General features: G+C 44.7%; 2 protein-coding genes across 3 annotated transcripts in view; both read left to right on the top strand.

Annotated features, from left to right (window-relative positions):
* The first annotated feature begins 19,339 nt into the window (after positions 1 to 19,339).
* LOC139372716 (protein FAM8A1-like) lies at positions 19,340 to 24,307 on the top strand. Its single transcript, XM_071112507.1, has 5 exons — positions 19,340 to 19,857; positions 20,335 to 20,455; positions 20,603 to 20,726; positions 22,366 to 22,505; positions 22,897 to 24,307. Exons 1-5 carry the CDS (start codon positions 19,440 to 19,442, stop codon positions 23,039 to 23,041), a joined length of 948 nt encoding a protein of 315 aa, XP_070968608.1. The 5' UTR covers positions 19,340 to 19,439; the 3' UTR covers positions 23,042 to 24,307.
* Positions 24,308 to 63,597: 39,290 nt separating this feature from the next.
* LOC139373698 (ataxin-1-like) overlaps positions 63,598 to 72,089 on the top strand; it is a 190,738-nt gene continuing 182,246 nt past the window's right edge. The window contains exon 1 of one of the 2 annotated variants that reach the window (XM_071114570.1): positions 63,598 to 63,730. The gene's annotated coding sequence lies outside the window, so the exon portion shown is untranslated. The remainder of the gene's footprint in view (positions 63,731 to 72,089) is intronic. The other variant, XM_071114571.1, reaches the window with a different exon arrangement.

The following is a 72,089-nucleotide window of genomic DNA, read 5'->3' as shown; positions in this document are numbered from 1 at the left end:
TCTAATGAGCTACATTATAGTCAGATTTGCTGACAAGCCTGCAAGTGTTGAGTGCTGAAATAAAGAACTCATGTCCTGATATAAAAACTGTCTAACAACGTTTAAATCAATCCCCATTGTGTGTTGGAATTTTTCTGATCATGACCGGCAGACTAACAAACCAGCTGTTACTGGCATTCTCACTCCTCATGGTGCCTCAAGCCATGTGATCTCTTATCTTTTGTAGGGTAATGCAGGGAGAGCTGTGAAGGAGAAACAATGTCTGTAGGTGTGGAGTGGCTAGGTGGGGACCTGAAGATACACTACATGTGGACACCTGCTCGTCGAACTTCTCATTACAAAGTCATGGGCATTAATATGGAGTTGGTCCCCCTTTTAATGCTATAACAGCCTCCACTCTTCTGGGAGGGCTTTCTACTAGATGTTAGAACATTGCAGTGGGGGCTTGCTTCCATTCAGCCACAAGAGTATCAGTGAGGTCGGGCTAAGTTTAAGTTGCATTAGCTTGAGGAGCTAACACAAGTCTTTGTTTACGTCTGAGCTCTACGAAGCCACCACAGCCTTCTAATGGAGGTGCTGGGGTCACAAGACAGTGGCCTTATCACAAGTCAGGCCATACCCACTGGGCACAGACGTCATTTCAACGTCTAGTTTTCATTTGCATTTGGTTGAGATGTCAACTAACGCGAATTCAACGAGTAATCAACAAAAAATGCCACCATGTCATTGGATTTAGGTTACAAGTTAGTTGAAAAAAGACTAAATTCCCTTACATTGATGAATTTTTGCCAATCCAATCAGTTTTCCACGTTGATTCAACATCATCACATGTAATTATTTTAATGACTTGGAAACAACATTGATGGAACCAGTTCTTGCCCAGTGGGTATTGTTGTTGTAGTGTATTGTACATGGCTGGAATTCTTCCTAATACCTCACAGAACTTTGGAGAGAACATGATTTGTGATGTGAGACCAGAAGAGCTACAGTATCATTGTTTGACTGAAGTCAGTAAAAACAATATTGGACTGTCTGCAAAATAATCTACCTTTTCTTCACGAACGAGTACACAGTAAAGTTCCATATTTTGAATAAATCCTGTTTAAAGGTCCTGTGCAGCCAAAAACATGAATTTCCCGTGTTTTATATATATTTTCACACTGAGGTTGGAATAATACTGTGAAATTGTGAAAATGAAGATAATGCTCTTTTAGTGGAAAACTGTTAGTAAATACAACCTGAAATTTCAGCCTGTTATGGTGGGATGGAGTTTTGGCCTGTGACATCACCAGGCAGTAAATTAAATTAGACCAATAATAAAGACAGTTCCGGAAAGGATACTTCGGGATTTTGGCAATGAAGCCCTTTATCTACATCCCCAGAGTCAGATGAACTTGTGGATACCATTTTTAGCGCATTGACTGGAAGTCTATGGTAATTGCTAGCATGCTAGTTAGTATTGGCTTGCGAAGCTACCTCTAACGTCCTTCATAATGGATGCAGCGACAATAAAATGGTATCCATGAATTCATCTGACTCTCTGTGGAAGTAGATGAAGGGCTTCATCGCCAAAACCCCGAAGTATCCCTTTAAGTGCAACAATTTAGACTGCAATATTCGGACAATCAGAGCCAAGATATCTTGGCACTGAGCAAAAATGAGAACATTTCAATTCCAGTATAAAACCATAACAATGTATACTTTGTTTATAGAATTTAGAATTGGTTGTCATTGATAAGTCACAAAATAAAGACACAAAATGCAGTTAGATCTTTACTTTGGTTCATAAACACAAAACAATAGGCATCCGAACTCCCTCGAACACTTGCAAGCACAATGCTGCACACAACACACACTTCCCCACAATGTAGGGGAAAGATAACAGGGTGCTGTAACGGGGCCTGTGATAGTCCAGAGGAAAAAGGAAACCATCTGTCATGAGCTGACCTCTCTCCAAATGGCTCGCAAAGCGTCCGTCCACCAGTTAAAAGCAAAACAGTTCCTCTCCCTTTAACCCTCTCAAGTCTAAGTGAAATCTCAACAGCCAATTCCCAACTAACAACAAATGTTCCCACAACTTTGGAGAAGGTTCTGTCAAGAGTCTCATTAGGTCATTAACTAACGCTTTCATAGGAATGTTCCTGTGATGTGCAAGGAATGTTTCCAAGAGACCATTCCCTTAATGCTAAATAGAACTTACCCAGAACGTGGTTACCATGTTCTCAGAACATTTCATGGGAACTTTGCAAGAACATTCATGTGTCCAGTTTTCTGTACGTTAGGGGAACATTCTATTTATGTTCGCAAAAACCTTCTGAGAACATTTTAGAATGTGTTGGTGTTAAAGTTAGGAGAACATTCTCTTAATGTCAGCAGAATTTTTCTAGAACGTGGTAACAATGTTCTCAGAATATACAACATTAATTTTCTACTGTGTAATGTTTATGGGATGTTGCAAGAAACACTTGTGTCCAGTTTTCTGAGGGTTAAGAGAATATTCTGTCAACGTTCCACCAAACATACACAGAACATGGTTACCATGTTCTCAGAATATACAATATGAATGTTCTAGACATGTTTCATTGGATGTTGCAAGAACATTCATGTGTCCAATTTTCTGATGGTTAAGAGAATATTCCATCAACGCCCCACCAAACATACAGTCGTTGCCAAAAGTTTTGAGAATGACACAAATTGTCACGCCCTGACCTTAGTTATCTAGGTTTTATGTATTATTTTGGTCAGGTCGGGGTGTGACGAGGTTGGGTATGTGTGTTTTTGTCCTGTCTAGGGTTTTTGTATATCTATGGGTTTTTTGTATGTCTAGGTAATGTAGGTCTATGGTGGCCTGAATTGGTTCCCAATCAGAGGCAGTTGTTTATCGTTGTCTCTGAATGGGGATCCGATTTAGGTTGCCATTTACCATTTTGTTTTTTGTGGGTTATTGTCTATGTGTAGTTGCATGTCAGCACTCGTGTTATGTAGCTTCACGGTCGTTTTGTTAGTTATGTTCAGTGTTCGTTCTTCCATTGAAAGAAGATGTACGCTTATCATGCTGCGCCTTGGTCTCCTCACTATGGCGCACGTGACACAAATATTAATTTTCACAAAGTCTGCTGCCTCAGTTTGTATGATGGCGATTTGCATATGCTCCAGAATGTTATGAAGAGTGATCCTCTTTGCCATGCAAATGAACTGAATCCAAAAAAAACATTTCCACTGCATTTCAGCCCTGCCACAAAAGAACCAGCTGACATCATGTCAGTGATTCTCTCGTTAACACAGGTGTGAGTGTTGACGAGGACAAGGCTGGAGATCACTCTGTCATGCTGATTGAGTTCAAATTACAGACTGGAAGCTTCAAAAGGAGGGTGGTGCTTGGAATCATTGTTCTTCCTCTGTGAACTATGGTTAACTGTAAGGAAACACGTGCCGTCATCATTGCTTTGCACAAAAAGGGCTTCACATGCAAGGATATTGCTGCCAGTAAGATTGCACCTAAATCAACCATTTATCAGATCATCAAGAACTTCAAGGAGAGCGGTTCAATTGTTGTGAAGAAGGCTTCAGGGTGCCCAAGAAAGTCCAGCAAGCGCCAGGACCATCTCCTAAAGTTGATTCAGCTGCAGGATCGGGGCAGCACCAGTACAGAGCTTGCTCAAGAATGGCAGCAGGTAGGTGTGAGTGCATCTGCATGCACAGTGAGGCGAAGACTTTTAGAGGATGGCCTGGTGTCAAGAAGGGCAGTAAAGAAGCCACTTCTCTCCATGAAAAACATCAGGGACAGACTGATATTCTGCAAAAGGTACAGGGATTGGACTGCTGAGGACTGGGGTAAAGTCATTTTCTCTGATGAATCCCCTTTCCGATTGTTTGGGGCATCCGGCTTTTCCGTAGAAGACAAGGTGAGTGCTACCATCAGTCCTGTGTCATGCCAATAGTAAAGCATCCTGAGACCATTCACATGCGGGGTTGCTTCTCAGCCAAGGGAGTGGGCTCACTCACAATTTTGCCTAAGAACACAACCACAAATAAAGAATGGTACCGACACATCCTCCGAGAGCAACTTCTCCCAACCCTCCAGGAACAGTTTGGTGATGAGCAATGCCTTTTCCAGCATGATGGAGCACCTTGCCATAAAGTGATAACTAAGTGGATCGGGGAACAAAACAGCAATATTTTGGGTCCATGGCCAGGAAACTCCCCAGACCTTAATCCCATTGAGAACTTCTGGTCAATCCTCAAGAGGTGGGTGGACAAACAAAAACCCACAAATTCTGACAAACTCCAAGCTTGATTATGCAAGAATGGGCTTCCATCAGTCAGGATGTGGCCCAGAAGTTAATTGACAGGATGCCAGGCTGGATTGCAGAAGTCTTGAAAAAGAGGGGTCAACACTGCAAATATTGACTCTTTACATCAACCTCATGAAATTGTCAATAAAAGCCTTTGACACTTATGAAATGCTTGTAATTATACTTCAGTATTCCATTGTAACATCTGACAAAAATATCTAAAGACACTGAAGCAGCAAACTTTGTGAAAATTAATATTTGTGTCATTCTCATAACTTTTCGCCATGACTGTACACATGTACTTTTTTGTCATTTAGCAGACGCTCTTATCCAGAACGATTTCCAGTTAGTGCATTCATTTTAAGATAACTAGGTGGGACAACCACATTTTCATCAATAAGGTAGCTATCAGCAAAGACAGATCTAGTAAGGGGGGTCAAATGCAAATGCTAGTTCATGAAAGGCTTTTTGTGAGGGTCGGGGTGAGGAAGGGATGCGAAGGGGTGTGCTGTGGGATTATTTAAAACAGGACACAGGACATGGTTGCAATGTTCTCACAATATGAGATATTATTGTTCTAGACATGTTTCATGAGAACATTGCAAGAACATTCGTGTCCAGTTTTCTGAGGGTTAGGAGAATAATGTCGAACAAAACATACACAGAACATGTATTAACAAAAATAGCTAAACCCAGGCCATCAGCACCAATGATGTCCCACAAAACATACACAGAACATGTATTTAAAAAAATAGCCAAACCCAGGCCATCAGCACCAATGACAAATGCCCTAACCACTGTCTAAATGCGGAAGACACATTTTTGAAGGCATTCAGTTGTACAACTGACGAGGTATCCCCCTTTCCCTTTCCCAGTAAGGGATATCACTAGGACATGTGCTTATTGAGCCAATAAAGTTAGACCATGTCCAGAAACCATAAACCCTCTTCATTAGGCACTTGTATAGATCTGAAACAACTTGATAGGTGTAAGCAATAAGGTGAATTCACTATGAAGTACATCTCAGGTCTTTTGAAAGTCCACTCAAGAAATTTGTATTGATCATAGGGATTCAGGAATATAATTAAACAGGTTAATATGCCCCACCAAAATTAGACATATATACAGAAGGCCCTTCAGTTTTTGAAATAAGTACATCAAATCAATGATGAGAATAGTTGGTCTAACTGATACCTGACACGTACATGGTGGCGCAGCAGGAATCTTGGTGTACTGTCAACCAAGAGATTGGGAGTTTAAATCCCAGGTGGAGACATGTTACTGTGTAAATGAACCTGCGCACTGTAAACATGTATGTCAAATATGTAAGTTAAAAGCACATGAGTATCCCTAATCCTGCACACAGACAAAGAGCTATCACTGGTTCACAAATCAGGGCCTTAATTGTCTTGGTAACGTGATGTGTAATGAATCTTTTCATTACTGTTCCCATGAAACATGTCTAGAACATTACTATATTTTATTCTGAAAACATGGCAACCATGGTCCGTGTATGTTTGGTGGGATGTTGATGGAATTGTCTCCTAACCTACAGAGAACTGGACACTCAAACATTAGGGGATCATTACGGGTAACATTACAAAAACATTCTCTCTCCCAACAATTGTTAGCTGGGTTGTTGGCTGTTAGTTCCTACATTATTGTTCTATTCTCTTGTTGTTCACCTCAACCTACAGTGATAATTTATAGAATTTATATAGAGGTTTCCAATGCTCAAATCATTTTACATGGCATGCAACTGCATGAATACAAATAACCAATATAGTGACAGCCAGGGATATACGAAATAATTGAGTAGGGTTTGACTGTTTACGAGTTGTTTTTATAGATCCTACTTCACACACACACACACACACACACACACACACACAGCTATAGTTCCCTTTCTCTCTCTCTGAACTGTAAAAAGCCAACTACGCCTTTACTGAAACAACACACACACACACACTCATAATAGGCTCCCTTTCCACTGACTACACAGCTGCACGTAAAGCAAGCAAACAGCCTCAGTGGGTCATATGTCTTTGGCTTTTTTTCTCATGAGGACTTTTGATCCAGAAAAGGGAGTCAGCCATGTGACTCAGAGGACAAAAATGCTTCACACTGAGCTGAAAGTCAGAGATTTTGCTCTCGTTAAAAAAGAAGGGGGGGAAGAGGAGGTGGTGGAGGTGGGACTCTAATTTCCAGATCTGGGTTCAAATAGTATTTCAAAACCCCGCCCATTTGGCAACTCCAGGCAGGCTAGAGCCAATTTCAAATCTTTTTTGAACCCAGGTATGCTCCTTTGCAGTGCTTTGCAGTCTCCAGACGTGTGTGTTCCTGTCCGTGAGTTTGAAGAAAGCAGATATAATTCAGCTAATTGGGCTGTCTGTGAAATATATAAGGCAAGCTACAAATCTCTCAGGAAATATTTGGCTTGTTCAAAGGGCCAAAGGTAGGTTGCCCAAGAGGAGGGCCAGGAGTTGACCCTGACCCTTACCACAAGGAAAAACTCTAGGTCCTGTAAGTACACTTCTGGCAGAAATTGTGCTACATGGGACCAGAGTTTTTCCTGGTCAGATGACGTGTTCAGGAACAACTCCATGCCCGACCAATAAGTACTACCAGAAATGGAAGAGGAAGCGCGACACTCCACAGTTTTTTTCTGGTTCAATGAAAGTCAATGAACTAAGTAGACCAGACCCAGCTGCTATTGCATTGGTGCCACCCTGTTAAGTAGACCGGAACTGACACATTTGTTTAAAGGGTAAACGGCCTGAGTGAACTCTCTTCATTCATCCACAATCTTTGGTATTACTTCTGCTGAATCAGCAGTGCCTTTTTAACTTTATACGATCTCATATGGCTGATGAGTGCTCTCCAGTCCAGTGTTTTAAATACTTATTCTTATTAAATCACCTGGAGATACATTTTCAGTTGTTTTTGCTCATGCCATTCAAATTTTCAATAAAACACACACTTCAGATGAATTTATAAATATATTCATGCATCCTGAGTGGTGCAGTTGTCTAAGGCACTGCATTGCAGTTGCTAGCTGTGCCACTAGAGATCCTGGTTCGAGTCCAGGTTCTGTCGCAGCCAGCCGCGACTGGGAGATCCATGGGGCGGCACAACAATTGACCAGTGTTGTCCAGGTTAGGGAAGAGCCTATCGGTCTCTAGCAACTCCTGTGGTGGGCCGGGCGCCTGCATGCTCACACAGTCGCCAGGTGTACGGTGTTTCCTCCGACACATTGATTGAATATCTGGGTTTTCCCTCGTCACAGTGCAGAAAGACTGCATTTAATAAGTGAACACTTGTTTTTATTACAACACACCTGTCATAATTGTTTTCTTTACAAAAGTAGAGGTTTATTACTATTATTGCTAAAGGTACTGCATAGGTGTAAACGTAATTTTTTTTGCAAGAGATGGCACTTGCATAGCCTATGCAAGTAGCAGAAATGTGCAGACAGCATTTCTGAAGGCATTTTATTTAAGGGAAACAACAACAGTCTTGAACTTTTTTGGCAACATAGTGATATATTCTTATATACTGTACAATGGGGAATTCAACTACAAATACTAGTCTTCTCCCATTTTTTTAAACCATTGCCCTCACCCATATGGTATATTAACAACAATATAAGAATAAAATCAGATAATAGATACAAAACAAAAACGTGAGGAACGTAAATCAATCAACTCTAATTAGCACATGTAGGACAGTATGCAAGTGTCTGTGCATGGACTTTACAGATGTATTTCTCACATGTGCAGCACATAGTATTTGTGTTACAGTTCTTCTTTGGGGGACAGAATTGGCATCTCTTCCTCTTGCCTGCCCCAACTGCAGCCTCAGGTGGATCAGGACAAGATTCAGACCCCTGAACAGCTTTCACAAGCACTGCAGAGGCTCCTGTGCAGGGGAGGTGCTCCCTTCTTTGAATGTGTGGGCTTACAAGTGCCTTTCCCAGATGCTCCAGGAACACCCTCTTGTTCTGCTTATCAGGCATCCAGGTAGGGTTGATCTTGTTCCATATCACAAAGGCATTGTATGAGGACACATCAATGATGTTATGGAAGATGACCAGGGGCCAGCAGGCAGTCATCCTCCTGCAGCTGTAAGTTCCAATCACCTTGTCCAGGTTGTCCACGCCTCCTTTGTTGTGGTTCTGGTCCAGGATGATGGCTGGCTTCCTGTCCTCACGATCACTGATCTCAGACGTTTTGTGCAGTGTGCTCAGGAGGACCGCATTCACGGTCCTCTTTGGGAGGTAAGAAACTGTGGTGGGGGGAGGGGTGAAGGCAAACTTTGATGAGAAGTGCAGGGGGGAGCTCAGGCTTGTTCTTTCTAATTGTGCTAACCATGGTGATCTTCCTCTTCAGGAGCTGCTGATTGTCTTAGGGTCACACAATCTCAATTTCTCATTGTGTGTGTTTGTGTCTTTCTGGTGTGTAAATAATTTTACAACTGCCGGGTCAAAAATGACCCTAAGACAATCTTTGTACCCTGGTGGTGTACAGCTTTCATGGAAATATGAACAAAGGCGATGTTTCACTTTTTCTAATGTTGGGGTCACTCTAGGAAAAGTCACATTTCAAGTTGAAAGAAATATTAAATTTAGGGGGGTTTCTCTGCTGTAAAACGTAGTGACGGGTCATTTCTGACCCTTATTAAGACCACACAATTCTTAAAAGTCCTCTTATGTTGTTTAAACATTTTAAACATAGCACAGCATGCTACTTAATGTAAACATGCAGGACAATAAAGCATTTTCTGAATATTCATTTACAATGTGTCTAAAAGAAGATAGCTGCAGAATGTGTGGAGAGTTCTTTCAAAGAATAATAACATTTACAACAATTATTAGAATTATAACACAGTATTAATGGATATGGAAGCTCACCTGATTTCTCTGGTGGAAAATGAAGTCAGCAACATTTCCTCGACCTCATTCTCTGGGGGGGGGGGGGGGACTCAGAAATGCTTTGTTCACTTTTTAAACTCTGTTGAAACTCTTTCAATTAAGCGACGTCATTGAACTTTGCCTATGTCTGGGGGTAAGCCATTGGTTGGCTTAAAGTAGTGTGGTTAAACACAGTGGCACCAGGTCAGCAAGGGAAAGAACGTGACTGAATGTAGAATTACGCAGGTCAGGAGTCACCGAATCAAGCAATGGCAGCATCCCTCGAGAAAGGCCCAGAAGCTTTTTGAAACGTTAGTGCTGGCTAATATTGGATTCAATAAGTAAGCAAGAGAAAACATGTTATTTTTGCATGTGCACCTTATCCTTCTACATTGTTAAATGAGGAAACCATTTGAACAGACTTCCACATTCCCTCTCTCATTGAAATGCATCTATCCCATTTCTCAACTTAAAAACCAACAGGAACATTTCCCAGGCATTCAAAATTATTTATAATGTAAATTATTTATAGTTTGAAGAATCTCCCTAAAAGTCCCTGTTTCTTGTAAGGGTTTTAACAGCTGTGTAGAGCAATGGTTTTCTATCAAGGCACAAGTCGAGACCCAAATGCAGACACAGGAGGCAGATGGTTGGAGTCTTACAATGTTAATTAATCCAAAAGGGTAGGCAAGAGAATGGTCGTGGACAGGCAAAAAGGTCAAAACCAGATCAGAGTCCAGGAGGTGCAGAGTGGCAGACCGGCTCGTGGTCAAGTCAGGCAGAATGGTCAGGCAGGCGGGTACAAAGTCCAGAAACAGGCAAGGGTCAAAACCAGGAGGACTAGAAAAAGGAGAATGCAAAAATCAGAAGAACCGGAAAAACGCTGGTTGACTAGGAAACATATAAGATGACCTGGCACAGAGAAACAGGAAACACAGGGATAAATACAGTGGGGAAAATAAGCGACACCTGGAGGGGGTGGAGACAATCACAAGGACAGGTGAAACAGATCAGGGCATGACAGTTTTCACCTGGTTTTGCAATTTGAACCAGGTTGTCTCATTCACAATCGAATATTTGCATCACATTTTTTGCTGTTTCCAAAATGCAATCTAGAAAACTATGCTTAATGCTATATGGATAGTAAATGCAGGGGTCGCGTTAATGCAGCATTCTGTGTTTTTCACGCAGATCTGAAAGGCTTCTTTTTTAATGTAATTTCTGCTCAGCATCAGACACATTTTGTACTTCAGTTACACTTCTCCACTCGGATGAGAATTTACGAATGGGCATTCTATCAGCAAACAGTAGCTACTCGTCTCCTGTCCTTTTCTCAGTGTAGTCTACTTTTCTCTGGTAAAATGCAAGATTAACTTCAAGCAACACATTAGGAAATGTAGCTGGCTACATTCTTTATATAATAAACATTAGAAATAGGATGTTTTTGTCACAACACGATCTGTTTCACCTGTCTTTGTGCTTGTCTCCATCCCCCTCCAGGTGTCACCCATCTTCACCTTTATCCCCAGTGTATTTATAGCTGTGTTCTCTTTTTTTTTTACTCTCCAATTTCGTGGTATCCAATTGGTAGTAGTTACAGTCTTGTCTCATCACTGCAACTCCCGTACGGACTCGGGAGAGGCGAAGGTCGACAGCCATGCGTCCTCCGAAACACAACCCAACCAAGCCACACTGCTTCTTGACACAATGCCCATCCAACCCGGAAGCCAGCCGCACCAATATGTTGGAGGAAACACCGTACACCTGGCGACCTGGTCAGCGTGCACTGCGTGCACACAGGAGTCGCTAGTGCGCGATGAGACAAGGATATCCCTGCCGGCCAAACCCTCCCTAACCCGGACAATGCTGGGCCAATTGTGCGCTGCGCCATGGGCCTCTCGGTCGAGGCTGGCTGCGACAGAGCCTGGACTCGAACCCAGAATCTCTGGTGGCACAACTAGCACTGCGATGCAGTGCCTTAGACCACTGCGCCACTGTCGTGGAAATTTCCTGTATTTACCAAATCATGAGATCAAACCACAGAGTTATCATAAAGTCCTTCTTTAATTATATGAGCTCCATCACAACCCTGTGACTCTCAGATCAATTCAGTGTCTATAAATGAATTCTCTGAGAGTCCCTTACACATTGCAACTGAGATCCTTTATAGCAAAGACACACATAGCCAGACAGCATTGGCCATAAATTATCGTTCAGCTTTGTCTCCTAAACTATGTCCTTTTCTCAAACTCAGAACCATAAAACAAATCCTCATATCAACAGGCATATATCGCATGCCCCCTCCTTGACAAGATCACAGAGACACATTGACTGGCACACAGACATTGTGGAGCCAAGAGATACACGCTTGACCTCTCCCCTCTCCCCGGCCCAAGTAACTTAGTCCTGACAGAGAACAGATGACTGCAACCCGGCCACAGTATTATACAAAAATAAACATTCTGATGAGAAGTAACTCACAAACATATAATGAATATAAAACATCTTACCTATGTTACCAACTAATTCTGATTATTCCCCAACACCACCCAGGAGGCCCATACCTGTGTTCTCTGTTTGTCTGTTGCCACTTTGTTTTGTTCATCTAGCCTACAAGTGTTTCCCCCTTGCTCCTGTCTTTTTCTTGTTCTTATTCTTATTTTCTAGTTTTCCCAGATTTGACCATTCTGCCTGCCCTGAGCCGGCCTGACGTTCTGTACCTTGTCACACCACCCTGGATTATTGACCTCTGCCTGCCCTGACCCCGAGACTGCCTGCCGTTCTGTACCTTATGGACTCTGATCTGGATTACTGACCTCTGCCTGCTCTTGACCTGCCATTTTGCCTGCCCCCTGTTCTAGTAATAAACTTGTGTTACTTCGACACTGTCTGCATCTGGGTCTTCTCCTGAAACGTGATAGTACGAACTGGCCATGACCGACCCAGCAGACTCAAACCAGCTCCGCAATACCATCTCCTCCCAAGGAGCCACAATTGGGAGGCACGAGGAGTTGCTTCGTGGTCTCATGGAAGGGTTCCAGACCTTGGCCGAACTCCATGACCGAGCGTTGAATACATTTCTGGAGCAATTCCGCGGGTTGTCTGTTAGGCAGTCTACCACGACGGTAACTTACCAGCACCTCAGTAACCCGGCTGTTAGTAGGGCCGCCTCCCCTGCCACCCTAATTTCCTGGGAACCCCGCTTACCTCCCTCGGAACGCTTCGATGGAGAGTCGGGCACCAGTTGGGCGTTTCTCGCTCAGTGTTCCCTCATCATCGAGCTGCAGCCCTCCTCCTTCCCCTCGGACCACTTTAAGATAGCGTACCTCATCACGCTGATGTCCGGGAGGGCTCTCGCCTGGGCTACGGCAGTATGAGAACAACAATCGGCCGTATGCTTCAGTCTGGAGGAGTTTATGGCAGAGGTAAAGAAAGTTTTTGAGGCTCCGTTGTCCGGGAGAGAGACTGCCCGGAAGTTACTCCAGCTTCGGCAAGACTCCCACAGTATGGCAGACTATGCGGTGGATTTCCGTACATTGGCAGCTGAGAGTGCCTGGAACCCAGAAGTGCTGTTTGACATGTTCCTGCACGGAGTATTGGAGGAAGTAAAGGACTAGCTTGCAGCCTTGGAACTACCGACGGATCTCGACTCACTCATCGCATTGGCCATTTGGGTCGATGGGTGACTACGGGAGCGAAGGAATGAGAGGAGGTTCGATTTCACTAGCCCACCCAAAGCTTCCACCTCACCTGCGAGACTTCCGAGTTCCCCAGAGTCTCCGAAGTCTGCCAGTTCTCCTATTCCCGAGCCGATGCAACTAGGCTTCACACTAAGAATTGCCTGTGTTGCGGGACTACTGGTCATTTCGTGGCCACCTGTCCACTAAAAGTCCAGGCTCTCCAGTAGGAGCGAGTACTCTGGTGGTTCATATGGAAAACGTTTCCTGTCCCCTTACTCGCACCCCTTTTCATCACATCTTTCCGGGTACACATCGACTCTGGGGCTGATGAGAGCTTTATGGATGCTACCCTGGCATCCAAGCTGGGCATCCCCACCCAGCCCCTCTCCATTCCCATGGACGTTACAGTATTGAACGGGTGCTCTATAGGCCGGGTCACTCACAAAAACAACCCCATCAACCTACGGGTGTCAGGGAACCACAGCGTGATGACCCAATTCCTGCTTATTAAGTCTCCTCAGGTTCCTGGGGTTTTGGGATTATCTTGGCTCCAGCGACACAATCCCCTTATTGACTGGTCTGCTGGCACCATCATGGGCTAGAGCCTGTTCTGCCACGTTCATTGCCTTAGTCAGCGCAGCCTGCCCCAGTATGTCTTCCTGGGGGTTCGGAAGTTGCCCCGGACCTCTCCGCCATTCCCGTGGAGTACCAGGACCTCCGGGAGGTGTTTAGTAAGGCCCAGGCAACTTTGCTTCCATCACACCGACCCTATGACTGCGGGATCGACCTTCTCCCAAGTACCACTCTGCCTTGGGTCCGGAGACCAAGGCTATGGAGACCTACATTGAGGACTCCCTAGCTGCAGGGCTCATTCATCCTTCTGGATTTTCTTTGTGGAGAAGAAGGACAAAATCCTGCGCCGCTGCATTGACTACCAGGGCCTCAACAACATCACGATGAAGAACCACTACCCGCTACCATCTCTTCGCCTTCGAGCCGCTCCAGGGGGCCACCGTGTTCTCTAAGCTGGACCTACAGAATGCCTACCACCTGGTGCGGATACGGGAAGGGGATGAGTTGAAGACTGCCTTCAACAGGGCCAGTGGTCACTACGAGTATCTGGTCATGACATTTGGCCTTACCAACGCCCCTGCTGTGTTCCAGGCTCTGGTGAATGATGTTCTCCACGACATGTTGAACCGGTTAATCTTCGTCTACCTTGAGGACATCCTCGTTTTCTCCCACTCCACCCAAGAACACATGCTCCACATCCGACAGGTTCTCCAACACCTCCTGTAGAACCAGCTTTTTGTGAAAGCAGAGAAGGGCGAATTCCATCGCTCCACCATCCCCTTCCTGGGTTACATCATTGCTGCAGGGAGTGTACAGATAGATCCCAGGAAGGTGAGAGCGGTGGTGGATTGGCCCCAGCCTACGTCCAGAGTGCAACTGCAACATTTCCTGGGATTCGCCAACTTTTATCGTGGCTTTATCTGGGGTTACAGCACCCTGGCTTCCCCCCTGTCTGCACTCACTTCTCCCAAGGGGCCGTTCATGTGGTCCCCAGCTGCTGACCGGGCGTTCCGGGATCTCAAACACTGTTTCACCACAGCTCCCATCTTGGTTCATCCTGACCCGTCCCGCAAGTTCGTGGTGGAGGCCGATGCTTTGGATGTCAGAGTGGGGGCTGTCCTGGAATATCTGGAATATCTCCGCACCGCCAAGCGTCTCAGGCAATGTTTGTGCAATGGATGTTTGTTCCTGACACTGTCCACTCCTTGGTCCTGGAGCTGCCCCCTCCTCCAAACTTGTCTAACGCAGGCTCCCGTCGGACCCTGGTCTTTGTGCGACAACCCTTTAGGTGGCCTACCATGGTTCCTGACGTCTCCACATTCGGCGCCGCTTGCACGATCTCCCTGGCAAGCTACGGCTGGTCTCCCTGAACCTCTGCCTGTTCCTCACCGTCCTTGGTCTCACATATCCCTGGACTTTGTCACGGGTCTCCCCCTGTCTGATGGCAACACCACCATCCTGACAGTAGTAGACCGGTTTTCCAAAGTTTCCAACTTCATTCCTCTCCCCAAACTACCCTCTGCCAAAGAAACGGCCCAGATCATGGTGCAGCAAGTCTTTCGGATCCATGGACTACCAGTGGACATGGTCTCCGACCGGAGTCCTCAGTTCTCGTCCCAGTTCTGGGAGGCGTTCTGCACGCTCGTTGGGGGGTTTGCCAGCCTGTCCTCCTGATTCCACCCCCAGTCCAACGGCCAGACCTGGAGACGACTCTTTGCTGCCTGGTCTCCGCCAATCCCACCACCTGGAGCCAGCAACTAGTGTGGGTCGAAAATGCCCGCAACACCTTTCCTTGCTCTGCCACGGGTCTCTCGCCCTTTGACTGTTCCGTGGGTTATCAGCCCCCGCTCTTCCTGGAGCAAGAGGTCGGCATACACTCTACCCAGATGTTTGTCCGTCGCTGTCGTCGTACCTGGAAGAGAGCCTTCTCAAGACCACTTCCAGGTATCAACGCAAACGGACTGCCACCGGACCCCTGCTCCCCGATATTGTCTCGGGCAAAGGGTATGGCTGTCCACCCGAGATCTGCCACTCCGGATGGAGTCCCGCAAACTTTCCCCCTGGTTTATCGGTCCTTTCCCCATCACCAAGATCATAAGCCCCTCTGCTGTTCGTCTTCTGTTGCCCAGTCCCCTCTGTATTCATCCCACTTTTCATGTGTCTAGGATCAAACCCATGTTTCACAAACCTTTGTCTCCTATTTCCTGCCGAATATGTTGCACAATTTATTTTGTAAAGGACATCATGGGAACCATTTGGCACCCATAGCATTCTTCCTCTCCCCTTATATGGGATAAAAGGCCACCTGTCAGCCTTTTACGATGTTGATACAGCGAGGTCACACCAGGACAGATGATGCTGTCTGTCCCATCAGTCTGTCAGGTCACTGCACAGCCTACGTATGTTGACACAACAAGCTACAAAGTTTGCACACACATACATACACACACACACACAAGGACGCGCATACACACAGGCGAACGGACAGACAGACGTACACACGTACAAACACATGCACATACAGACTCACACACACACACACGTACAGGTATCAGGTTCAATGTCTAGAAATCACATCCTGCTCTCTAGTGATATGTTTTGACAGGCACATACTTGTAGAACCTGCTCCTGTCTAGGAATCGTGACATTAAAGGGAAAGGGCTTAGATCCTCAGGGCCTCTATAATGTCTGCCTGGTCAGTAAACCACTGGGGGTTCCATGGAAGTCAGCGTTAGCGGGACTAGGCTTTTATTTGCAGCCGATTATTTTTGAACCAGTCACCCTATAGGTCTGTCAGTAGTTGTCAACCTCATGGTCGTCCAATCTCTATCCGCCTGACTGGCTCCATTCAGCCAGCCAGCACAGTCATTAAGGCCAGCCAGACCTTACTCACAACCCCAGACCTGCCTACCCAGCCCAGTGCAGTCCAGTCAGCAAATACACACCTCCTGGATAGAAGAGAGAGTGAGATACAGAGAGAGAGAGAGATACAGAGAGAGGGTAAGGGAGGACGGGGAGAGAGAGGCTAAGGGGGGAATGGGGAGAGAGATGTTAAGGGGGACGGGGAGAGAGAGGGAGGGGGAGAGAGATGGGGAAGAGAGTGAGATAAGACAGAGAGGAAAACAGAGAAAAATACTGTAAAAATACACTAGCACAGCTTTTCAATCAGGTCTTTATTGTAGAGTGGACAGATGGAAGCCACTCCTCAGTAAAAGGCACATGACAGCCCGCTTGGAGTTTGCCATAAGGCACCCAAAGACTCTCAGACCATGAGGAAACCTGGCACCAACCCTACAGTGAAGCATGGTGCTGGCAGCATCATGCTGTGGGGATGTTTTTCATCGGCAGGGACTGGGAGACTAATCAAGATCAAGGCAAAGAGACTCTGGAGAGACCTGAAAATAGCTGTGCAGCAACTCTCCCCATCCAACCTGACAGAGCTTGAGAGGATCTGCAGAGAAGAATAGGAGAAACTCCCCAAATAAAGGTGTGCCAAGCTTGTAGCTTCATACCCAAGAATAGTCAATGCTGTAATCGCTGCCAAAGGTGCTTCAAAAAATAATTGAGTAAAGGGTCTGAATACTTCTGTAAATGTGATATTTAAGTTTTCTTTTTAATAAATTAGCAAAAAATTCTAAAAAAATGTTTTTGCTTTGTCATGGGGTATTGTGTGTAGATTGATGAGGAAAAATGAAATCAATTTTAGAATAAGGCTGTAACGTAACAAAATGTGGAAAAAGTCAAGGGGTCTGAATACTTCCAAAGGCACTGTAAGGTATGTGGAGACTGTTTAGTTCCAAAAATCAGGGGTTAAATATATGCCCCAAGAAAAGTACACATGTTTCCTGATCTTTCTTATATCTCTCAGATACAGGACAGACACTTCAGAACAAAGTTCATTTTGATGTTTAGGGGGGGGGGGGGGGGGGGGGGGCTGACTATCTGTTGTTGTAGTGAATCTCTTATTCAATACATTTGTATGGGCTAATAGCAGTAAGGCCCAAATGTTTTCTATATATTTCTGGGATACTTCAAGGGGTCTTAAAATGCCCAATCAAATAGCTAAATTGTCCTTGGTATGACCTTAAAACAATTCCATATAGCATAGTATAACGCCCCCATCCCCGGGCTTAGATCTTTATGGGTTAATATTCTGTATTATATCATATTTCACAACAGCTAATCGGGATCCTACAAAATACCAAAACAATACCAATACCCACAATACCTAGTGGTAGACTAATTGCCATTAGAACGTAGTCTAATTCCATCTATATCTCATGCTATTATGTATCTTAGAAAAACATCAACTACAGAACATATAGGCCTAGGTATCGACGGTAAATTACCTTGGTCTGATAGTTACAGTATGGGTTAACTTTGAAAGATGGAAATATGTCAAGAGCTTGGCTGAAGCCAAAGCAGTTGGAAAACTGCTCAATTCTAAAAATCGAAAGTTTTACCAAATGTATGAAAAACACTGCTGCTCCCTTGTGGTGTATGTCTGCCATGCTTGCATGTACAGTGTAGTGCCTATTTAGAGAGCAATATTAATGGCGTCTTTTTGTAGGCACTAACAGAGGCTAACAGCTATGGCTCGTTGGCCAAAGCCTATAGGGAAATGTAAGAAATCGAAGATAAGGTCTGTAATAAACACAGGCTTAGGTGATCTTATAGATTTTGTTCTATGAGATAATCTTCATCAGCTAATGTCAGTTTGTGTGAATTTTGAAGCATTTATGTAATAAAACAATAGCGCACAAAGCAGCAGGTGTAGCTAATTTCCAGGTTTTAGGACTTCAAACTGGTTCTCTAACTGGGAATACTAGTTTGTTGTTGATCAATAACATTATAGGACTAGGCCTATTCACTTGACATGAAAAAGTTACATTATATGTACAGTACCAGTCAAAAGTTTGGACACACCTACTAATTCAAGGGTTTTTCTTTATTTTTACATTTTTTTTTACATTGTAGAATAATAGTGAAGACATCAAAACTATGAAATAACACATGGAATCATGTAGAAACCAAAAAAGTGTGAAACAAATCCAAATATATTTTATATTTGAGATTCTTCAAAGTGGCCACCCTTTGCTTTGATGACAGTTTAGCACACTCTTGGAATTCTCTCAACCAGCTTCTGTATATCAATAAAAAAAAATGTTGTTATTTATAAAGTTTTTTTTAAACATCAGCCGATGTCACGAAGTGCTATACAGAAAACCAGCCTAAAACCCCAAACACTAATGGAGAAAATAGTACAAATAAAGAAAAATCCTTGATGAGTTGGTGTGTCCAAAGTTTTGACCGGTACTGTATATCAATCAAATCAAATTTATTTATTTAGCTTTTTTTAATATCAGCCGATGTCACAAATTGCTATACAGAAACCCAGCCTAAAACCCAAACAAGTAAGCAATATATCAACTTATAGCCTAATGATAAAACCTAAAAATTGAGGTCTAGTCAACGGCTACTGATATAACCTATTAACTCATCAATATTCTCACTGGCATAATGACACGAATAATGAATAAATTGGGAATCTAGATTTGAAGTGAGTTCCTCGAAATAATACTACGTCATATTTGGTTTGAACGTTAGTGAAATCCTTTGTGACTGTCCCTTTAACCTGACATGAACAAGAGTACATGGTCAAAACCACTATTCTTCTAGGGGTGTAATCGGATGGTAATTGGTGTAATTACCCAATAATACGATTATATATTTATTTAGATTGAATGTAAAGTTGAATGAAAACCCGATTATTAACTATTTTATATAATTAACATCTAATGCATTTGCAAACTGGATAGATTTGGGGAATCATTGTTCCGGGTATCTCTGTTTTCTGCAGCTAACATGGAACCTTCCAACTCAGATTAAACTAGGATGAGTAACTGTAGCAAGAGATTAGCTGCTGGGGAAAGACATTTGACGTTTTAAGGGATTTAAGTGAGATCTAGAAGGGATTTAACCATGGCCACAGCCAGTACTACAGAGAATGGACCGACTTCGCGTTCCGAGGAGAGCCAAGAAGCGCAAACAAATGTCAACGCCACAACTGAATACTGCGCAAAGTTACAGGAATGGATGTGGCAGTACTACTGGGGCTATGCAAATTGGCAAAACTGGATGACTCTGACTACGTTTCCTTTCCCCCCGTGCAATTTTCCCGTAGCTGGAAACTATCAAGCACCGCCTGGAACTCCATGGCCCGCTGGACAACCAACTTTAGATGCCCGATATGGGTACAACTATCCGGGAATAGGGTACCCCTTTCCATTCCCTGCGCCCCCGACTACGGGGTTTCAGACAGGGCAGCAGATGACAGCTGGGACACTGCCTCATGATGCAAGGCCAGTGCAACAACAGAACGGAAACGCACCTCAAGCAGGTACACTACAATTCTATGATGACAATCGCTCTATAGGCTTACACTCACTGACTGACGCTAGGCGTAGCAGGTTGTTTTTGTGTCATCATGTTGCAACGAACTAGTTCAATCAAATACATCTAGACCTACTCGGGTCAAACAAACAAAGACACCGTTCCTTTATTTGTTCATTACTAGAATTAGTTGCTTGTACAGGATCACATGTGCAGCTTCTTGAGCAAACAGCTGATGTGTACCTACCTACTCATGCATATCTTTACAATCTGCAGAGGCCTTGTTGATCTGAATAGAACACATTTTAAATCGGCACTTGAGCCCACCTGACCTATGGCAAGTCAGCTATGCATTGACTTAATTGGCTGAACAAAGTTAAATGGATTGGTCAGGGGTTTAAAGTAGGTCTGCTCACATTCTCACTAAATTAGTTCAACATAATCTACCTGGGTACAATATCTGAAGTTATCTTTTCCCCCTCAGGTCGGGAATACACCATCCCTTCTCCCCTCCACAGATTCCTAGCAGAGACTGTGGACTTCTTTATTTTATTTTGTGTCAAGGCAACCATCATCCTGTGGATTATGCACCTTAGTGGCATGAAGTGAGTCAATCAGTCTAGCCTTTTATAATTTCCATGCCCATGAAGGAGGGGAAAAAATACAAGGAAATAACATTAATGAACATTACTTTTCAGCATCATCATAGGCCATGATTATTCTATTGTATTCCACTCTACTCTCCCCCACAGGGACATCACTAAGTTTGTCACCCACTTCATAGTTGAGGAGATAGATGAGAACACGTCTATGGAGGACCTGCAGAAGATGATGGCAGTAGCTCTGGTCTACAGGGTGCTGGTCTGTTTCTATGAGGTGTGTATTTCTATGAGGTGCAGTATCTCTGGTGTACAGGGTGCTGGTCTGTTTCTATGAGGTACGGTATCTATGAGGTACAGGGAGCTGGTCTGTTTCTATGAGGTGGGTATTTCTATGAGGTACGGTATCTCTGGTGTACATGGTGCTGGTCTTTTTCTATGAAATGGGTATTTCTATGAGGTACAGTATCTATGAGGTACAGTATCTATGAGGTACAGTATCTATGAGGTACAGTATCTATGAGGTACAGTATCTGAGGTACAGTATCTATGAGGTACGGTGTCTCAGGTCTACAGGGTGCTGGTCTGTTTCTGTGAGGTGTGTATTTCTATGAGATACAGTATCTATGAGGTAAAGTGTCTATGAGGTGCAGTATCTCTGGTGTACAGGGTGCTAGTCTGTTTCTATGAGGTGTGTATTTCTATGAGGTACAGTATCTATGAGGTACAGTATCTCTGGTCAACAGGGTGCTGGTCTGTTTCTATGAGGTGTGTATTTCTATGAGGTACAGTATCTCGTGTCAACAGGGTGCTGGTCTTTTTCTATGAGGTGGGTATTTCTATGAGGTGGGTATTTCTGAGGTGGGTATTTCTATGAGGTACAGTATCTCTGGTCAACAGGGTGCTGGTCTGTTTCAATGAGGTGGGTATTTCTATGAGGTACAGTATCCATGAGGTACAGTATCTCTGGTCAACAGGGTGCTGGTCTGATTCTATGAGGTGTGTATTTCTATGAGGTGCAGTATCTCTGGTGTACAGGGTGCTGGTCTGTTTCTATGAGGTACAGTATCTATGAGGTACAGTATCTATGAGGTACAGTATCTATGAGGTACAGTATCTATGAGGTACAGGGAGCTGGTCTGTTTCTATGAGGTGGGTATTTCTGTGAGGTACAGTATCTGTGAGGTACAGTATCTGTGGTACAGTATCTGTGAGGTACAGGGAGCTGGTCTGTGTCTATGAGGTGGGTATTTCTATGAGGTACGGTATCTGTGAGGTACAGTATCTGTGAGGTACAGTATCTGTGAGGTACAGGGAGCTGGTCTGTGTCTATGAGGTGGGTATTTCTATGAGGTACGGTATCTGTGAGGTACAGTATCTATGAGGTACAGGGTGCTGGTCTGTTTCTATGAGGTACGGTATCTATGAGGTACGGTATCTATGAGGTATAGTATCTATGAGGTACAGCATCTGTGAGGTACAGGGAGCTGGTCTGTTTCTATGAGGTACGGTATCTGTGAGATACAGTATCTGTGAGGTACAGTATCTGTGAGGTACAGGGAGCTGGTCTGTTTCTATGAGGAAGGTATTTGGGTATTGATCTTATGTCAGTCTGAGATTAGGCTATAGTTTCCAGTGAGAACAATCATGCCGTCTCAGTGTAGCTACCTGAGAAGGTTAAGGCTAGTATGTGTTTAATACTAGGTTAAGGCTAGTATGTGTTTAGTACTAGGTTAAGGCTAGTATGTGTTTAGAACTAGGTTAAGGCTAGTACTAAACACATGAATCATGTCCTACCACAGTTAATGACTCATGGTGATATGTGGGGATTGCATCAGCATTGATCTTTATGAAGAATATTTGATATTTGACATGATATATTTCCACTGTCACTCTGACCTTCCTCCTCCTCTCAGATCATCTGTATCTGGGGGGCGGGCGGTGCCACCCCAGGGAAGTTCCTCCTTGGTCTTCGGGTCGTGACATGTAACAGTTCAGTCCTGGTCCGACCTAACCGGGTACTGGTGGTACCGGCATCTAACGTCACCCTGTCAGCGTAAGTCACTGATTGCATGTGACACATCTTGTTTAGTTCTGTTAAAAACAGATGAAAATATGACTGCATTTACGTATGCAAATGTGTGATCATGATAACTTGACTGTGAGCATTGAATATGAAACCCACACAAATGCTCACTGGAGCATGAGTGCTTGTAAGTTCAGTAGCTATGTAGTATGCTATGAAGATGTGAAGCATTCCTCTGAAATGGAGAAAAGCATTCTTTGAAAATGGGGATTTAACCCTTGTTTTCTTTTTTTTTTAGCAATTCATTTTATGGTACTTTTTCCACTGATCTTAACCTGGTATTGCATGTTTAGGTTATTGCTATGTATTTAATATTGTCTATTGTCAAGTCCTAACTTCAATCTTTTCTCCCTCCTCCCAGTTCCACGGTGCGGGCGTTGAACAAGAACTTCTCCATTGCCTTCCTGTTCCCCGTCTTCATTATCCTCCTCTTCTTCCAACACAACAGGACTGTCTATGACGTGGTAGCTGGTACCATCGTGGTGCAGCGCAGAGGGGCCAGATAAAATACCCTATAGTTGATCTGAACAGGGTCCTGTTCAGTAGGGAACACCATAGCATAACACTTTGCAACACAAAATGTAAATCTGTGTTCTTATTGGACATGTTCAGGTACCTTCCTGTTTCATTAAGTATGAAAACATTTCTCTCTATTGAACACAACAGACCTTGGGCTTCTAGAACTGAACAGAAAGCCTGTAATACAGAACTAGGCCTCAGACTGAAACCCACTCAGGACAGATTGGAGTTTGTTACAACGTTATAAAGAAGTCTCATGGGGAGGCCGCAGAACAGAACATCATGGTTGTTTTATGGTCTTCATTCATAAAGTACGGTTACTAAACCTTTCCCTAGTTACCACAGAATTTGACAGCTGAATATTTCAATGGAATGTTAGAGAAGTTGTATTAATGTATGTGATGTTTATATGCAGTTGTAGACTGACTCGTATATGGATAAGGGCTTTTTCCAGGTCAAGATGAAAGGTGAAATGTTTTTTTTTTTTTTACCTTTATTTAACTAGGCAAGTCAGTTAAGAACAATTTCTTATTTTCAATGATGGCCAAGGAACAGTGGGTTAACTGCCTGTTCAGGGGCAGAACGACAGATTTGTACCTTGTCAGCTCGGGGGTTTGAACTTGCAACCTTCCGGTTACTAGTCCAACGCTCTACCCACTAGGCTACCCTGCCACCCCATGTGATGGGGTTGTTTGCACAGTGGCCATTCCGCATTGTCTAAATGGAACTAAAAGCTGTTACTTGGGTCTTTTTTAATTTACTGAACTCCTCTGAATTTTGCCTTGAGGCTGTCTGTCTTTCTGGGCCACATTTTCAGCAGCAGGTTTGCATTCTACTGTCTAGTTCTTTTTTCACCAGACTCAGACATTTGTCATTCTGATCCAAATCACAGATTAGAATCTGGACATTCCAGACTCTTCCTCACAAATAGGAGGTTGGCTAGGTGTGTGTGTGTGTGTGTGTGTGTGTGTGTGCGCAGGAATGCACACCTCTGCTATGTCTGGACTCACAAACCATGACTCAGGGTAGTCTATTTGACAATTCATCCCTTACACAGGCTAACCTTAAATGCACGAGTGTAAATTACCACCCTGAAGTGAGTTTTCAATGTAATTCTTTACACTACTGTACACACTACACTTTATGTACATCTCTCAGACAGCATGCACACACGGTACATGTTATAGTTCAGCATAAGAATACAGGTCCAGGACTTCTATTTTGTTATAGTAAATGTATCATGGGTCTATTAATATGTGGCTTTATTGTGTCTGTTAGTTTCATGCTTAATCACCACCACCACCAAACTGTAGTGAAACACTCAAAACAGTTACAATGTTTAACCACAGGGGGGAGATAGAAAACTAAACAGCAAATATCACTTTTGACTTCATGCAAGGCTTTCTCTCGTCTTCCAAGCTCATTATACCACATTTGAGGATTAACCCCAGTGTTTAACCCAAAAGGCTCTGACTTTTCCATTTTCATCTACACAGGCCAGCATCAATGTTTCTCTGCATCCGTTTTCCGGTGGACCTGCTCTAACCTGGAGCCAAGGCAAGGCCCTGGGTCCTTTTCATTTACATAACAATGGCCAATTGTGGACTTTAACACTGTGTGACAAAGCAACAGTCCTGAATGATGCACATACTGTTGATTCTGCTCACCACAAGTCTTCAGTGTCACACTCCTGATGGAAGCACAATAACACTAGAGGTACATTAACATTAAACACTGACGACACCCTAGTGTGGGGGTAAGTTTCAGTGGAAAAGCACCATCAATTTCCTCTGCTCTTTCTTCCTCTCTCCCCCCCCCCCCCCCCCCCCCCCTCTCCTATTCTCCAGTAGTGCCCTGTAGGCCAGTATGTCCTGGGAAATTCCTGCTAATAAACTCCAGTTGGATGGAATGAATGACTAGAACAGTGTAGAGCGGGGTCGACTGAGGATACACACACTAGTCAACAATAAACAACCATGTTTTTCCATGGATTCCATTCCACTTGAACTCAGTGACACAGACATGCTCAAAATACAGTACACTCAGTCACACACACTCAAGTCACACACACACTCAGGTCTCACACACACTCAGATCACACACACTCAGATCACACACACTCAGATCACACACACTCAGTCACACAAACACTCAGATCACACACACTCAGATCACACACACTCAGTCACACACACACTCAGTCACACACACACTCAGTCACACACACTCAGATCACACACACTCAGTCACACACACACTCAGTCACACACACACTCAGTCACACACACACTCAGTCACACACACTCAGTCACACACACACTCAGTCACACACACTCAGATCACACACACTCAGTCACACACACACTCAGTCACACACACACTCAGTCACACACACACTCAGTCACACACACACTCAGTCACACACACACTCAGTCACACACACACTCAGATCACACACACTCAGATCACACACACTCAGTCACACACACACTCAGTCACACACACACTCAGTCACACACACACTCAGTCACACACACACTCAGTCACACACACTCAGATCACACACACTCAGATCACACACACTCAGTCACACACACACTCAGTCACACACACACTCAGTCACACACACACTCAGTCACACACACACTCAGATCACACACACTCAGTCACACACACTCAGATCACACACACTCAGATCACACACACTCAGTCACACACACACTCAGATCACACACACTCAGATCACACACACTCAGTCACACACACACTCAGTCACACACACACTCAGTCACACACACACTCAGTCACACACACACTCAGTCACACACACTCAGATCACACACACTCAGATCACACACACTCAGTCACACACACTCAGTCACACACACTCAGATCACATGCTCTAAACTGTAGTAGTCAGTCATCAAATTCCTTTGCTGTCTTTTCTGGTGACTTATCTGAGAGAAAGAAACAATGTACTGACTCTGTCTGACTCTCTGTCTGACTCTCTGTCTGACTCTCTGTCTGACTCTCTGTCTGACTCTCTGTCTTTTCTGGTGACTTATCTGAGAGAAAGAAACAATGTACTGACTCTGTCTGACTCTCTGTCTGTGTCTCTGTCTGACTCTCTGTCTGACTCTCTGTCTTTTCTGGTGACTTATCTGAGAGAAAGAAACAATGTACTGACTCTGTCTGACTCTCTGTCTGTGTCTCTGTCTGACTCTCTGTCTGACTCTCTGTCTTGCTCTGTCTGACTCTGTCTGTCTCTCTGTCTGACTCTCTGTCTGTCTCTCTGTCTGACTCTCTGTCTGTGTCTCTCTGTCTCTGTCTGTGTCTCTGTCTGTGTCTCTCTGTCTGTCTCTCTGTCTGACTCTCTGTCTGACACTCGGTCTCTGTCTCTCTGTCTGACTCGGTCTGTGTCTCTCTGTCTGACTCTCTGTCTGTGTCTCTCTGTCTGTGTCTCTCTGTCTTGCTCTGTCTCTCGCTCCGTCAATAACAGTAAACATTGCACACACAAAAGTTCCAAAAGAATAAAGAGATAAAACGCCAGATTATGTCTATTTACAGTGTTGTAATGATGTCTCTGTCTCCCTTCCCCCCTCTTTGTCGTTCTCCCTCACTCCCTCTCACTTCCTTTTGGCTGGCTGATGACACAGCAGGCTAATGCTGAATGGCTCGTTTTAATGATGATCATGTCATAACCAGCCGTGAGAGCATATGTGTTTTGATGTGCTGTACATTCTGTGACAGATGACATGCATGCAGTACCTTCTATTTGAATAGATGGGTTACTGTACTGAAGACTCACAGTGGCTGTCTGGCTGGCTCTAACATTGATCTGGCAGGCACATGCCAACTGTCTGACTGTGTCTGTCCCTCCCTTCAACCTGGATGACACTCAAACTAACACAGCCTCTGTCCTGAAAATGCACTGGACTAAAACATGTGCAGTTGACTACACTGCAGGCATTCCTTCTCATCCTAGGACATCCTTTGCTCTCCTCTGCTGAGTCAGGCCTTATGGCATTTGTCTTAGACCTGTGTTGTAGTGAAAATATTATTTAGGGTTTTGCCAACAGCCATGGGATAGTGTTAAGGTTATCCTAAACGTGGTGCACATTCACTATTTGCTCTATTATATCACAGCAACAAGTTGTTGTTAGGCAGAAAATACACCACTTTATGATGAATAATATAGTTGATCATTTTTGTACTCATTAGAGTATTTTGTTCGCTTAGAATGCTGAGCTAATTGAAATGTGTAACATTGTGTACAGTTGTAGTGAATAAATGTGCTGATATAGCCAATTAAGAGCTCTCGCAGGCAAACGAGGTGTTGAGGAAGGGGAAATAACGAGTCTACTAATGTGAAAATAGCAAGTATAAGGAGAGGTGGGAAGGAAGTTACTACCTCTGAACTGTCTGTTGGTTTCCATGAGATCGACATTGTTTGTTCTAGTTGAATTTTGTTTTGGTCAAACTCTAGCTTTACTTTCCTTAAAGGGATAGTTCATCCAAATGATAAAACAAAATGTTGCTTTCCTTCCTGAGTAATTTTGTAATTTGGGTGAACCTATCCATTTGAATCTTAACCTGCAATCATTCTGAACCACATAAATTAAGATTTCCGTGGGTGTTTTTGTCTCACTGCTTTTCAGTTAGAGACCATTGGCCTGCCTGCTCTCTCCCTTTCTTTATAGATCTGTATAGCTGTATCAGTTCCCTAAATAGCATCTCCATTAATTCTTATGCATTAGTAATCACTAGTCTCCACACATCATTATCTCTCTCTCCATGTGCACAAATGAAGCAAAAGCTATAAATCATCACTGCTGGCTTGGCTTTCAGGGGCATTGTCGCTCTCTTCCTCTGTCTGTCTGTCTCTCTCTCTCTTCCTCACGGTCTCTCTACCCCTCTCTCTGTCAGTCCTCAAGCAGATGCTGGCATTGTGATATGTCCTTCAGTGCAAAGCCCAAAACTCAACTCTATTTTCTCTGGGACTGAATGAGTGTAATGAAATATTTCCCCCAGCTGAAATATGTAGGTCAAGGAGACAGCAGGGTGACAAGGACAGTATCAAGTGACTCATTGTGTGTGTGTGTGTGTTTGCGTGTGTGTGTATCCCACTAAGCTAGTGTTTTTATCCATTGCATGTATCCACAATGTCTCACACAGAACATAAGCTAGAGAAATTGGATAGTTATATGAACATATTATAGCTTATTGTGCTAGCTATGTGTAAAGGGTTCACTGCTGTGATGAGGTATCTTACTAGCAAATTTGTTGCTGGGAGGAGAAAGTTGTCCTCTACGCCAAAGAACTGAGAGAGGCTTAGCAATAATTATGCCCAAGTGTATCTAATACAATGTGGAGAGAGGGGGCACAGAGAGGGAGAGTCAGAGAGAGGGAGACCGTGCTTGGAAATTCTTTCAGATCTCTCACCAGAGGGACTGGAGGCTATGGAATACCCAGCATAACTCGATTAAAATTCATAGAGTCTCACCAAAGCTCAAGAGCAGTTATTATACAAGAAGAGCCCAGTACAGTTCAGCAGCTTCTCTCTATGGGCTCTGGCGCAGACACACTATCTCCGTTCTCTCTGTTCTTCAATAGCTGTAATTGTTGTTCTGTCAGGAGAGAGGCAGGCAGACACCATGGCATTTGCCCTCTTTTGTTCTGTTTGATATCTCTTTTAATGAGTCTCCTATGTACACCGATGCACAGCTTGTAATGTAGAAGTTTGATATCTCTTTTAATGAGTCTCCTATGTACACCGATGCACAGCTTGTAATGTAGAAGTTTGATATCTCTTTTAATGAGTCTCCTATGTACACCGATGCACAGCTTGTAATGTAGAAGTTTGATATCTCTTTTAAAGAGTCTCCTATGTACACCGATGCACAGCTTGTAATGTAGAAGTTTGAGTAATGAAACATTGGCGGGAGACTTTTCAATAAGGGCAACAAAGATGGCAAGTCACATGACAGTAATAAAAATGTTCTATATACCCCTTAGCAGACACTTTTATCCAAAGCGACTTACAGTGCAGTGAGTGGACACATTTTTTGTGTGTCTATGTGATCACTGTGGGATTTGAACACACAACCATTGCGTTGTAAGGTAACACTGATCTTTACCTGAGTTGCTCCTGGAAGTCAGAACGTGTGAGCAAACAGCACTTTTGGTTTGTAATGTAACAACAGGCTTTCCAAACAGTACTGTTCCTCTGTAATGTAACAACAGGCTTCCCAAACAGTACTGTTCCTCTGTAATGTAACAACAGGCTTCCCAAACAGTACTGTTCCTCTGTACTGTAACAACAGGCTTTCCAAACAGTACTGTTCCTCTGTAATGTAACAACAGGCTTCCCAAACAGTACTGTTCCTCTGTACTGTAACAACAGGCTTCCCAAACAGTACTGTTCCTCTGTAATGTAACAACAGGCTTCCCAAACAGTACTGTTCCTCTGTAATGTAACAACAGGCTTCCCAAACAGTACTGTTCCTCTGTACTGTAACAACAGGCTTCCCAAACAGTACTGTTCCTCTGTAATGTAACAACAGGCTTCCCAAACAGTACTGTTCCTCTGTACTGTAACAACAGGCTTCCCAAACAGTACTGTTCCTCTGTAATGTAACAACAGGCTTCCCAAACAGTACTGTTCCTCTGTAATGTAACAACAGGCTTCCCAAACAGTACTGTTCCTCTGTAATGTAACAACAGGCTTCCCAAACAGTACTGTTCCTCTGTAATGTAACAACAGGCTTCCCAAACAGTACTGTTCCTCTGTAATGTAACAACAGGCTTCCCAAACAGTACTGTTCCTCTGTAATGGAACAACAGGCTTCCCAAACAGTACTGTTCCTCTGTAATGGAACAACAGGCTTTCCAAACAGTACTGTTCCTCTGTAATGTAACAACAGGCTTTCCAAACAGTACTGTTCCTCTGTAATGTAACAACAGGCTTTCCAAACAGTACTGTTCCTCTGTACTGTAACAACAGGCTTTCCAAACAGTACTGTTCCTCTGTAATGTAACAACAGGCTTCCCAAACAGTACTGTTCCTCTGTAATGTAACAACAGGCTTCCCAAACAGTACTGTTCCTCTGTAATGTAACAACAGGCTTTCCAAACAGTACTGTTCCTCTGTAATGTAACAACAGGCTTCCCAAACAGTACTGTTCCTCTGTAATGTAACAACAGGCTTCCCAAACAGTACTGTTCCTCTGTAATGTAACAACAGGCTTCCCAAACAGTACTGTTCCTCTGTAATGTAACAACAGGCTTCCCAAACAGTACTGTTCCTCTGTAATGTAACAACAGGCTTCCCAAACAGCACTGTTCCTCTGTAATGTAACAACAGGCTTTCCAAACAGCACTGTTCCTCTGTAATGTAACAACAAGCTTTCCAAACAGTACTGTTCCTCTGTAATGTAACAACAGGCTTCCCAAACAGTACTGTTCCTCTGTAATGTAACAACAGGCTTCCCAAACAGCACTGCTCCTCTGTAATGTAACAACAGGCTTTCCAAACAGTACTGTTCCTCTGTACTGTAACAACAGGCTTCCCAAACAGTATTGTTCCTCTGTAATGTAACAACATGCTTCCCAAACAGTACTGTTCCTCTGTAATGTAACAACAGGCTTTCCAAACAGCACTGTTCCTCTGTAATGTAACAACAGGCTTCCCAAACAGTACTGTTCCTCTGTAATGTAACAACAGGCTTCCCAAACAGTACTGTTCCTCTGTAATGTAACAACAGGCTTCCCAAACAGTACTGTTCCTCTGTAATGTAACAACAGGCTTCCCAAACAGTACTGTTCCTCTGTACTGTAACAACAGGCTTTCCAAACAGTACTGTTCCTCTGTAATGTAACAACAGGCTTCCCAAACAGTACTGTTCCTCTGTAATGTAACAACAGGCTTCCCAAACAGTACTGTTCCTCTGTAATGTAACAACAGGCTTCCCAAACAGTACTGTTCCTCTGTAATGTAACAACAGGCTTCCCTAACAGTACTGTTCCTCTGTAATGTAACAACAGGCTTCCCAAACAGTACTGTTCCTCTGTAATGTAACAACAGGCTTCCCAAACAGTACTGTTCCTCTGTAATGTAACAACAGGCTTCCCAAACAGCACTGCTCCTCTGTAATGTAACAACAGGCTTCCCAAACAGTACTGTTCCTCTGTAATGTAACAACAGGCTTCCCAAACAGTACTGTTCCTCTGTAATGTAACAACAGGCTTCCCAAACAGTACTGTTCCTCTGTAATGTAACAACAGGCTTCCCAAACAGTACTGCTCCTCTGTAATGTAACAACAGGCTTCCCAATGTCTGGTGCCAGGCTAAGTGAGGTCAGAAGACCTGGCTGGTACATGTAGTCCTGTGTATGACCTCCTCCTAATCTGTGCGTCTGTGTTTGCAGTCAGTGTACTGTACATCCGTCTCTCTTTACCTACCTGTTATTGGCCCAATGAGGACAACTATCAGGTAGGGTTAGAGGCCTACAGTAGCATGGATCCTGAAACGCCACAGCTGGGAAAATGCTGTCTGCAAATCGTCACATCTGCCCAAAAGCTGCGTCAGGAGAGGTATTTCTGTAATTCTCTTGAAGCCCAGCAGGGGGCCTCATTCTTCATAACATGGCTGTCAAGACTAGTCTAATATCCTCTTCATACTGTAGCATTGTCTTCTTCACTATAGTCATTAGTAGTAGTATGTTATGAGTTAGTAGAGTTATGGTGATACATAATACTGAGATGAGAAAACAATGGTAGGAAAGTTGATCATATTGAACTCCTTGACCTCCCGGTCAGTATGTGACAGGCTTGTTTTATTCTGTCTGGTGTTAAAAAGGTTTATAACGTTTATTCACCAGCCATTTATGACATGCTGAAGGTGACACCAACTGTCTCCAGGAACCACTTGTGCTTGCTACAACACCAACTGTCTCCAGGAACCACTTGTGCTTGCTACAACACCAACTGTCTCCAGGAACCACTTGTGCTTGCTACAACACCAACTGTCTCCAGGAACCACTTGTGCTTGCTACAACACCAACTGTCTCCAGGAACCACTTGTGCTTGCTACAACACCAACTGTCTCCAGGAACCACTTGTGCTTGCTACAACACCAACTGTCTCCAGGAACCACTTGTGCTTGCTACAACACCAACTGTCTCCAGGAACCACTTGTGCTTGCTACAACACCAACTTGATGACATAAAAGAACGGAGAAAACCTGCATTTTCAAGGGTAGAGCAGCAACCTAAGCAACTACAGGATCTTAATTTGATCACCGTGTTTCAGGAGAACTTTCTAGCAGATACCCATAGAATTTCAGTTATTGTGCTAATGCTAGTTATCAACTTCCTTCAAGCTGCACGCAGGGACATAAAAATAGTCTCCACGAGTTCATCTAACTGGCGAAGTAGATAAAAGGTCTCATTGCCAACATCCAAAAGTATCCCTTTAAGATCCAACAAATTACAGTTTTTCTCCCAGCGAAACAACATGTGCTATTTTACAGAGAAACCCCTAAAACCCCTCCTTTGAATGACTCATAGCCTGTTCCTCTCTCCTTAATGTTAAAGGCCTGTGAGAATGAGTTCAAGACTGGTTGTGAAGGGGTGAAGAGGTGCACTGGTCTCAGATGAAGGGAGCAACAGTTGATTTTTGTGTTCTGCTGCGGTCATAAAATGGCAGAGTAAGATCGTTGAGTTTGCCATAGCTTGTCTGTCAGCTGTTTGAATAAGGCAGGGAATTCAGACTCTCTCGGGTCCGCACGCAACCAACTCCATTATACTGCCTCTATCTCATAACTCTGCTTTGGGCTGGCTGGCTGCATTCCTATTGACTACAGCTGGGAGGGATCGTAGGGCAGTCTGTCTGTCTGTAATACTGTCTTTGTGTTTGTCTAGCCCTACAGTATGCCTATCTTTCGCAGCTGACAGAGATGGTGAGAAAGTGTGAGAGAGTAGCCAAGAGGGAGGCAAAAATATTATAGGAACAGAGCATCTTAAAAAGTATACCAAACCGAAAGAGAGACTTTGGAAACTAAATGTCCACAAGCTAGAATGTCATATTGCAGGAATACATGACCAAAAGTATTGGACACCTGCTAGTCGAAACTCTCATTCAAAAATCATGGACATTAATATGGAGTTGGTCCCCCCTTTGCTGCTATAACAGACTCCACTCTTCTGGGAAGGCTTTCCACTAGATGTTGGAACATTGCTGTGGAGACTTGCTACCATTCAGCCACAAGAGCATTAGTGAGTCAGGCACTGATGTTGGGCGATTAGGCCTGGCTCGCAGTCGGTGTTCCAATTCTTCCCAAAGGTGTTTGATGGGGTTGAGGTCAGGGCTCTGTGCATTCTAGTCAAGTTCTTCCACACCAATCTCAACAAACCATTTCTGTATTGACATCGTTTTTTTGCACGGTGGCATTGTCATGCTGAAACAGGAAAAGGCCTTCCCCAAACTGTTGCCACAAAGTTGGAAGCACAGAATCGTCTAGAATTACATTGTATGCTGTAGTGTTAACATTTCCCTTCACTGGAACTAAGTGGCCTAGACCGAACCATGAAAAATAGCCCCGGACCATTATTCCTCCTCCACTAAACTTTACAGTTGGCACTATGCATTAGGGCAGGTAGCGTTCTCCTGGCATTCTCCAAACCCATATTCGTCTGTTGGACTGCCAGATGGTGAAGCGTGATTTATCACTCCAGAGAACACGTTTTCCCTGCTCCGGAGTCCAATGGCGGTGTGCGTTACACCACCCCAGCCAATACTTGGCATTTGCGCATGGTGATCTTAGGCTTGTGTGCTGCTGCTTGGCCATGGAAACCCATTTCTTGAAACTCCCGACAAAGTTCTTGTGCTGACGCTGCTTCCAGAGGCTGTTTGGAACCTACTCGGCAGTCCCATTCTTACTTACTGACTTTACTGACGTTCTGTGAGCTTGTGTGTTCTACCACTTCACGGCTGAGCCGTTGTTGCTCCTAGATGTTTCCACTTCACAATAACAGCACTTACAGTTGACCGGGGCAGCTCTAGCAGGGCAGAAATTTGACGAACTAACTTTCTCGAAAGGTGAGATCCTATGACGGTGCCATGTTGAAAGTCACTGAGCTCGTCAGTAAGGCCATTCTACTGCCAATGTTTGTCTATGGAGATTGCATGGATGTGTGCTTGATTTTAGACACATGTCAGCAACCGGTGTTGCTGAAATAGCCAAATCCACTCATTTGAAGGGGTGTCCACATACTTTTGTATATATAGTGTAGTTATGACAGAGTTGAAAGTCATTCAACTAGCAGAAGGAGGGTCATCCTTCATTGATTTACTATCTCTTCCCTGGCTGCTCCCCAGTGTCTGCTCCTCATTGGCTGTCCCGTCCCCATTTCAGAGCCAATCAGATCGCTTCTGGAAAACAAACATCTGTAGTAGTAATAATGTGGAATGTGCTGGGTCGGCATGTGCTGATGTCAGCTCCGCCACTGCTGCTGCTTAGTCAGACACCTTAACCACTTGATGACAGAGCCGTAGTGTGTGTGTTCAGAGTGTAGTCTCAGCTGCACTTCTAGTGTTCCTCCTCGTCCTCCTAGTCCTATTCAATAACTGGCTTGGTAGGCTTACTCCTTGCCTCGAGCACCAAGCCACAAGCACACGCATTGTTTCAAACCTCTGCTGAACAAATCAGACAACAACATCGCACAACAGAGACATAACATGGTTGGAATTTGATCAGGACTTTGACCTAGTTTTCTAATCTAAAACTCTCTCCTTAATAAACTCCCTGGAACTCGCTGGCTGTAGGATTCTAGAGTAAAAACATGATCCAGATTGCTTCCTAAATGGCACCCTGTTACCTATATAGTACACTCGTTTTGACCGTAGCCCTATGGGCTCTAGTCAAAAGTAGTGCACTATTTAAGGAATAGGGTGCCATTTGGGAAGCAGACATTATCCAGGCTCTGGCTTAACAACAACGGTGTTGTTTCATGGATGAATAACTGCCTTCAGAAAGTATTCACATCCCTGTTTTCAACATTTTGTTGTGTTACAGCCTGAATTTAAAATGGATTACATTGAGATTTTGTGTCACTGGCCTACACACAATACCCAATAATGTCAAAGCTAAATTGTGTTTTAGAAATGTTTACAAATGAATTGCATATGAAAAGCTGAAATGTCTTGAGTCAATAGGTATTCAACCCCTTTGTTATGGCATGCCTAAAAAGGTTCAGGAGTAAACATGTGCTTAACAAGTCACATAATATGTTTCAAAGAACTCAGGATTTTTGAATAACTACCTCATTTCTGTACCCCACACATGCAATGATCTGTAAGGTCCCCCAGGCAAGCAGTGAACCACAAAGACCAGGGAAGTTTTCCAATGCCTCACAAAAAAAGTGAACCTATTGGTCCTTTTAGCATGGGGACATTTTTTATTACACTTTGGATCCTGTATCAATTCACCCAGTCACTACAAAGATACAGGCCTCCTTCCTAACTCAGTTACCGGAGAGGAAAGAAACCGCTCAGGGATTTCGTCATGAGGCCAATGGTGAACAGTTAGAGAGTTTAATGGCTGTGATAGGAGAACATTTAGGATGGATCAACAACATTGTAGTTACTCCACAATACTAACCTTACTGACAGAGTGAAAAGAAGGAAGCCACAGTACAAAATAATAATATTCCAAAACATGCATCCTGTTTGCAACAAGGTGCTAAGGTAATACTGCAAAAAATGTGGCAAAGCAATTACATTTTGGTCCTGAATACAAAGTGTTATGTTTGGGGCAAATCCAATACAATACATTACTGTCATGTTCTGACCTTAACAAAATAACTGTCTTTGTTTTAGTATGGTCAGGGCATGAGTTGGGTGGGTTGTCTATGTTCATTTTTCTATGATTTGCTATTTCTGTGTTTGGCCTGGTATGGTTCTCAATCAGAGGCAGCTGTCTCCCGTCTGCCCTGCGCTGCCGGAGTCTCCCGTCTGCCCTGCGCTGCCGGAGTCGCCCGTCTGCCCTGCGCTGCCGGAGACGCCCGTCTGCCCTGCGCTGCCGGAGTCGCCCGTCTGCCCTGAGCTGCCGGAGTCTCCCGTTTGCCCTGAATCCTCGGATGGGGCCACAGTGTCTCCTGACCCCTCCTGTCTCAGCCTCCAGTATTTATGCTGCAGTAGTTTGTGTTGGGGGGCTAGGGTCAGTTTGTTATATCTGGAGTACTTCTCCTGTCCTATTCGGTGTCCTGTGTGAATTTAAGTGTGCTTTCTCTAATTCTCCCTTTCTCTCTTTCTTTCTCTCTCACAGAGGACCTGAGCCCTAGGACCATGCCCCAGGACTACCTGACATGATGACTCCTTGCTGTCCCCAGTCCACCTGGCCGTGCTGCTGCTCCAGTGCTGCTCCAGTTTCAACTGTTCTGCCTTATTATTATTCGACCATGCTGGTCATTTATGAACATTTTGGCCATGTTCTGTTATAATCTCCACCCGGCACAGCCAGAAGAGGACTGGCCACCCCACATAGCCTGGTTCTTCTCTAGGTTTCTTCCTAGGTTTTGGCCTTTCTAGGGAGTTTTTCCTAGCCACCGTGCTTCTACACCTGCATTGCTTGCTGTTTGGGGATTTAGGCTGGGTTTCTGTACAGCACTTTGAGATATCAGCTGATGTACAAAGGACTATATAAATACATTTGATTTGATTTGAGCTGCCGGAGTCGCCCGTCTGCCCTGAGCTGCCGGAGTCGCCCGTCTGCCCTGAGCTGCCGGAGTCGCCCGTCTGCCCTGAGCTGCCGGAGTCGCCCGTCTGCCCTGAGCTGCCGGAGCCGCCCGTCTGCCCTGAGCTGCCGGAGCCGCCCGTCTGCCCTGAGCTGCCGGAGCCGCCCGGCCGTCTGGTGCTGCCGGAGCCGCCCGCCCGTCCGGTGCTGCCGGAATCTCCCGTCCATTCGGGACCCGTGGCTTGGGTCCCCAGTCCGAGGTCGGCAGCGAGGGTCGCCGCGTTAAAGAGGCCACGGAGGCGGGTAAAGAGGACAATGGTGGAGTGGGGTCCACGTCCCGCGCAAGAGCCGCCACCGCGGACAGACACCCACCCAGACCCTCCCCTATAGGTTTAGGTTTTGCGGCCGGAGTCCGCACCTTGGGGGGGGGGGGTACTGTCACTTTCTGACCTTAGGTATTTTATTGTCTTTGTTTTAGTATGGTCAGGGCGTGAGTTGGGTGGGTTGCCTATGTTAGTTTTTCTATGATTTGTTATTTCTGTGTTTGGCCTGTTATGGTTCTCAATCAGAGGCAGCTGTCAATCGTTGTCCCTGATTGAGAACCGTATTTAGGTAGCCTGTTTTGTATTGTGTTTTGTGGGTGATTGTTTTCTATTTTGTGTCTACACCAGACAGGTGTTTCGTTTCGTTCATTCTTCGTTGTTATTTTGTTTAGTGTTCTTACGATAATAAATTATCAATATGGATACTTACCACGCTGCAAATTGGTTACGATCTCTCTTACTCCTCATCAGAGGAAGACGACGAACGTTACAATTACTGAGTGCCACTCTCCATATTTTCAAACATAGTCGCATAGTTGCATTATGTTATGGTATGCTTGTTATCGTTAAGGACTGGGGAGTTTTTCAGGATAAAAAAGAAACACAATGGAGCTAAGCACAGGCAAAATCCTAGAGGAAAACTTGGTTCAGTCTGCTTTCCACCAGACAAGGGGAGGTAAGCAGAATTAAGCCGATACCCGCTAATTATCAAAATCCAGAAAAATAGACGTTCAATTCTACAACCACCTAAAAGGAAGTGATTCCCAAACCTTCCATAACAAAGCCATCACCTACAGAGAAATTAACCTGGAGAATAGCAAGCTGGTCCTGGAGTTCTATACACAAACACTTGTGGATCTGTGTAATCTGAGGGAAATATGTGTCTCTAATATGGTCATGCATTTGGCAGTAGGTTAGGAAGTGCAGCTCAGTTTCCACCTCATTTTGTAGTCAGTGTGCTAAGGCTAAGGTGGCCTTTCTCAATAGCAAGGCTACCAAGCTCTCTGTTTGGGGCCAAATAGCATTCTAGTTTGTTCTGTTTTTTTGTTAATTCTTTCCAATGTGTCATGTAATTATCTTTTTGTTTTGTCATGATTTGGTTGGGTCTAATTGTGTTGCTGTCCTGGGGCTCTGTGGAGTCTGTTTGTGTTTGTGAACAGAGCCCCAGGACCAGCTTGCGTAGGGGGGCTATTCTCCAGGTTAATCTCTCTGTAGGTGATGGCTTTGTTATGACAGGTTTGTGAATCGCTTCCTTTTAGGTGGTTGTAGAATTTAACGGCTCTTTTATGGATTTTGATAATTAGCGGGTATAGGTATGCATTATTTGTTGTTTTACATTGTACACTGAGGATATTTTTGCAGAATTCTGGATGCAGAGTCTCAATTTGGTATTTGTCCCATTTTGTGAATTCTTGGTTGGTGAGCGGACCCCAGACCTCACAACCATAAAGGGCAATGGGTTTCAAAACCGATTTCAAGTATTTTTAGCCAGATCCTAATTGGTATGTTGAATTTTATGTTCGTTTTGATGGCATAGAATGCCCTTCTTGCCTGGTCTTTCAGATCATTCACAGCTTTGTGGAAGTTATCTGTGGTGCTGATGTTTAGGCAGAGGTATGTATAGGTTTTTGTGTGCTGTAAGGCAACGATGTCTAGATAGAATTTGTATTTGTGTTCCTGGCGCCTGGACCTTTTTTGGAACACCATTATTTTTGTCTTACTGAGATTTACTGCCGGCCCAGGTCTGACAGAATCTGTGCAGAATATCTAGGTGCTGCTGTAGGCCCTCCTTGGTTGGTGATAGAAGCACCAGATCATCAGCAAACAGTAGATATTTTACTTCAGATTCTAGTAGAGTGAGGTCGGGTGCTGCAGACTGTACTAGAGCCCTCGCCAATTCATTGATATACAGTGCCTTGCGAAAGTATTCGGCCCCCTTGAACTTTGCGACCTTTTGACACATTTCAGGCTTCAAACATAAAGATATAAAACTGTATTTTTTTGTGAAGAATCAACAACAAGTGGGACACAATCATGAAGTGGAACGACATTTATTGGATATTTCAAACTTTTTTAACAAATCAAAAACTGAAAAATTGGGAGTGCAAAATTATTCAGCCCCTTTACTTTCAGTGCAGCAAACTCTCTCCAGAAGTTCAGTGAGGATCTCTGAATGATCCAATGTTGACCTAAATGACTAATGATGATAAATACAATCCACCTGTGTGTAATCAAGTCTCCGTATAAATGCACCTGCACTGTGATAGTCTCAGAGGTCCGTTAAAAGCGCAGAGAGCATCATGAAGAACAAGGAACACACCAGGCAGGTCCGAGATACTGTTGTGAAGAAGTTTAAAGCCGGATTTGTATACAAAAAGATTTCCCAAGCTTTAAACATCCCAAGGAGCACTGTGCAAGCGATAATATTGAAATGGAAGGAGTATCAGACCACTGCAAATCTACCAAGACCTGGCCGTCCCTCTAAACTTTCAGCTCATACAAGGAGAAGACTGATCAGAGATGCAGCCAAGAGGCCCATGATCACTCTGGATGAACTGCAGAGATCTACAGCTGAGGTGGGAGACTCTGTCCATAGGACAACAATCAGTCGTATATTGCACAAATCTGGCCTTTATGGAAGAGTGGCAAGAAGAAAGCCATTTCTTAAAGATATCCATAAAAAGTGTTGTTTAAAGTTTGCCACAAGCCACCTGGGAGACACACCAAACATGTGGAAGAAGGTGCTCTGGTCAGATGAAACCAAAATTGAACTTTTTGGCAACAATGCAAAATGTTATGTTTGGCGTAAAAGCAACACAGCTGAACACACCATCCCCACTGTCAAACATGGTGGTGGCAGCATCATGGTTTGGGCCTGCTTTTCTTCAGCAGGGACAGGGAAGATGGTTAAAATTGATGGGAAGATGGATGGAGCCAAATACAGGACCATTCTGGAAGAAAACCTGATGGAGTCTGCAAAAGACCTGAGACTGGGACGGAGATTTGTCTTCCAACAAGACAATGATCCAAAACATAAAGCAAAATCTACAATGGAATGGTTCAAAAATAAACATATCCAGGTGTTAGAATGGCCAAGTCAAAGTCCAGACCTGAATCCAATCGAGAATCTGTGGAAAGAACTGAAAACTGCTGTCCACAAATGCTCTCCATCCAACCTCACTGAGCTCGAGCTGTTTTGCAAGGAGGAATGGGAAAAAAATTCAGTCTCTCGATGTGCAAAACTGATAGAGACATACCCCAAGCGACTTACAGCTGTAATCGCAGCAAAAGGTGGCGCTACAAAGTATTAACTTAAGGGGGCTGAATAATTTTGCACGCCCAATTTTTCAGTTTTTGATTTGTTAAAAAAGTTTGAAATATCCAATAAATGTCGTTCCACTTCATGATTGTGTCCCACTTGTTGTTGATTCTTCACAAAAAATACAGTTTATATCTTTATGTTTGAAGCCTGAAATGTGGCATAAGGTCGCAAAGTTCAAGGGGGTCGAATACTTTCGCAAGGCACTGTATATGTTGAAGAGGCTGGGGCTTAAGCTGCCTCCCTGTCTCACCCCATGGCCCTGTGGAAAGAAATGCATGCTTTTTTTGTGTACATGGATTTTATAATGTTGTATGTTTTTCCCCCAAAACTCCTTTCTATCAATTTGTATAGCAGACCCTCAAGCCAAATTGAGTCAAAGGCTTTTTTAACAAACAAAGCATAAGAAGAGTTTGCCTTTGTTTTTCGTTTGTTTGTTTGTCAATTAGGGTGTGCAGGGTGAGTACGTGGTCTGTCGACAATTTGCCATTTTCTCAGTACATTGTTCTCACTGAGGAAATGTACAAGTCTGCTGTTAATGATAATGCAGAGGATTTTCCCAAGGTGGCTGTTGACGCATATCCCATGGTAGTTATTGGGGTCAAATTTGTCTCCACTTTTGTGTATTGGGGTGATCATTACCTGGTTCCAAGTATTGGGGAAGATGTCAGAGCTAAGGATTATGTTAAAGAGTTTAACTATAGCCAATTTGAAGTTGTTGGCTGTATATTTTATTATTTCACTGAGGATACCATCAATACCACAGGCCTTTTTGGGTTGCAGGGTTTGTATTTTGTCCTGTAGTTCATTCAATTGGAGAATCCAGTGGGTTGTGGTAGTCTTTAATAGTTGATTATAAGATTGGTATTTGATCATGTATATGTTTTTACTGTTTGTTCTCTGTTATAGGGACAAAAAGACTGGAGAAGTGGTTTACCCATACATCTCCATTTTGGAAGTGGTTGGAGTCTATGGATTCTTCAATTACATGGAGCTGATTTCTGACATACTGATCCTTCTTTTTACGTAGTGTTTTTCTCTCTCTGTCGCTGTCTCTCTTCATTGTTCTCTCTCTCTCTCTCTCTCTATTGTTCTCTCTCTCTCTCTCTATTGTTCTCTCTCTCTCTCTCTCTCTATTGTTCTCTCTCTCTCTCTATTGTTCTCTCTCTCTCTCTCTCTATTGTTCTCTCTCTCTCTCTCTATTGTTCTCTCTCTCTCTCTATTGTGCTCTCTCTCTCTATTGTTCTCTCTCTCTCTCTCTATTGTTCTCTCTCTCTCTATTGTTCTCTCTCTCTCGTTCTCTCTCTCTCTCTATTGTTCTCTCTCTCTCTCTATTGTTCTCTCTCTCTCTCTCTCTCTCTTGTTCTCTCTCTCTCTCTCTCTCTATTGTTCTCTCTCTCTCTCTCTATTGTTCTCTCTCTCTCTCTCTCTATTCTCTCTCTATCTCTCTCTCTCTCTCTCTCTCTCTCTCTCTCTATTCTCTCTCTCTCTCTCTATTGTTCTCTCTCTCTCTCTCTCTTGTTCTCTCTCTCTCTCTCTCCATTGTTCTCTCTCTCTCTCTCTCCATTGTTCTCTCTCTCTCTCGCACACACACACACACACACACACACACACACACACACACACACACACACACACACACACACACACACACACACACTGTCTCTTTCTCTTTTTTTCTCTCTCTCACACACACACACGCTGTCTCTCTCTCTCCTCTCTCTTCCTTTCCCAGGCAGCCGCCCTACACACACACACAACGTGTGGGAAAGGAAGTAACCTTTAGCTTGGAAAGCTCTCGCCAGTTTGTACAACGCGACTCAAACCAGAACATACCGGACCTATTTTCTCTCCATATCCCCGGATTCCTACTGCAAGCTCTGGACATTTTCACCTGGATCATCGCAGCTAGCTAGCTGCTATCCGAGTTAATACTCCGGCTAACGTCGGTCCTGAAGCAAGCACAAATTAGCCTGGAGATAGCCCATGCTAGGCCCTTTCTCCTGGCTAGCTAAAGAGGCCCATCAGCCACTCCTGGGCTACAATACCCGGACCCCTTCTACTGCCGGTACGGGGGACGGAACCCCGCCGATCCTTCACGTCTGGACTACGGCGTAATCTGCTCGAGAGACTCAACTGGCCAGTATATCGCGATGTCCCCTGAATGCCCATCTGCTAGCCGCGGCCCGCTAGCTGCTTGCCGTGGCCCACTAGCTGTCTAGAGCACATTGGACTGTTAGCTGTATAGATCCATTGGCCAATTTCTTGGGCCACTATACCTATTCTGCCAATTGGATCTAGACCCCTCTCCTACTCGGAACCCTACTAATCCATCCCGACTGGTCTATCGACGTCACCGCAAGCGGAGAATAAAACAGACTTTCCTCCGTCGAGACATCCCTCTAAGGCCCTCTGCTAGGTTGCTATCCCCGGCCTGCTAACTGTCTGAATCGCCATGTCTCCAGCTAGCCCAACCACTCACTGGACCCCTATTGATCACCCGGCTACGCATGCCTCTCCCTAATATCAATATGCCTTGTCCATTACTGTCCTGGTTAGTGATTACTGTCTTATTTCACTGTAGAGCCTCTAGCCATGCTCAATAAGCCTTAAACCACCATTTAGTTCCACCTCCCACATATGCGGTGACATCACCTGGTTTAAACGTCTCTAGAGACAATATCTCTCTCATCATTGCTCAATGCCTAGGTTTACCTCCAATGTACTCACATCTTACCTTACCTTTGTCTTTACATTATGCCTTGAATCTATGCTATCGTGCCCAGAAACCTGCTCCTTTTACTCTCTGTTCTGAACATAATAGACGACCAGTTCTGATAGACTTTAGCCGTACACATACCCTATCCTACTCCTCCTCTGTTCCTCTAGTGATGTAGAGGTTAATCCAGGCCCTGCAGTGCCTAGCTCCACTCCCACTTCCCAGGCTCTCTCATTTGTTGACTTCTGTAACTGTAAAAGCCTTGGTTTCATGTATGTTAAAATTAGAAGCCTCCTCCCTAAGTTTGTTTTATTCACTAGTTTAACACACTCCGCTAACCCGGATGTCCTAGCCATGTCTGAATCCTGGCTTAGGAAGACCACCAAAACCCCTGAATTTCCATCCCTAACTATAACATTTTCCAACAAGATAAAACTGCCAAAAGGGGTGGGGTTGCAATCTACTGCAGAGATAGCCTGCAGAGTTCTGTCTTACTATCCAGGTCTGTACCCAAACAATTCAAGCTTCTACTTTTAAAAATCCACCTTTCCAGAAACAAGTCTCTCACCGTTGCCACTCGCTATAGACCACCCTCTGCCCCCAGCTGTGCCCTGGACACCATATGTGAATTGATTGCCCCCCATCTATCTTCAGAGCTCGTGCCATTAGGTGACCTAAACTGTGACATGCTTAACACCCCGGCCACCATACAATCTAAGCTTGATGCCCTCAATCTCACACAAATTATCAATGAACCCACCAGGTTCAACCCCAAATCCGTAAACATGGGCACCCTCATAGATATCATCCTAACCAACTTGCACTCCAAATACACTTCTGCTGTTATCAACCAAGATCTCAGCGTTCACTGCCTTATTTCCTGCATCCGTAATGGGTCTGCTGTCAAACGACCACCCCTCATCACTGTCAAACGCTCCCTAAAACACTTCAGCTAGCAGGCCTTTCTAATCGACCTGGCCCGGGTATCCTGGAAGGATATTGACCTCATCCCATAGTAGAGGATGCCTGGTTATTCTTAAAAATGCCTTCCTCGCCATCTTAAATAAGCATGCCCCATTCAAAACAATTTGAACCAGGAACAGATTTAACCCTTGGTTCTCTCCAGACCTGACTGCCCTTGACCAGCACAAAAACATCCTGTGGCGTTCTGCATTAGCATCAAATAGCCCCCGTGATATGCAACTTTTCAGGAAAGTTAGGAACAAATATACAGTACACAGGCAGTTAGGAAAGCTAAGGCCAGCGTTTTCAAGTAGAAATTAGCATCCTGTAGCACAAACTCAAAAAAGTTCTGGGACACTGTAAAGTGAAGAGAATAAGAGCACCTCCTCCCAGCTGCCCACTGCACTGAGGCTAGGAAATTAAATCTAGAATCGGCTTCCTATTTCGCATCAAAGCATCCTTCACTCATGCTGCCAAACATGCCCTCATAAAACTGGCCATACTACCGAAGAGGACTGGCCACCCCACATAGCCTGGTTCCTCTCTAGGTTTATTCCTAGGTTTTGGCCTTTCTAGGGAGTTTTTCCTAGCCACCATGCTTCTACACCTGCATTGCTTGCTGTTTGGGGTTTTAGGCTGGGTTTCTGTACAGCACTTTGAGATATCAGCTGATGTACGAAGAGCTATATAAATACATTTGATTTGATTTGATCTTCGACTTCGGCGATGTAATTTACAAAATAGCCTCCAACACTCTACTCAACAAATTGGATGCAGTCTATCACAGTGTCATCCATTTTGTCACCAAAGCCCCATTACTACTCACTACTGCAACCTGTATGCTCTCGTTGGCTGGCCCTCGCTTCATACTCGTCGCCAAACCCACCGGCTCCAGGTCATCTACAATGCTCTGCTAGGTAAAGCCCTGCCTTATCTCAGCTCACTGGTCACCATAGCAGCACCCACCCGTAGCAAGCGCTCCAGCAGGTCAATTCTTCCTTTGGCTGCCTCTCCTTACAGTTCTCTGCTGCCAATGACTAGAACGAACTGCAAAAAATCACTAAAGCTGGAGACTCTTATCTTCCTCACAAGCTTTAAGCACTAGCTGTCAGAGCAGCTCACAGATCACTGCACCTGTACATAGCCCATCTGTAAATAGCTCATCCAACTACCTCATCCCATACTGTATTTATTTATTTATTTATTTATCTTGCTCCTTTGCACCCCAGTATCTGTACTTGCACATTCATCCTCTGCACATTCTACCATTCCAGTGTTTAATTGCTATATTGTAAATATTTCGCCACCATGGCCTATTTATTGCCTTTACCTCTGTAACGACTCTCCTCTTCTTCTGACGAGGAGTAAGAGAGGTCGGACCAATGTGCATCGTGGTAAGTGTCCATTTTAATATGTAAAACTGAACACTACAAAAATACAAAATAACAACGTGAATGAACAAACGAAAATCGAAACAGTCCCGTATGGTACAGACACAGGAAACAATCACCCACAACTCAAAAGTGAAACCAGGCTACCTAAGTATGGTTCTCAATCAGGGACAATGATTGACAGTTGTCTCTGATTGAGAACCATACCAGGCCAAACACAGAAATCCCAAAACATAGAAAAAGGAACATAGACAACCCACTCAACTCACGCCCTGATCATACTAAAACAAAGACATAACAAAATAACTACGGTCAGAACGTGACAACCTCCCGTATCTTACCTCATCTGCATATGCTGTATATGGACTTTTTCTACTGTGTTATTGATTGTATGTTTGTTTATTCCATGTGTAACTCTGTGATGTTGTATGTGTCTGATTGCTATGCATTTTCTTGGCCAGATCGCAGTTGTAAATGAGAACTTGTTCTCAACTAGCCTACCTGGTTAAATAAAGGTGAAATAAAATACAATTTTAAAAAATACCGTAGAGTAGGGAGATTCTGATGGGTGGTTGTTTTCCTAATGCATCATAAAAATGTTGCACATCATCTGTCTTCCACTGACATTTCATTATGGAGACATCTCAATTTGTTTTTCTGTGATTCTTCTCATCTTATCACTTTGCCTCCTTCAACCCCGTATCGGAGGAAAACGTTCAAGATCCCTCCCCTCCGACCTTCCTCTCCAACGCGTTTTGAGAAGGAGGCGAGGAGATAAGATGTGAGGAATCAAGGAAAGATAGAGAAAGAGCCAGTGTGATGGCGACAGGAGTGGAGTGCTCACGTCCGAGTCCCACTCTCCCTTCCTCCTACTTTTCTACTGATTGTAAGGTTGTATAAACTCTGCTCCCCATATTGCCCCAGTTGTATGTCGCTCCAGTCTGTTGTTATACTTTGCTTCCCTTTTATATCTAGTACTTACTTTGTGTTTGCAATGTGGTTGTTGCACCTTGTCAGACCCCCGCTCGTTCGAGTCTGTACTGTTTACAATGTCGCCCGCAGTCGTGTGAAACATTTAAATTTGGCCCTATCCATATAGGCCAATTCCCCCAAGTGTAAAGTGTCAACATCCTTGATTAAAGTTCATTTGTCTCCTGAAATTAATATTAGGCTATTAGAAAAGAGAAACCTACAATGTACAATAGGCCTAGTAAAAACCTGTTTTTAGTTTATAGCAGCATGTCATGTTTGTAATGTGTCTTTACCATTACATTTCTATCTGAGGCCTTAAATAATGTGGTTAAATGACAGCCCGAGTGGCGCAGCGGTCTAAGGCACTGCATCTCAATGCTAGAGGCGTCACTACAATCCCTGGTTCGATTCAAGGCTGAATCACAACCGGCCGTGATTGAGAGTCCCATAGGGCGACGCTTAATTGGCCCTGTGTCGTCCTGGTTAGGGCTTGGCCGGGGTAGGCCGTCATTGTAAATAAGAATTTGTTCTTAACTGACTTGCCTAGTTAAATAAAGGTTCAATAAAAACAATGTGCTGTATCACCATAACGCCCTAGTCAAACATCATGAGGTGTTGATTTGAAAGGGCACCTGTTGTGGGTATGAGTTCAGGGTAGACCAAGTTCAGCTATGCTGGTCCCCGAGGCTTCAACACCCTGGTGTGCACTGTAGGGACGGGGCCCAGTCCAGGCCTGGGGGTGAGGGGGCCGCAGCAGCCGGTAGCAGCCCAGGATTAGTGCCCCGTGGTGAGGCTGCTGTAGCCACCTGGTCTGGTCAGCGTGGTTGGAAGGTATGTACTGTATGTCAGGAGTTCAACAGCTCATGCCTTTAAAATAATCATTGACTGACTGGTGGAGGAGAGGGGGGAGAGAGAGAAGGAGAGGGCTGGAGATGGAGAGAGGTGGAGAAGAGTAAGTTGTCTGATAAGAGAATGTCAGAACGGTTGGTGAGTGACGCCTCAGACCTGAATCAGCTATCTAAATCAGGTTCAGAGTGTGCTGTGACCCCTGTGACCTGTGTGTGTCATTCAAGACCTGTATCTCATCACTGCTTTGAATGTTTGTGTGAATGGTTGTGTATGTGCTTGCATAATTACATAATTACAGGTCACTTGCGACACAAGTCAGTATTCAACGTCCATCCACTCTGAGGACGTCAGGAGATGATGTTGAAACCAGCCACAAGGGGCAACAGTGAACACTGTTACCTTCAAATAGGTTTCAGTATTGCTAGGGCATTGTGGACAGGCGTAAGCATCTGCCTCTGATTCCAACAAAAGTATTTTTTGATATTTTTGTTTAAAGCCTATCCCAAACCTTACCTAACTATTCAGTCTATGCCAAATCTGAAGAATTTGGAGTTAATGCCTTAACTTAACCTTAAACACTTTGTAATTTGACGTTTGGAACAACTTCAAAATGTGACGTTCGCGAAACATGGATGAACATTTCATTCTGACGTGAGACTGTGAGAGCTGGTAATACACGCCTGTGAGTGTTTTACGACCCTGCATCAGCAGAATCAACAAACCATTCAGAACAACATGGCCTTCAACACACGCCCTGTGGCCAATGCCATGCAGTAAAAGGCGATACTGTATGTGAAACATAATACAGTCACAGATGGGAGAAAAACTATCTTTTCCACTGCTGACTGACAACACACACGCATGCACATACACACACACTCAAACACAAACACACACACATTAAAGCATGGAAGGGTGGTACTTGGAGGGCTGGTAAAAATAGACCAGCATAGGTTGCTACCCAACCCACACATACTGTAATAAACCATGACCAGAGGATCACCATCTGCACTCACAGCTCCCCACAAGGACTCCACTGTGTATGTGTGTGTGTGTGTGTGTGTGTGTGTGTGTGTGTGTGTGTGTGTGTAAGGAATCGCATGGTCCATGACACAAGTGACCTTATATTCATTCCCATAGATTGAGTCACGGAAGACTGTCATGTAAGTGGTTACACAAAGCAGATGATATCAGTCCTCCTGTCATAAAACGGAGCCCCACCTCTACCACCATATTCACCATCATCATCACCCCTTTCATCATCACCCATCACCCTCATCATCATCATGACCCCATCATCATCACCCCTATCAGCACCATCATCCTCCTCATCATCACTCCATCATCATCACCCCATCATCATCCTCATCATGACCCCATCATCATCATCACCCATCACCCTCATCATCATCATCATCATGACCCCATCATCATCACCCCTATCAGCACCATCATCATCCTCATCATCATCACCCCTATCATCATCATCATCATCGTGGTCATCAGCACCATTATTACTATCTCCATCACCATTATTATCACCACTATCTTCATCACCATCATCATCACCATCTTCTTCTTCTTCTTCTTCTTCTTCTTCTTCTGTTTGTACCTTGAGAACTAAGTGGCCATGAGTAAGGGAGTTCTCTACAGTAGCAGAACAATGCATACCACATCAGTGGTATAGTGTGATGACAGAGAGCTCAGTCACTTAGTGTGAGACTCAATATATACATTAGCAGGTAGGACTGTACCTACTGTACAGAGAAAGCTTGGACTGTACACTGTAAAGAGAGAGGAGTGATGCAGTCATACAATAAGTGAGAGTTGGGTGAATTTATCAGTCTAGTTGTCGCTGCTTTGTGAGTTAGGTGTCTGAAATACTTTTCTGAATGCTGCCTTAATGGAAGTCTACTTGTCCTCTGGATCCCCTGGTTCCTTTGTCAGCATGGAATGCAGGCCCCTTTACTCCTGGGGAGCTATGACGTACTGAGGACATACACAGAAAGAGACCGGCTGCTACAGTTTGTGGGGTGTGTGTGTCCTCACAAGGATAGTAAAACATGGAAAATTTGGACAAGTAGGAAAATGTTACCGGTTCCCACAAGGAACCGGTAACAGAGGTTAGAGGTTAGGACTAGGGTTAGGTTTTGTTTTAGGGTTTAGGGTCAGTGGTGTAAAGTACTTAAGTAAAAATACTTGAATGTTTTTTTGCACTTTACTATTTATATTTTTGACAACTTTTACTTCACTACATTCCCAAAGAAAATGATGTACTTTTTACTCCATACATTTTCCCTGACACCCAAAAGTACTCATTACATTTTGAATGCTTAGCAGGACAGGACAATTTCCTAATTCACACACTTATCAAGAGAACATCCCTGGTCATCCCTACTGCGTCTGATCGGGCAGACTCATTAAACACATGCTTTGTTTGTAAGTGATGTCTCAGTGTTGGAGCATGCCCCTGGCTATCCGTAAATTTAAAAAACAAGAAAATGATGCCGTCTGGTTTGCTTTATAGGAATTTGCAATTATTTATACTTTTACTTTTGATACTTAAGTACATTTTAGCAATTACAATTACTTTTGCTACTTAAGCATATTTAAAACCAAATACTTTTAGACTTTTGCTCAAGTAGTATTTTGCTGGGTGAATTTTACTTGAGTCATTTTCTGTTAGGGTATCTTTGCTGAAGTATGACGATTGGGTAATTTTTCAACCCCTGGTTATGGTTTTGGGCTTAAAGTTAGGGTTAAGGTTAGATCAGGTTTAGGATTAGGTTTAGGGGTTAGAGAAAATTGGATTTTGAATGGGAATAATTTGTTTGATCCCCACAAGGATAGTAAAAAACGTTTGTGTGTATGCGTGTGTATTATCTAAGTGCTCTCTAGTAAGAACTCTCTTCTCTACTAATTATGTTTGTTTTACTATCCTTTTGGGGACCAAACAATTGATTTCCATTCAAAATACTATTTCCCTGACCCCTAAACCAAACCCTAACCCTTAACCTAACCCTAAACCTAACCTTAAACACTAAACCTCAACCTAAACCTAACCCCGAACCCCTAAGTCTAACCCTAACCCTAATTGTAACCCTAAGCCTAAACCTGGCCCCTAAGCCTAAACCTGGCCCCTAAGCCTAAAATAGCCTTTTTCGTTAAGGGGATGGGCAAAATGTCCCCGCAAGGATAGTAAAACCAAACACACACACACACAGACTAGTGAGACTCCCGTGGTCCAGTGTGCTACAGGAAGGGATATGGCCACTGAATGAACACTCACACAGAAAACATGTCAACTTTCTCATATAGACTACAGGTTTTGAGTCATTTTGTTAGTGTGTGCAAACGTGGTGGGGGTACCTTTGTGTGTGCCTGCCTGTGTGCGTGCGTGTGTGTTAACCCTGTTTATAGCACCACGACCAGGGCCAGACACGTGTCAGAGTTCAGGACATTCCCAGGTTTCAATGAAGAGGAACAGGTAGTGCCAGTCACTCAATCTGCACGTGTAGGCCCCCCTACACTTCTTAAAGCCACACTCTGTTCAAAGGCTATATTGTGTGAAATGAAATTAGTTGAAACTTTACAAACTGTTACTTTAATGGTCTGATCTGCAGTACTGGTAGAGTCAGAGAAAAAGAGAGAGAGAGAAGGAGAGGAGCGAGAGAGAGAAGGAGAGAGGGAGAAAGTGAGGGGAGAGGAGAGTAGGGGAGAGGAGAGTAGGGGAGAGAGGGGGGTGGGGAGTCAGACAGTCAATAAATCCCATCATGCCGGAGAAGACACTGTCTGGTGCATGACTGGCAATCAGCTTCCTGTCAAAATTTCTCCTCTCAGAGCAAACACAGACATACAGAAACACTCACACACTTTGACATGCTCTGCCCCCATGAACACACGCATATATACACACACACAATATCACACACACAATCACACACACACAAACACTCTCTCTGACTGGCAAGGGTGTATTTGTCTGTGCAGGAGTTGGCCAAGCGGAGCGAGGCTGGGAGGAGGATTTCTGTGGAGGCTAGCTTGATTTATGTATCTGAATTATGTGAGACTGTGGATACAACTGGCAGGCCGCCACAGGGAGAGCCCTTGACCTAGAAACACGGATGAAAACATAAAAAACTGTGAAAAACAGCCCCAGAGTACTCCAAGCTTTGCTATAGCAGCAGAGAGGACAGTACAGAACAACAAGAGCTAGCCAGCCAGATCCAGTTTATAGCAGAAATGACAAAACATTAGGTTAGAGAACTGAACTTCAGAGAGAGTTTACAGCAGGAATTACAATACATTAGGTTAGAGAACTGAACTTCAGAGAGAGTTTACAGCAGGAATTACAATACATTAGGTTAGAGAACTGAACTTCAGAGAGAGTTTACAGCAGGAATTACAATACATTAGATTAGAGAACTGAATTCCAGAGAGAGTTTACAGCAGGAATTACAATACATTAGGTTAGAGAACTGAACTTCAGAGAGAGTTTACAGCAGGAATTACAATACATTAGGTTAGAGAACTGAACTTCAGAGAGAGAGCTGTTTTGAGGAAATGTAAGGGTTAATACAGTAGCTGGGTCATGTAGAACAACACTGGCAGGGGAGGATGGAGCAGTGGAGGTAGGGAGCACGGGAGGTAGGGAGCACGGGAGGTATGGAGCGGGGAGGAAGGAGCAGTGGAGGTAGGGAGCACGGGAGGTAGGGAGCACGGGAGGTAGGGAGCAGTGGAGGTAGGGAGCAGTGGAGGTAGGGAGCACGGGAGGTATAGAGCGGGGAGGAAGGAGCAGTGGAGGTAGGGAGCACGGGAGGTAGGGAGCGGGGAGGAGGGAGCAGTGGAGGTAGAGAGCACGGGAGGTAGGGAGCGGGGAGGAGGGAGCAGTGGAGGTAGGGAGCACGGGAGGTAGGGAGCGGGGAGGAGGGAGCAGTGGAGGTAGGGAGCAGTGGAGGTAGGGAGCACGGGAGGTATGGAGCGGGGAGGAAGGAGCAGTGGAGGTAGGGAGCACGGGAGGTATGGAGCGGGGAGGAAGGAGCAGTGGAGGTAGGGAGCACGGGAGGTAGGGAGCGGGGAGGAGGGAGCAGTGGAGGTAGGGAGCACGGGAGGTAGGGAGCGGGGAGGAGGGAGCAGTGGAGGTAGGGAGCAGTGGAGGTAGGGAGCACGGGAGGTAGGGAGCACGGGAGGTAGGGAGCAGTGGAGGTAGGGAGCAGTGGAGGTAGGGAGCAGTGGAGGTAGGGAGCACGGGAGGTAGGGAGCAGTGGAGGTAGGGAGCAGGGGAGGTAGGGAGCACGGGAGGTAGGGAGCACGGGAGGTAGGGAGCAGTGGAGGTAGGGAGCAGTGGAGGTAGGGAGCACGGGAGGTAGGGAGCAGTGGAGGTAGGGAGCAGTGGAGGTAGGGAGCACGGGAGGTAGGGAGCACGGGAGGTAGGGAGCAGTGGAGGTAGGGAGCAGTGGAGGTAGGGAGCACGGGAGGTAGGGAGCACGGGAGGTATGGAGCGGGGAGGAAGGAGCAGTGGAGGTAGGGAGCACGGGAGGTAGGGAGCGGGGAGGAGGGAGCAGTGGAGGTAGGGAGCACGGGAGGTAGGGAGCGGGGAGGAGGGAGCAGTGGAGGTAGGGAGCAGTGGAGGTAGGGAGCAGTGGAGGTAGGGAGCGGGGAGGAGGGAGCAGTGGAGGTATGGAGCAGTGGAGGTAGGGAGCATGGGAGGAGGGAGCAGTGGAGGTAGGGAGCATTGGAGGTAGGGAGCACGGGAGGTAGAGAGCGGGGAGGATGGAGCAGTGGAGGTAGGGAGCACGGGAGGTAGAGAGCGGGGAGGATGGAGCAGTGGAGGTAGGGAGCACGGGAGATGGGGCGCAGGGAGGAGGGAGCAGTGGAGGTAGGGAGCACGGGAGGTAGGGAGCACGTGAGGTAGGGAGCGGGGAGGAGGGAGCAGTGGAGGTAGGGAGCACGGGAGGTAGGGAGCGGGGAGGAGGGAGCAGTGGAGGTAGGGAGCACGGGAGGTAGGGAGCGGGGAGGAGGGAGCAGTGGAGGTAGGGAGCAGTGGAGGTAGGGAGCAGTGGAGGTAGTGAGCACGGGAGGTAGTGAGCACGGGAGGTAGGGAGCCTGCCTCAGTTTCAGGAGCACTGTGAAGATCACATCAGTAACAATATCTGTCGATGTCTGAACTGTTCAATATGAGAACAATTTGATTCTGAACATTGACCATTATTATATTTCTGTATTGTCTATGTAGTTGTTTTGTTTGATGTATATTTTATATTTAGTACTATAGCTTATATTCTTATTGTTCTTGTTGTTGTTTTCATAATTGTTATGTGTATCAATTCACTTTGGCAACATTGGCCTTGTAATGTTGAATTTGAATTTGGATGAGGTTCTGATGTGGCATCATAATTTGATCCCCCTGTTGCAGGAGAACTTTCCTGCAATCCAGGACATTTTAAACTTGCAGTCTATTTGAGGTTTGAGAAGGCGTCTGAAGTTTGTAATTTCCACTTTGAAATTTCAGACGAAAAATGTATCAACCCCTATAAATATGTTAATCAATTATAATCCACATAATAATTCACATTTCCTGTTGCTGAATGATTATTTTGCTGCTTTAGCAAACTGGCTCAAATTAAGATCCTTCACCTGCATCCACTCTATTATGTTTAAGAAGACTGGTAGCCTGGTCCCAGGTCTGTTTGTGCTGATTAGCCTTTATTTGGCATAACAACAGCCATAGGATTTGGCTATACAGCACAAACAGATCTGGGACCAGGCTAAAAGACAGGTGTCTGGCCAAATGCATGACTGAGCAGTCAGCTATGTATAACGGGGGCTGCTATAGAGGTGGTCTCCACTCCCCTGATACTAGACACCCACTATAACATATTCCAGATACCAACACCCAAGCTAGTAAAACTGTCATATGCCAATCTTTTCTCACACCCAGATATCAGACACCATGTCCCAGCCTCATAACTTCATGAGTACATCCCCCCTGTTGAGGGAAATACAGACTTCCTTCTGGGTGGTAGACAGGGAGGGGATTGGGGAGACAAGGGGAGGTGAGAGGGGGAGACAGGGGATGGGACTAGTGGTAGACAGGGAGGGGATTGGGGAGACAAGGGGAGGTGAGAGGGGGAGACAGGGGATGGGACTAGTGGTAGACTGGGAGGGGATTGGGGAGACAAGGGGAGGTGAGAGGGGGAGACAGGGGATGGGACTAGTGGTAGACTGGGAGGTGAGAGGGGGAGACGGGATGGGACTAGTGGTAGACTGGGAGGGGATTGGGGAGACAAGGGGAGGTGAGAGGGGGAGACAGGGGATGGGACTAGTGGTAGACTGGGATAGGATTGGGGAGACAAGGGGAGGTGAGAGGGGGAGACAGGGGATGGGACTAGTGGTAGACTGGGAGGGGATTGGGGAGACAAGGGGAGGTGAGAGGGGGAGACAGGGGATGGGACTAGTGGTAGACAGGGAGGGGATTGGGGAGACAAGGGGAGGTGAGAGGGGGAGACAGGGGATGGGACTAGTGGTAGACTGGGAGGGGATTGGGGAGACAAGGGGAGGTGAGAGGGGGAGACAGGGGATGGGACTAGTGGTAGACTGGGAGGGGATTGGGGAGACAAGGGGAGGTGAGAGGGGGAGACAGGGGATGGGACTAGTGGTAGACTGGGAGGGGATTGGGGAGACAAGGGGAGGTGAGAGGGGGAGACAGGGGATGGGACTAGTGGTAGACTGGGGGGTTTGATGTGTTTAACAGGTCGCCATTGTAAATAAGAATTTGCTCTTAATTAACTTACCTGCACCCTTTAGTGCTAATGACAGACGGCTGGGGCCTTGATTAAAATCAAACCACATTTTATTTGTCACATACACATGTTTAGCAGATGTTATTGTGGGTGAAGCGAAATGCTTGTGTTTCTAGCTCCAACAGTGCAGTAATATCTAACAATTTCACAACAATACTCACAATACACACAAGTAAAGGAATGGAATTGAGAATATATAATTATTTGGGCGAGCAATGTCAGAGTGGCATAGTATAAGATACAGTAGAATAGGATAGAATTAAGCAATAAGGCCAGAGGAGGTGTGAAATATGGCCAATATACCACGGCTAAGGACTGTTCTTAGCACAACGCAACGCGGAGTGTCTGGATACAGCCCTTAGCCGTGGTATACTGGCCATATATCACAAATCCCTGAGGTGCCTTATTGCTATTATAATCTGGTTACCAACGTAATTAGCGCAGTAAAACAAAATGTTTTGTCATACCTGTGGTATACGGTCTGATATACCATGGCTTTCAGCCAATCAGAATTCAGGCCTCAAACCATCCAGTTAATAATACAGCATAAACAAAAGAGATGAGTAATGCAAAATATGTAAACATTATTCAAGTGACTAGTGTTTCATTATTAAAGTGCCAGTGATGACTTCAGGTCTATATAGGGCAGCAGCCTCCAATGTGCTAGTGATGGCTATTTAACAGTCTGATGGCTTTGAGATAGAAGCTGATTTTCAGTCTCTCGGTCCCGGCTTTGAAGCACCTGTACTGGCCTCGCCTGATAGCGGGTTGAACAGGCAGTGGCTAGGGTTGTTGTCGTCCTTTAGAATCGTGTGGTGGACGGCTGTGGGCAGGCGGCGTAAAACGCTCTGTCAGGTACAGACGCCACACCATTGAGGGCATAGAGCCAGACAGCTGTCTCTCTCGCTCCACCACCCTTCTCTCCCTTCTCTCCTCCCCTCTCCCTTGCTCCGTCTGCATGCCCCGTCATGCCTTCTGTCTTCTGTCCAGCTCACTCGTCCACCATGCACCGTCTCAATGAACCCATTGCCCTCACCCCTCCTCTACCTCTTCTCCCTTCTCTCTGACTGATCAATAGTTAAACCACTCTTGTTCGCTGTCATAGTCATGAGCTACTGTACCAGACAGACAGGCAGGCAGGCTAGCAGACAGGGATGAAGATCGGGGAGATTGTCACACACCTAAAGTTTGTCTACACACAAGTGCACATACAAATGCATACAACACACTCACGCACACGCATATGCTCACTTTGGTAATTTCAGGTTAACTAAATATTTTCAAAGCCAAGAAATATAGCCTGATCTTAAAAAAACTAGTCTTGTTCCTCAGCCTGATCTTTAAAAAAACTAGTCTTGTTCCTCAGCCTGATCTTAAAAAAACTAGTCTTGTTCCTCAGCCTGATCTTAAAAAAAACTAGTCTTGTTCCTCAGCCTGATCTTAAAAAAACTAGTCTTGTTCCTCAGCCTGATCTTAAAAAAACTAGTCTTGTTCCTCAGCCTGATCTTAAAAAAAACGAGTCTTGTTCCTCAGCCTGATCTAAAAAAAAACTAGTCTTGTTCCTCAGCCTGATCTTAAAAAAACTAGTCTTGTTCCTCAGCCTGATCTTAAAAAAACTAGTCTTGTTCCTCAGCCTGATCTTAAAAAAAACTAGTCTTGTTCCTCAGCCTGATCTTAAAAAAACTAGTCTTGTTCCTCAGCCTGATCTTAAAAAAACTAGTCTTGTTCCTCAGCCTGATCTTAAAAAAACTAGTCTTGTTCCTCAGCCTGATCTTAAAAAAACTAGTCTTGTTCCTCAGCCTGATCTTAAAAAAACTAGTCTTGTTCCTCAGCCTGATCTTAAGAGAAAAATGGTATTGTTTCTCGGCCTGATCAGTATACAATGTATGAGCTGTTTACATTTATGTACACTTACTTTCAATAGATCGTTGAAGTGAGGTAATCTATGTCACACTGTAAGCATCAACAACTATAAGTACCTAGACTCATTGATACAGATCCAGTCTAATTAGTTAGCTGTGAGAAGTCAGTCAGTGGCTCAGAGTTGTTCATCCTATATGCATCCGTACATCCGCAGCCCGTTGCTCCTGGCATCAATGAGAGCAACTTCCAGCACATCACTATCTTTCTCCACACATACAGTCTCTGAAGACGCGTGTAGAATTTGAATTACTCAAAGCCCTTTGAATCTCTTTTCCTCTCTTTCCGCTCCTCAGCAACTCCCTGTCTCTATCCATCTTTCTCTGTCACTGTATTCCTTACCATAAGCAGCGTGTAAGTCACTTTTGATCTGCTGGATTTATTCATTATGATGATGTTGTCAGTCTCTGGATCTTTCTCTCTCACTTTCTGCTCTCTGTGTCCCTACCCTTTCTGTCTACCGCCCCTCTCTCTACCCCTCACCCCCCCTCTCTCTCTCTTTCTGCTCTCTGTGTCCCTACCCTTTCTGTCTACCGCCCCTCTGTCTACCCCTCACTCCCCCCCCTCTCTCTCTCTTTCTGCTCTCTGTGTCCCTACCCTTTCTGTCTACCGCCCCTCTCTCTACCCCTCACCCCACCCTCTCTCTCTCTCTTTCTGCTCTCTGTGGCCCTACCCTTTCTGTCTACCGCCCCTCTCTCTACCCCTCACCCCCCCTCTCTCTCTCTCTCTCTTTCTGCTCTGTGTCCCTACCCTTTCTGTCTACCGCCCCTCTCTCTACCCCTCACCCCCCCCCTCTCTCTCTCTTTCTGCTCTCTGTGTCCCTACCCTTTCTGTCTACCGCCCCTCTCTCTACCCCTCACCCCCCCCCTCTCTCTCTCTCTTTCTGCTCTCTGTGTCCCTACCCTTTCTGTCTACCGCCCCTCTCTCTACCCCTCACCCCCCCCTCTCTCTACCCCTCACTCCCCCCACTCTCTCTCTACCCCTCACTCCCCCCCCTCTCTCCCTTTCTGCTCTCTGTGTCCCTACCCTTTCTGTCTACCGCCCCTCTCTCTACCCCTCACCCCCCCCCTCTCTCTACCCCTCACTCCCCCCCTCTCTCTCTCTTTCTGCTCTCTGTGTCCCTACCCTTTCTGTCTACCGCCCCTCTCTCTACCCCTCACCCCCCCCCCCTCTCTCTCTGGAGAACAGGAAAGAGAAAGGGGGATGATTTCTTGCTGACTGTGTGATCTGACTGTCACGCCCTGATCTGTTTCACCTGTCTTTGTGATTGTCTCCACCCACCTCCAGGTGTCACCCGTTTTCCCCATTAGTCCCTGGGTATTTATTCCGGTGTTCCCTGTTTGTCTGTTGCCAGTTCGTCTTGTCATGTTAAGTCAACCAGCGTGGTGTTCCTGCTTTTTCCTTTTCTCTCTTTTGCTAGTCCTCCCGGTTTTGACCCTTGCCTGCCTTGACTCTGAACCCGTCTGCCTGACCATACAGCCTGCCCTGACCTCAAGCCTGCCTGCCACTCTGTACTTCCTGGACACTGACCTTGTTTATGATCTTTTGCCTGTCCACGACCATTCTCTTACCTGCCCCTTGGATTATAATAAATATCAGACACTCAAACCATCTGCCTCTCGTGTCTGTATCTGGGTCTCGCCCTGTGACCTTATACTGACAGCTTTCAAACCCACTAATTGAGGGTTAAACTTTTTAAAGATGACATTAGGAGTCTCCAGATTAGTTGAATAAATTGTCTGCTGTTAATACTGAAATTAGGAATTCTCCACCTGTAATCTGGTCCTTTATTTCCCCTAGCTGTGGAAGTGTGAGAAAGCGTGAAGCAGATTTTTGTATTTTCAAATTAAGCTCAGGGCTGGGCCTGGAGATTCTAATTCCAATGGATTTAACATTTTACTGCAGTGGGCTAAATCAGAGTCACAGAGTGTTTCTTGATAGTCTTAAATAAATCAAATTTTTAAACAAAATTATACACCTCAGACACATGGTTATGGGCATAAAAAATAAGACACCTGTACCATGTCAGATATAGAGTTGAAATGTATTACATTTTGAGTTTGCATCACAATATTACATTTTATATACATCACAGAAGACTGAAATATTACAAAACTGTTTGAAGCACCGGATTTTCATCAGGTAGATGAAAAAATTAATAATATTAATCATGAAATTATGAACAATATTGACCACTAGACGGCGATTTGGTTATTTGACTGCAGGAAAGGGGTGGTCCACCAATGGCCCAGATTAGATATAGTTCAAGTTTATTGAGATAATCACATGGCAGTTTTGCATGTTAAAAGTATATTGGATTAAGTTAACAACATACAACACATGCTGCCACTTGACTTCCACGTCTCTAAGGTTGTAACACTTCCACCTTCCTGGAGGGGGTGTATAGAGTACTAGAGCAAGCCTGTGTGCAAAACAAAATACAGCAACACCAGAACATCTTGCTTAATATCCCTGACTGTACACTTTGCACAACGAGAGCAGACTGTGCGAGTGCGATTTTTAGGTATTGATAAAATGTCAAATATAATGGGGTTAGTACATGCATTATGTGTAGGGTTGGTTCATATAGTAGATAGGGTTAGTACATGCATTATGTGTAGGGTTGCTTCATATAGTAGATAGGGTTAGTACATACATTATGTGTAGGGTTGCTTCATATAGTAGATAGGGTTAGTACATGCATTATGTGTAGGGTTGGTTCATATAGTAGATAGGGTTAGTACATGCATTATGTGTGTAGGGTTGCTTCATATAGTAGATAGGGTTAGTACATGCATTATGTGTAGGGTTGCTTCATATAGTAGATAGGGTTAGTACATGCATTATGTGTGTAGGGTTGCTTCATATAGTAGATAGGGTTAGTACATGCATTATGTGTAGGGTTGGTTCATATAGTAGATAGGGTTAGTACATGCATTATGTGTAGGGTTGGTTCATATAGTAGATAGGGTTAGTACATGCATTATGTGTAGGGTTGGTTCATATAGTAGATAGGGTTAGTACATGCATTATGTGTAGGGTTGGTTCATATAGTAGATAGGGTTAGTACATGCATTATGTGTAGGGTTGGTTCATATAGTAGATAGGGTTAGTACATGCATTATGTGTAGGGTTGGTTCATATAGTAGATAGGGTTAGTACATGCATTATGTGTAGGGTTGCTTCATATAGTAGATAGGGTTAGTACATGCATTATGTGTAGGGTTGGTTCATATAGTAGATAGGGTTAGTACATGCCACAGTAGTGTTGGTACACATACATTAGTTACATGTAAGGGGTAATCAATGAGGGGCTATGCATTCAATGGAAAAAAATGAACAACCAGCTAGCGGAGTGGAACATACCTTCCACAGAGTTACATTATATACCATGGCTATAAATGAACACATTTGCCGCTAGAAATGTGCTCAGTTGCCGGTAGATATGTGTTCAACATCCACTGAAGTAGCTAGCAAATTTACTAGATAGCTACAGTAGTTGCCGTGGTAACCAAATAAACAGATTTGCTAGTTTAGCTAACCAAACCATCAGTCCTAGCTTGCTGTTATGAAAATCGAATTCAACAATACATATACTGTTTTCAATTCACCCGTGCTTTCAAAAGCAGCTCAAACAAAACATGTAAAAATGAACTATAGTCATTGAATTATACTGTGCAAATATACTATGCATTATAGGGAAATAATGCACACTCTAGAATGCCCTTCAAGCCAATCAGAAAGGAGTATTCAACAATGCTGATTGACTGAAAGCCGTGGTATATCACTGGTATGACAAAAAAAAACATTTTTACTGCTCTAATTACAGTACGCTGGTTACCAGTTTATAATAGCAATAAGGCATCTCAGGGGTTTGTGGTATATGGCCAATACACCACGGCTAATGACTGTATCCAGGCAAATCCGTTTTGCGTCGTGCCTAAGAACAGCCCTTATCCGTGGTATATTGGTCATATATCACCCCCCATACCTTATTATTTAAATAGGGTTAGTACAGGCCACAGTGGTGTTGGTACACATACATTAGTTACATACCACAATAGGGTTAGTACATGCTATGTATAGTATTGTATGGTATGGAATCCAGGCAGGGATAAAAACAGTAGGCAAATTGCAGCTAAATCCACAGGTGAGCCGTGTTTCAGATGCAACAGAGACTGCAGCATTGAGGGTAGTTCTGGCAGACTGACAGACATTCAGGACAGGTACAGACAGGGATTATTCAGAGAAAAATGTAAAACATTTCCTAATTATTTTAGATGTAATGTCACGGATCCCTCTGGAACTTTCATCACGCACACCTGTCCCCTATTCCCACTGATTAGTACTTGTGTAAGTGTGCCCCTTGGTGTCCGTTGTCTGTTGATTATTGTTACAATGTCCGTGGGTGCTTGTGAGTACCCGAGCCTGTTTTAGGCTTTCGTGCCCTTGTGGATTGCCAGATGATTACGGGTCTCGTCCCGCGGGTTAATTATTGTGCGCATGTGTATTTATTCGAGGTACTCCTCGCGCTTTTTTTTGGTGTTTCAACCCTGTGTTTTTTTTACGTGTTAGTTTGGTCTTTGTCCCCGTGCCTTTACACGACATGTCGTAATTTGGGGCTTAATTAAAAAAACGATTACTCATTCCTGCGTCTGTCTCCCGAATCTCTTCATACCTACGTGACATGTAATATGCAAATATATACACATTCCAAGCCAACTTCTAAGTAAGGAAATGTGGCCTATTCAAAGGAACAGGAACATATAAAAACATTTATGTATCATTTAAAACCATTATTTATGTTATTAAAAGGTTTAAGATTAAGAAATGTATTTAGCTGCTTACTATAAATATGGGTTAGTCCATGAGGACTTCCTCTCCCTTTCCTTCCTGTGTCTGTATGGTCCCCAGAGTCTTCCTTGTTATTCCTCCAGCACACATTGACCTTCAACTCTACCCTGTCATTTTCCCTACAGACATCCCATCCCACCCCACCTCTCTACATTATCCTAGTGCTTACAGTATACAGCTGAGGGTTAGGACTCATTGTCAATTGGGGTGTTTGTGCTAATCGTCATTATTATTATTGTCATTATGGGTCAAATGGTGTCTTTAAGTTGATCTTAATATGGACACATTCAGTGTTTTTAAATATATGTTTACTAAATTGAACAAAGGTTTCAAAAGTATTTCTAAAAGACATGTATGTCGATGGATGTGGATGCTGTCCTCAAGCTAGGACCTCAACTACCCTGCATTGCTTTTGCTAGTGCAGCAGACATGTTGAAGGTAACGTGTCTCCATGCCAGTTTCTCTTGATGTACATGTGACAACGCAATAGAACAGGAGACAATGGAGCACTTATTGAATGACTAGCAGAAGTGGGATGTCTCTCGCTCTCTCTCCCCCCTCTCTAGCTCTCTGTCTCTCTCCCCTTCTCTCACTCTCTCTCTCTCCCTCTCCCTGTCTCTCTCCTTCTCTCTCTCTCCCCCTCGCTCGCTCTCTGTCTCTCTCTCTCTCCCTCTCTCTCGCTCTCTCTCTCACTCTCTCTCTCCCTCTCCCTGTCTCTCTCCTTCTCTCTCTCTCCCCCTCGCTCGCTCTCTCTCCCCCTCTCTCGCTCTCTCTCTCTCTCTCTCTTGTCAATCTCTGTCCTCATGCTAGGAAAATAAAAGTTCAGAGAATAAAATCCCAGAGCATTGAGTACTTTATACATTTATCTGGCAGTGACTAATACTATTACAAATGGAGCTATTACTGGATACAATCAAGTACTCTATCAATGAGAAATATTAGGTGTCCTTCTATCATGGCCACAGTTCTAATAGAGATGTATTAAGACTATTGTGTTGTAACTGCAGATATTCAAGGTAGTTGTACATGTGGATAATCTGAGAGAGTACAGTACAAGGGTGGGCCTATTTGGTCAAGTCTCTTGTTGCTTAAGAGAAAACAAATAGGAAAAATTCCATTAATTCTGTGCAAGTACAATCATGATGGGTTTTGACCTAGTGGTTAGAGCGTTGGACTAGTAACCGGAAGGTTGCAAGTTCAAACCCCCAAGCTGACAAGGTACAAATCTGTCGTTCTGCCCCTGAACAGGTAGTTAACCCACTGTTCCTAGGCCATCATTGAAAATAAGAAATTGTTCTTAACTGACTTGCCTAGTTAAATAAAGGTCAATTAAAATAAACAAATAAAATGAACATTTGAACATCTTGGCCATGTTCTGTTATAATCTCCACCCAGCACAGCCAGAAGAGGCCTGGTTTCTTCCTAGGTTCTGTTGAAGGGTCAGTCTAGTGAATCACTATTTGTGGACTGAATTTGCCTGTCAGTTGTTCGTTTCCCTTTTTCTCAATTCTGTACTGATCACAGTACAAACCCTGAGTTACTACTAAAACTGCCAACTGCTCCATATTTGTATTACACACACACACACGCACGCACACACACACACACACACACACACTACGCTATCTCCCACTCTCTGCCTCTCTCGCCTCTCCCTCTCTATCTCACTCTCGAGAGATCTCTGAAGGTGGGGGCATAGAGCAGTACAGCTATTAGCTCCGAGCTGCAGACATCATTCCGAGTAGAGGGCAGACGATTCCATCGTCAGCGCAGGAACAGGGAGCCCTGGCAACAATAAGAGACATACTCTTACCAGACCATTACACCTTACAGTAAGTACTAGCTCAATTCATTTTATACTGCCACTGCCCGATACTGTCGCTGTCTGGTTCTACCTTGTTGTCACTACACTGCTGAGCTGTTGCGGTAGAAAAAATGGCTGGAACTGGAACTAGGAAAGGTAGCTACGCGCAAAGAGTGCTGGTTTATTTCCAAAAGCTTTGGAAATGTTTACTTCGCACTCTGACCTATTTTTTTGTGTGCCCGGAGGATAGAAGGTTGTTTGTGGTTTACAATCATGCACTTGTCATTTCGAAATAAAAATGCAAACTATCTGTTTAGTGCGACATAAGTGAGCGTTGGTTTCGCGGAATTGAAATAAGAGCAAGGAGTGTTTTTCACAGGCGGGTTGGTGTGTATGGCAAGCTCACTAACTGCGCCACTCCACCCAGAAAGATTGCATATTGCATAAAGAATAGTAAGACGCATTTATAGTAGGCTAACCGTCCACTATGAAATGGTTGTGGTACGTGCGTACGTGGCCGTATGTCCACTCCAGCATTTGACAAGGGTTTGATAGCGCGAGACATTTCAGTTTAATTCCATCGCGGAAGTCCTTTTTATTCTTCAAAGACAGTGCAAACCAACGTACCTTAGCCTACTTAATTTAACCGGTACAATTAGACAAATATTTAAATCTATATGACATGCCCTTCATTCCGAGGGAGAGTGTAAATGTTACTACGCGGGCTACTGTCGACTTTTCATTGACGCTGGCTGATTGGTAAAGGACGTTGGGTCCGATGTGTGCGGCTAGTGGTTGCTCGACTGCGCGTGGCGTGATGTCACTCCTAGCTTTGGTGATTATATAACGGGACTGTAGGGATCCCGGGCTGTGATTGCAAGCTATTTATATTCTGTTTACAGTCAGGAATTGCACTATGCATAGTAAGATTTGTAAAGGCTACATACCTGTCCTCCGTATTATTTAGAGGGGATAGATAGGCTACAACAGCTACATTCCTCAATCACTACACATTTATAACATGGTTACATTGTGTCCAGTATCTGGAAATGGAAGGTGGCCAGACATAACGTGTGTTACAATGTTTCGACATGTTACATCGGCTCATTGAAACACGTTACAGTCACTTTGCAATCCCATTGAAGGGCACCCTTTCTTTAATATTCACCATGACACAGCACACCATGTCTTGATGCTGTTTCTTTATGTAATCAAAGGTGGGAGTTAGTGGAGAGCTTTTGTATATTACCCACAGTTGAACCTGTACGCTGCAGGCCATGGGACATTGCTTGTTTATTTACCCTTTCTTTTTGGTAGTGTAGTTTGAGTTGGGTTCGGTTTGTGTTGGTTGTCTGGCTGCCCAGTGAGTGTGGAACACTTCAAGGCACCACGTGATTATCCTGTATGGTCGTTCTACCAGTTCAGTTCACCTGATGGTGGTGAATCTGTCTATAGCACGTGTCCATAGAGATATGATATTCTATTTCTATAGCACTTGTCACTCTTCTATGTGAATGATGCAGGTCCAGGTAAGAGGTACATTCATTTGTCAAAATCTTTTGAGATGTTTATGAATGCATTATATTATATATACATGTATATCTGAATGGTATTGACTATAGGGCCTGGAGTATTTCCTAACCATGTGACCTGACTAGGAAAACCCCTGGCCTCTAGGTATTTACTACAAGTAGATATCCTGTAGTCATTTGGTCCGGAAAAACTCCTGTCCTTCCAAGCAAAATAACAGAGAGCAGTAGCTCCATCATTTGAAATGAATTGCCTTTCTAAAAACCTTGCAAAATATTTGTTCCAACTGGGAGCTAATGAACATGACCCTATCCGTTGTGCAGGGAGCTAATCATGTGACAGTGAATTAGGGTGCTGCCATTTCTCCATGCGCTTCCCTTTGATCCTGTTTGCCACACACACACACACACACACACACACACACACACACACACACACACACACACACACACACACACACACACACACACACACACACACACACACACACTCACACACACACACCCTCTCTAGCATATACACACACACACACACACACACGCATGCATGCACACACACTTTACTTACTTTTAAATGCTAATGAGAGACAGTTAGCAGCCAATGTGTCTAATCACGAGCCATTTTCTCCATCTCAGCTAATTTGTCAGAGTCTCCTGTACGAGCACATTCACACCAGCACAAACACACCTGCTGCTCCTGTCCTGGCTGGCTGAATCTCTGCAGTGCTCTCAGGGCTTCATTTTCTTTTGCAATCTATCTCATGTTCCTTTACATGCTCACACACACACCCTCTCCAGAATACACACACACACACACACACACACACACACACACACACACACACACACACACACACACACACACACACACACACACACACACACACACCCTCTCCAGCATACACACACACACACACACACACACACACACACACACACACACACACACACACACACACACACACACACACACACACACACCCTCTCCAGCATACACACACACACACACACACACACACACACACACACACACACACACACACACCCTCTCCAGCATACACACACACGCACACACACACACACACACACACACAGACACACACACCCTCTCCAGCATACACACACACACACACACACACACACACACACACACACACACACACACACACACACACACACACACACACACACACCCTCTCCAGCATACACACACACGCACACACACACACACACACACACACACAGACACACACACCCTCTCCAGCATACACACACACACACACACACACACACACACACACACACACACACACACACACACACACACACACACACACACACACACACACACACCCTCTCCAGCATACACACACACACACACACACACACACACACACACACACACACACACATACACACACACACACACACACACACACCCTCTCCAGCATACACATTTACAATACTATGCATGCGTTCAAAAAGAGGAAAAACAAGACAAACTGTGGGCGGGTTTTGAAGTGCCCTACCTTACGGAGGAGTTTCCAGGTATTGGCTAGGTAGGCTATCATGGTTGACTGAGAGAGCGATATAAGGTGGGCCACACCTATATACCAGCAGGAAGGAACGGGCTGTGTGTGTGTGTGTGTGCAAAGCAAGGGGATGAACCCAGTCAATGACCAAGGACTGGCACTCTCTTCAAAATGTGTGTGTGTATACACATAAGACGGGCAGTACCCACACACACTCCCTGGTTTCAACCATTTGCAGCTAGAACAGGGATAGACAGGCCCATCCATACCCTAGTACTAGCACACTCCCTCAGAGGTGTGTGTGTGCCACGTTGCTTGGCTACTGGATAGCAAATCAATCAAACATTGTGTTTTGTCCCCCCCCCCTCTCTCTCCTTCTTCTCTTTTATACTGTAGTTTCTTTCACTTCACAATGTACATTCCCTGGTCCTGTGTAGCCTCTTTCTCTGTGGAATCAGATAAAAGGCCTTGGTTGGCTCCGGGTCAGAAGGAAGGAGTGCACAATAAAGGGAATTGGGTGCCATTTTTGATGAAGCCCTTGATTCTAACAGTATAGTCCTGGGGATGAAGCCCTTGATTCTAACAGTATAGTCCTGGGGATGGAGCCCTTGATTCTAACAGTATAGTCCTGGGGATGAAGCCCTTGATTCTAACAGTATAGTCCTGGGGATGAAGCCCTTGATTCTAACAGTATAGTCCTGGGGATGAAGCCCTTGATTCTAACAGTATAGTCCTGGGGATGAAGCCCTTGATTCTAACAGTATAGTCCTGGGGATGAAGCCCTTGATTCTAACAGTATAGTCCTGGGGATGAAGCCCTTGATTCTAACAGTATAGTCCTGGGGATGAAGCCCTTGATTCTAACAGTATAGTCCTGGGGATGAAGCCCTTGATTCTAACAGTATAGTCCTGGGGATGAAGCCCTTGATTCTAACAGTATAGTCCTGGGGATGAAGCCCTTGATTCTAACAGTATAGTCCTGGGGATGAAGCCCTTGATTCTAACAGTATAGTCCTGGGGATGAAGCCCTTGATTCTAACAGTATAGTCCTGGGGATGAAGCCCTTGATTCTAACAGTATAGTCCTCGGGATGAAGCCCTTGATTCTAACAGTATAGTCCTGGGGATGAAGCCCTTGATTCTAACAGTATAGTCCTGGGGATGAAGCCCTTGATTCTAACAGTATAGTCCTGGGGATGAAGCCCTTGATTCTAACAGTATAGTCCTGGGGATGAAGCCCTTGATTCTAACAGTATAGTCCTCGGGATGAAGCCCTTGATTCTAACAGTATAGTCCTGGGGATGAAGCCCTTGATTCTAACAGTATAGTCCTGGGGATGAAGCCCTTGATTCTAACAGTATAGTCCTGGGGATGAAGCCCTTGATTCTAACAGTATAGTCCTGGGGATGAAGCCCTTGATTCTAACAGTATAGTCCTGGGGATGAAGCCCTTGATTCTAACAGTATAGTCCTGGGGATGAAGCCCTTGATTCTAACAGTATAGTCCTGGGGATGAAGCCCTTGATTCTAACAGTATAGTCCTGGGGATGAAGCCCTTGATTCTAACAGTATAGTCCTGGGGATGAAGCCCTTGATTCTAACAGTATTGTCCTGGGGATGAAGCCCTTGATTCTAACAGTATAGTCCTGGGGATGAAGCCCTTGATTCTAACAGTATAGTCCTGGGGATGAAGCCCTTGATTCTAACAGTATAGTCCTGGGGATGAAGCCCTTGATTCTAACAGTATAGTCCTCGGGATGAAGCCCTTGATTCTAACAGTATAGTCCTGGGGATTAAGCCCTTGATTCTAACAGTATAGTCCTGGGGATGAAGCCCTTGATTCTAACAGTATAGTCCTGGGGATGGAGCCCTTGATTCTAACAGTATAGTCCTGGGGATGAAGCCCTTGATTCTAACAGTATAGTCCTGGGGATGAAGCCCTTGATTCTAACAGTATAGTCCTGGGGATGAAGCCCTTGATTCTAACAGTATAGTCCTGGGGATGAAGCCCTTGATTCTAACAGTATAGTCCTGGGGATGAAGCCCTTGATTCTAACAGTATAGTCCTGGGGATGAAGCCCTTGATTCTAACAGTATAGTCCTGGGGATGAAGCCCTTGATTCTAACAGTATAGTCCTGGGGATGAAGCCCTTGATTCTAACAGTATAGTCCTGAGGATAAGGCCCATGATTCTAACAGTATAGTCCTGGGGATGAAGCCCTTGATTCTAACAGTATAGTCCTGTGGATGAAGCCCTTGATTCTAACAGTATAGTCCTGGGGATGAAGCCCTTGATTCTAACAGTATAGTCCTGAGGATAAGGCCCATGATTCTAACAGTATAGTCCTGGGGATGAAGCCCTTGATTCTAACAGTATAGTCCTGGGGATGAAGCCCTTGATTCTAACAGTATAGTCCTGGGGATGAAGCCCTTGATTCTAACAGTATAGTCCTGAGGATAAGGCCCATGATTCTAACAGTATAGTCCTGGGGATGAAGCCCTTGATTCTAACAGTATAGTCCTGGGGATGAAGCCCTTGATTCTAACAGTATAGTCCTGGGGACGAAGCCCTTGATCCTAACAGTATAGTCCTGGGGACGAAGCCCTTGATTCTAACAGTATAGTCCTGGGGATGAAGCCCTTGATTCTAACAGTATAGTCCTGGGGATGAAGCCCTTGATTCTAACAGTATAGTCCTGGGGATGAAGCCCTTGATTCTAACAGTATAGTCCTGGGGATGAAGCCCTTGATTCTAACAGTATAGTCCTGGGGATGAAGCCCTTGATTCTAACAGTATAGTCCTGGGGACGAAGCCCTTGATCCTAACAGTATAGTCCTGGGGACGAAGCCCTTGATTCTAACAGTATAGTCCTGGGGATGAAGCCCTTGATTCTAACAGTATAGTCCTGGGGATGAAGCCCTTGATTCTAACAGTATAGTCCTGGGGATGAAGCCCTTGATTCTAACAGTATAGTCCTGGGGATGAAGCCCTTGATTCTAACAGTATTGTCCTGGGGATGAAGCCCTTGATTCTAACAGTATAGTCCTGGGGATGAAGCCCTTGATTCTAACAGTATAGTCCTGGGGATGAAGCCCTTGATTCTAACAGTATAGTCCTGTGGATGAAGCCCTTGATTCTAACAGTATAGTCCTGGGGATGAAGCCCTTGATTCTAACAGTATAGTCCTGGGGATGAAGCCCTTGATTCTAACAGTATAGTCCTGAGGATAAGGCCCATGATTCTAACAGTATAGTCCTGGGGATGAAGCCCTTGATTCTAACAGTATAGTCCTCGGGATGAAGCCCTTGATTCTAACAGTATAGTCCTGGGGATGAAGCCCTTGATTCTAACAGTATAGTCCTGGGGATGAAGCCCTTGATTCTAACAGTATAGTCCTGGGGATGAAGCCCTTGATTCTAACAGTATAGTCCTGGGGATGAAGCCCTTGATTCTAACAGTATAGTCCTGGGGATGAAGCCCTTGATTCTAACAGTATAGTCCTGGGGATGAAGCCCTTGATTCTAACAGTATAGTCCTGGGGATGAAGCCCTTGATTCTAACAGTATAGTCCTGGGGATGAAGCCCTTGATTCTAACAGTATAGTCCTGGGGATGAAGCCCTTGATTCTAACAGTATAGTCCTGGGGATGAAGCCCTTGATTCTAACAGTATAGTCCTGGGGATGAAGCCCTTGATTCTAACAGTATAGTCCTGGGGATGAAGCCCTTGATTCTAACAGTATAGTCCTGGGGATGAAGCCCTTGATTCTAACAGTATAGTCCTGGGGATGAAGCCCTTGATTCTAACAGTATAGTCCTGGGGATTGAAGCCCTTGATTCTAACAGTATAGTCCTGGGGATGAAGCCCTTGATTCTAACAGTATAGTCCTGGGGATGGGGATGAAGCCCTTGATTCTAACAGTATAGTCCTGGGGATGAAGCCCTTGATTCTAACAGTATAGTCCTGGGGATGAAGCCCTTGATTCTAACAGTATAGTCCTGGGGATGAAGCCCTTGATTCTAACAGTATAGTCCTGGGGATGAAGCCCTTGATTCTAACAGTATAGTCCTGGGGATGAAGCCCTTGATTCTAACAGTATAGTCCTGGGGATGAAGCCCTTGATTCTAACAGTATAGTCCTGGGGATGAAGCCCTTGATTCTAACAGTATAGTCCTGGGGATGAAGCCCTTGATTCTAACAGTATAGTCCTGGGGATGAAGCCCTTGATTCTAACAGTATAGTCCTGGGGATGAAGCCCTTGATTCTAACAGTATTGTCCTGGGGATGAAGCCCTTGATTCTAACAGTATAGTCCTGGGGATGAAGCCCTTGATTCTAACAGTATAGTCCTGGGGATGAAGCCCTTGATTCTAACAGTATAGTCCTGGGGATGAAGCCCTTGATTCTAACAGTATAGTCCTCGGGATGAAGCCCTTGATTCTAACAGTATAGTCCTGGGGATTAAGCCCTTGATTCTAACAGTATAGTCCTGGGGATGAAGCCCTTGATTCTAACAGTATAGTCCTGGGGATGAAGCCCTTGATTCTAACAGTATAGTCCTGGGGATGAAGCCCTTGATTCTAACAGTATAGTCCTGGGGGATGAAGCCCTTGATTCTAACAGTATAGTCCTAGGGGATGAAGCCCTTGATTCTAACAGTATAGTCCTGGGGATGAAGCCCTTGATTCTAACAGTATAGTCCTGGGGATGAAGCCCTTGATTCTAACAGTATAGTCCTGGGGATGAAGCCCTTGATTCTAACAGTATAGTCCTGGGGATGAAGCCCTTGATTCTAACAGTATAGTCCTGGGGATGAAGCCCTTGATTCTAACAGTATAGTCCTGGGGATGAAGCCCTTGATTCTAACAGTATAGTCCTGGGGATGAAGCCCTTGATTCTAACAGTATAGTCCTGGGGATGAAGCCCTTGATTCTAACAGTATAGTCCTGGGGATGAAGCCCTTGATTCTAACAGTATAGTCCTGGGGATGAAGCCCTTGATTCTAACAGTATAGTCCTGGGGATGAAGCCCTTGATTCTAACAGTATAGTCCTGAGGATAAGGCCCATGATTCTAACAGTATAGTCCTGGGGATGAAGCCCTTGATTCTAACAGTATAGTCCTGGGGATGAAGCCCTTGATTCTAACAGTATAGTCCTGGGGATGAAGCCCTTGATTCTAACAGTATAGTCCTGAGGATAAGGCCCATGATTCTAACAGTATAGTCCTGGGGATGAAGCCCTTGATTCTAACAGTATAGTCCTGGGGATGAAGCCCTTGATTCTAACAGTATAGTCCTGGGGATGAAGCCCTTGATCCTAACAGTATAGT

This window comes from Oncorhynchus clarkii, chromosome 18, assembly GCF_045791955.1.
Source record: "Oncorhynchus clarkii lewisi isolate Uvic-CL-2024 chromosome 18, UVic_Ocla_1.0, whole genome shotgun sequence".
Lineage (NCBI taxonomy): Eukaryota > Metazoa > Chordata > Actinopteri > Salmoniformes > Salmonidae > Oncorhynchus > Oncorhynchus clarkii.
The sequence above is the reverse complement of the archived record's forward strand: the minus strand, read 5'-3'. Positions and strand labels throughout refer to the sequence as shown.

Bases quoted from the DNA above. Each gene is read 5' to 3' on its own strand.
- LOC139372716 (XM_071112507.1), top strand. From the start codon at position 19,440: ATGGCCACAGCCAGTACTACAGAGAATGGACCGACTTCGCGTTCCGAG. The intron at 19,858-20,334 runs GTACACTACAAT...TTTCCCCCTCAG, and splicing joins CGGAAACGCACCTCAAGCAG to GTCGGGAATACACCATCCCT. The intron at 20,727-22,365 runs GTGTGTATTTCT...TCCTCCTCTCAG, and splicing joins TGCTGGTCTGTTTCTATGAG to ATCATCTGTATCTGGGGGGC.